This window comes from Pleurodeles waltl, chromosome 1_1 (assembly GCF_031143425.1).
Source record: "Pleurodeles waltl isolate 20211129_DDA chromosome 1_1, aPleWal1.hap1.20221129, whole genome shotgun sequence".
NCBI lineage: Eukaryota > Metazoa > Chordata > Amphibia > Caudata > Salamandridae > Pleurodeles > Pleurodeles waltl.
The window spans coordinates 702,652,849-702,724,937 of record NC_090436.1 but is presented as its reverse complement, the minus strand read 5'-3'; positions in this window follow the sequence as shown (position 1 = coordinate 702,724,937).

Genomic DNA, 72,089 nt, shown 5'->3' with positions numbered 1-72,089 from the left:
TGGGCACTGCCAGGAGTCCCCTTAGGGTGATTCATGTCAACCGCCTAAAACCCTACTATGACAGGGCTGATCTCACCCTGCTCATGGCAACTGATGAGGGTCAAGAAGAAGAGAGTGACCCTCTCCCTGATCTCTTCCAATGAAGAGGATTCTTTAGTGGAAGGAGTAGTTTTAGCAGATTGTCTGACTGCAGAACAGAAAGACAACTGCATACATCTCCTTGGACAATTTTCTGAACTCTTTTCAACTATGCCAGGCACCACATCTTGGTGTGAACACACAATTGATACTGGAGACAGCTTGCCTATCAAAAGTAAAATCTATAGGCAGCCTGACCATGTCAGGGACTGCATAAAACAAGAGATTCAGAAAATGCTTGATCTAGGAGTGGTTGAACCTTCTGAAATCCCATGGGCGAGTCCTGTGGTGCTTGTACAAAGCCTCACTCAAAAGATGGAAAAAGGGAGATGAGGTTTTGTGTAGACTACAGAGGTCTCAATCAGGTAACAAAAACTGATGCTCACCCTATACCCAGGGCAGATGAGCTCATAGATACACTGGCATCTGCTAAGTATCTAAGCACCTTTTATTTGACTGCAGGTTATTGGCAGATCAAATTGGCTGAGGATGCTAAACCTAAAACTGCATTTTCAACTATAGGAGGGCACTACCAATTTACAGTGATGTCCTTTGGTTTGAAAAATGCACCTGCCACTTTTCAGAGGTTGGTGAACACAGTCCTGCAAGGGTTGGAGGCTTTTAGTGCAGCATATCTAGATGATATAGCTGTCTTTAGCTCCACCTGGGATGAGCACCTGGTCCACCTTTGGAATTTTTGGAGGTCCTGCAAAAGGCAGGCCTCACTATCAAGGCCTCAAAGTGCCAGATAGGGCAGGGAAAGGTGATTTATCTGGGACACCTGGTAGGTGGAGAACAGATTGCACCACTTCAGGGGAAAATCCAGATGTCACGGTTTTCAATGGGCTTACCGTCGAAGTTGAGAAGAGTTGGGGAACGGCCCCGGTTCCGGCAGGTTCTGCTCTGGCCGAGGTAGGGGCGACCCCTTCCGGTAGCCACGGTGCTGTTTGACAAGAGCAAGCCACTACAGTCCGTGCCCTCCAGAAGGAGTCCCAGAGGAAAAACCCCAGTAGGGTAAAAAACCTCCAACAGGAACTCCCTGAAACAAAAGGAGGACACCAAGGCGTTAGGGCTGAAGATCAGGAAGACTGGAGAACAAAGACAGGTCAGGAAACACTGGAATCACAGGAAGAAACCAGTCGGAACGTGACTACCACCAAGGAGTGTTGCAATGCAATGAACAAGCAGCTGAATTCCCCTTATATACCTCTAAACAGGAAGTAGGAAACAGGAAGTAGAAACACCACCATCTTGGATTGGGGAAGAGAATGTAATAGTGAATCAAGTACATGCGTCTAAACAAAGAGAAACAATGCATGCTGGGAAGAGAGGAAGTGGGCAGCATGCTGGGAAAGGAAAAGGCAGGCATAAAAATACCACCATGTGCAAGGGTTCGGCCTTTGCCTGGAGACATTGGTAAGTGGTGATCAGATGTTAGTTGCAGTAGTAGGAAATCGGATGTAAAGCGCATTAATGGGCTATACGCGGTCAGGCCTGAAACCCACTCGGGGTCTCAAGCCCTGCCGCGTCTGCCTTTGAAGCAGAATTTAAGGAAAGGGGCGCGGCGAGTGCCGCAACCCCTGACCAGGCCCCTTGATCTTCCCGCGGCCAGCGTACAAGCCACGGCTTCTCCCGCGGACCGCGCGCCAGCCGCGGCTTCCCCCGCGGCCTGTGCGTCAGCCGCGGCTTGCCCCGCGGCCCGCCCACAGGCCGCGGAATGAAAGGAATGCCGCGGTGACCTGTGCCTGCGGCCGCGGCCGCCGTAAGAGCCGCTGCCGCCGTGGCATGACAGTATGTCCCCCCCCGAGGCCCCAGGTTTGTGAGGGAAGAGTTGAAAAAAGCGACGGACCAAAAGAGGGGCATGAACTGAAGGGGCATCCTCCCAGGAACACTCACTCATAGGGTATCCTTTCCAATGAATAAGATATTGGAGGCGCCCATGGAAAAACCGAGAGTCACAGATTTCCTGGACCTCGTACTCAGGCACATTATCAACCAACAGAGGAGGGGGACAGGAAAATTGTCTGTGAAAAGGATCAGGAAGGTAAGGTTTCAGTTGAGAGACATGAAATACAGGGTGAATCTTCCACGTCCGGGGCAGGCGAAGACGCACAGACACTGGGTTAATCTTCTTGAGAATTAGGAAGGGACCATAAAAGCGGGGTTTGAATTTGTTCGGAGAGGTAGGAATCTAGAGGAGAGCCAGACTTTATCATGGACCTGATATTGAGGAACCGCACAGCGTCTCCTATCTGCTATCCTTTTCATGCGGGACTTAGTGGCCACAAGGTTGGAATGGATAACACGTTGGATACCCCGTAGCTGTCGAACATAGGAGGAGATGGCAGGAAGATTGGAATTATCTCTCAAGGGAGTTGGAAAGGCTTTGGGATGGAAACCGTAGGAGCCATAGAAGGGAGAGACCTTCGAGGCACTGTGTATGGAGTTGTTATAGGAGAATTCTGCAAGCGGTAAATAGGTAGCCCAATTACTCTGTGTAGCATTGCAGAAGCTACGTAAATACTGTTCGAGACCTTGATTGAGTCGTTCCGTCTGTCCGTTGGTTTGAGGGTGGAACCCGGAGGATAAGGCCACCTTGATTTCCAAGGTCTTACAGAATTGATTCCAGAATCGGGAGATATATTGAGGACCCCTATCCGATATAATGACCTGAGGTAACCCATGAAGCCGAAAGATTTCTTGTGTAAAGATTTGACCCAATTCTTTGGCAGTTGGTAACTTTCTTAAGGCCGTGAAATGAGCCATCTTGGTGAAGGAGTCCACGGTTACCATTATTACGTGATTTCCCACTGAAGAGGGTAATGCGCACATGAAATCTGTGGAGATAGTGTGCCATGGACCTAGGGGAACTGGTAATGGGCGGAGTAATCCTACTGGTCTGGAACGGGGTGTCTTGGCTTGAGCACATATAGGACAAGATGATACATATTCCTCAGTATCTGCCTTGAGAGTTGGCCACCAGAAGGAGCGAAGCAGAAGCTCTTGGGTAGCTTTCATTCCTCGATGACCTGCGATAGGGGAATCATGGCACATACGTAAAGCTTCAGTTTGTACTATCTTAGTGGGTAAGAACAGGGCCTTATCATGATAATAATAGCCTTGATCTATGTGCAGTTGCGGACGCAACTTATTTAGCTCTGTCTCTTCTAGACGGGCATATTCGGACTTGACTTGGTCTAAAAAAGTCTGTGCTACCCCAATGATCTTGTTGTTGCCAAATAGGTTCTGTACAGTAGAATCGCTGCACTCAGGATATCGTCGGGACAAGGCATCCGCCAGGATGTTCTGAGAACCAGGGATGTAAGTGATATAGAAGTCATATTGGCTGAAAAAGAAAGCCCATCGAGCCTGCCGGCTATTTTGACACTGAAAGTTTCTTAAACACTGTAGATTTCTGTGGTCTGTCCGGGCTTCAAAAGGTTCCTTTGAGCCCATCAAAAAGTGTCTCCATTCTGTGCAAGCGGTTTTTAAGGCGAGTAATTCACGTTCTAACACGGAATAGTTCCGCTCTGAATCGGATAAAATGTGTGACAGATAGAATACAGGGTGTTCTAAATCATCATCGTCTTGTCTTTGCAATAAGGCAGCCCCAATGGCTCTTTCTGAGGCGTCTGCGACAACAATGAATTGTTTGCTGGTATCTGGGTGTCGTAGAATAGGGGCTTGAATAAAAGCTTTCTTTAAATCCTGAAAGGCTAACTCTGCGTCTTGTGTCCAACAAAAGCCCTTCTTTAGATGTTCTTTTTTAAGGGTTTGAGTAATGTAGCTGGTTCTCTGGGCAAAGTCTGCTATGAACTGTCGATAGAAGTTGGGTAGTCCCAAAAAACACTGAGGGCCTCATTATGACCCTGGCAGGCGGCGGAAGCCGCCCGCCAGGATGCCGCCCTCCAAAATACCGCGCCGCGGTCAAAAGACCGCGGCGGGTATTACGAGTTTTCCCCTGGGCTGGCGGGCGGTTGCTGAAAAACCGCCCGCCAGCCCAGGGGAAAACGACCTTCCCACGAGGATGCCGGCTCGTAATCGAGCCGGCGGAGTGGGAAGGTGCGACGGGTGCAGTGGCACCCGTCGCGTATTTCAGTGTCTGCAAGGCAGACACTGAAATACTTTGCCGGGCCCTCTTACGGGGGCCCCTGCCGTGCCCATGCCATTGGCATGGGCACGGCAGGGGCCCCCAGGGGCTCCGCGACCCCCCCCTACCGCCATCCTGTTCATGGCGGCTTTCCCGCCATGAACAGGATGGCGGTAGGGGGGGTCAGAATCCTCATGGCTGCGGAGCGCGCTCCGCAGCCATGGAGGATTCAAACGAGCAGCGGAAAGTCAGCGGGAGACCGCTGACTTTCCGCTTCTGACCGCGGCTGAACCGCCGCGGTCAGAATGCTCGTTGGAGCACCGCCAGCCTGTTGGCGGTGCTCCCGTGGTCGGTGGCCCTGGCGGCCACCGGCCGCCAGGGTCAGAATGACCCTCTGAGTCTCCTTGATGGAAGAAGGAGATGGCCAATCCAATATCGCTTGCACCTTGTCTGAATCCATGGCGACTCCAGTTTGGTTTATGCAATATCCCAAGTATTTTACTTCCGTCTGATCAAATTCGCACTTTTCAGGTTTGCAGAATAAATGGTGTTGTCGGAGTCTCTCTAAGACTTGGCGAACATGCTTAGAGTGTTCCTCTGGATGAACAGAAAAGATTAGAATGTCGTCAAGATACACCACCACTGTTTGTTGCAAAAGATCAGAAAAGATAGAATCCATGAACCTTTGAAAAATGGAAGGGGCATTAGTGAGCCCGAATGGCATTACTCTATATTCGTAGTGACCAAAAGGTGTTCTAAAAGCGGTCTTCCACTCATCACCTTTTTTAATTCTTAGAAGATGGTAGGCTCCTCTGAGATCCAGCTTGGTGAATCTCTTTGCCCCTCTGACTGCTTCTAAGATGTCCTTTATGAGGGGTAACGGGTACCGATCTTTAATAGTGATCTTGTTTAATCCTCTGAAATCGATACAGGGACGCAAATCTTTAGTTTTCTTTGGTACAAAGAAAAGAGGAGCCCCTGCGGGTGAAGAAGAGGGAGCAATCAACCTGCTTTGTAGGTTCTCATCAAGGTATTCTTTCAGAATCTGCTTCTCCGGTTCTGTGAGAGAGTACATTCGCCCGAAAGGAACCACTGTATCTGGTTCTAAAGGGATGGCGCAATCGTATTCTCTATGGGGTGGCAGTTCAGGTTTTTCTGGCTTCTGGAATACATCGGCATATTCCTGATAATGCCTGGGAACTCCCTGTAGGACGTTAATAGAGCATCCCATCTTAGGGGGTGCTGCTAAGAGACCTTTTGGGGACCAATAATCCCCGGCGCGATAGTAGTGGTGTTGGCAAAAGTGAGAGGATAAGGAAATGGTTCTTGTTTCCCAGTTGATGTAAGGATTGTGCCGTGTGAGCCATGGAATTCCCAGGATCATGACGTGGTGTGGTGATGAAATTAAATCAAACGAAAGATTTTCTTGGTGTTTTCCAAACTGTAGACAGAAAGTAGGGGTGGTATATTGTACAGGTCCTGAGGCCAAGAGTGATCCATCCACCGTGTGTACCTGTTCTGGAACTTCCTTAGGTATTTGTGCTATCTGTCGTTCTTTGGCCCAGGCTTCATCTAAATAGATGCCACTGGCTCCGCAGTCCAATAAGGCCAAGGTTCTTTCTTCCCGGCCATCAGTTAAATGAAGGATAACTGGTAAAAGAAAAAGAGCAGTTCCTTCCTCCCTGGAAGAACAAATAGAAGGTATGTCACGATATCCCGTCCTCACCCTTCTTACTGAGGACGGGAGTTGGCGTTTCCCAAGGGTTTGGTTGGACGAATGGGGCAGGTGCGAATTAGGTGACCAGCTGCGCCACAATATAGACAAAGCCCCTTCCTTCGTCTATGTTCTCTTTCACTAGCTGATAAAGGTCCTCGAGCCGTGTCAATTTGCATTGGCTCTTCCTCGGTACTCCCCTTAGGTTCAGGACGGACTTCCTCGGTACGATGAGAGAAGGTGCGAGACGTCACTGAGTGAGATGGCAAACGACTCTTCTTTTTCTCCATTCTTCGTTCGTTCAACCGATATTCTATCGTCAGAGCCTGGTCCATCAATCCTTTAAGGTTCTCTATTCTAGCAGAGTGCACCAGTTCATCCTTAATGTCCTCTCTGAGACCTCTACGGAACAGTGTCACCAAGGTACGTTCCACCCAGGATGTTTCTGCTGCTAATTGTCTGAAACGGGTGAGGTATTGTAAAACATCTTGATTCCCTTGTTGGATTTCGCAAAGAGCTTCTTCTGCTGACGCCTCAAGTCCAGGGCGTTCAAACATCTGTTTAAAAGTAGCAATAAAGGTGGAATAATTAGATAGGCAAGGATCATTTCTGGTTACTAAAGGAGTGGCCCAAGCCAATGCTGGCCCCGATAAGGCACTAATCAAATACCCCACCTTGGTCTTGTCTTGTACAAATTGCGAGGGGCGAAAGGCAAAATAAACCGTCAAGGCATCCAGGAATTCTTTTAATTTGTTAGGATCCCCGGAGAAACGAGGTGTAGTGGCAGCTACTGAGGGGACATCTGTGGTCCTGGATGCAAAGGCTTGTCGATAGACGGTATTTTCAGTACGTAGCTGTTGGTGTTCTTGAGCCTGTTGTTGTATCGTCATAAGCAGGGTCTGGCTCGTAGGTTCCGTATTTGCCACTGGATTATCCATGGTACCGGACTGCAACTGAAGTTGTGGGCGTTGCAATCTGTCACGGTTTTCAATGGGTTACCGTCGAAGTTGAGAAGAGTTGGGGAACGGCCCCGGTTTCGGCAGGTTCTGCTCTGGCCGAGGTAGGGGCGACCCCTTCCGGTAGCCACGGTGCTGTTTGGCAAGAGCAAGCCACTACAGTCCGTGCCCTCCAGAAGGAGTCCCAGAGGAAAAACCCCAGTAGGGTAAAAAACCTCCAACAGGAACTCCCTGAAACAAAAGGAGGACACCAAGGCGTTAGGGCTGAAGATCAGGAAGACTGGAGAACGAAGACAGGTCAGGAAACACTGGAATCACAGGAAGAAACCAGTCGGAGCGTGACTACCACCAAGGAGTGTTGCAACGCAATGAACAAGCAGCTGAATTCCCCTTATATACCTCTAAACAGGAAGTAGGAAACAGGAAGTAGAAACACCACCATCTTGGATTGGGGAAGAGAATGTAATAGTGAATCAGGTACATACGTCTAAACAAAGAGAAACAATGCATGCTGGGAAGAGAAGAAGTGGGCAGCATGCTGGGAAAGGAAAAGGCAGGCATAAAAATACCACCATGTGCAAGGGTTCGGCCTTTGCCTGGAGACATTGGTAAGTGGTGAGCAGATGTTAGTTGCAGTAGTAGGAAACTGGATGGAAAGCGCACTAATGCGCTATACCCGGTCAGGCCTGAAACCCACTCGGGGTCTCAAGCCCTGCCGCGTCTGCCTTTGAAGCAGAACTTAAGGAAAGGGGCGCGGCGAGTGCCGCAACCCCTGACCAGGCCCCTTGATCTTCCCGCGGCCAGCGCACGAGCCGCGGCTTCACCCGCGGTCCGCGCGCCAGGCGCGGCTTCCCCCACGGCCCGCCCACAGGCCGCGGCATGAAAGGAATGCCGCGCCGCGGCGACCTGTGCCTGCGGCCGCGGCCGCCGTAAGAGCCGCCGTCGCCGCGGCATGACACCAGACAATCATGGATTGGGTTCCCCCTACAACACAGACCTAGGTGAGAGCCTTCCTAGGCCTCACTGGGTATTACAGATTCATTAAAAACTATGGGGGTCATTCCGACCCGGCGGGCGGCGGGCACCGCCCGCCGGGCGGAAACCGCCCAAACACCGCCCCGCGGTCAGATGACCGCGTGGGGCATTCCGACTTTCAGCCCAGCGGGAAAGCCCCAGCAAAGATGAAGCCGGCTCCGAATGGAGCCGGCGGATTTGCTGAGGTGCGACGGGTGCAGTGGCACCCGTCGCGATTTTCAGTGTCTGCCAAGCAGACACTGAAAATCTTGCTGGATCCCTGTTAGGGGGCCCCTGCACTGCCCATGCCAGTGGCATGGGCAGTGCAGGGGCCCCCAGGGGCCCCACGACACCCGTTCCCGCCAGCCTCTTCCTGGCGGTGTAAGCCGCCAGGAATAGGCTGGCGGGAGCAGCGCCGCCATGGAGGATTCCTTTGGCTAGGGGAAAACCGCTGGTTTCCCTTTTCTGACCGCGGCTTTACCGCCGCGGTCAGAATTGGCCAGGAAGCACCGCCAGCCTGTTGGCGGTGCTTCCGTGGTCGTTGGCCCTGGAGGTCAATGACCGCCAGGGTCAGAATGACCCCCGTTGGCTCCATAGCAGCCCCACTTAATGATCTCACCAGTAAAAAGATGCCTAAAAAGGTATTGTGGACAGTTAGCTGTCAGAAAGCTTTTGAGGAGCTCAAACAGTCCATGTGCACTGCACCTGTCCTAAAAAGCCCATGTTACTCCAAGAAATTCATTGTTCAAACTGATGCATCTGAATTAGGGGTAGGGGCAGTCTTATCACAACTGAATTCTGAGGGCCAGGATCAACCAGTTGCTTTTATCAGCCAAAGGTTGAACAATAGAGAAAAGCGTTGGTCCGCCATTGAGAGGGAGGCCTTTGCTGTGGTCTGGGCACTGAAAAAGTTGAGGCCATACCTGTTTGGCACACACTTTATTGTTCAGACAGACCACAAACCTCTACTTTGGCTAAAACAAATGAAATGTGAAAACCCTAAATTGTTGAGGTGGTCCATATCTCTACAGGGAATTGACTATACAGTGGAAAGTAGACCTGGGGGTACCCACTCCAATGCAGATGGACTCTCCAGATATTTCCACTTAGACAATGAAGTTTCATCAGGTCATGGCTAGTCTTATTGTCCTTCGTTTGGGGGGGGGGGTTGTGTAGGAAAGTACCATCTTGCCTGGCATGTTACCCCATATTTCAGTGTATATATGTTGTTTTAGTCTATGTGTCACTAGGACCCTGCCAGGCAGGGCCCCAGTGCTCATAAGTATGTGCCCTGTATGTGTTCCCTGTGTGATGCCTAACTGTCTCACTGAGGCTCTGCTAACCAGAACCTCAGTGGTTATGCTCTCTCTGCTTTCCAAATTTGTCACTAACAGGCTAGTGACTAAATTTACCAATTCATATTGGCATACTGATTCACCCATATAATTCCCTAGTAGATGGTACTGAGGTACCCAGGGTATTGGGGTTCCAGGAGATCCCTAGGGGCTGCAGCATTTCTTTTGCCACCTATAGGGAGCTCTGACAATTCTTACACAGGCCTGCCAGTGCAGCCTGAGTGAAATAACGTCCACGTTATTTCACAGCCATTTACCACATCACTTAAGTAACTTATAAGTCACCTATATGTCTAACCTTCACCTGGTGAAGGTTGGGTGCAAAGTTACTTAGTGTGTGGGCACCCTGGCATTAGCCAAGGTGCCCCCACATCGTTCAGGGCAAATTCCCCAGACTTTGTGAGTGCGGGGACACCATTACACACGTGCACTGTACATAGGTCACTACCTATGTACAGCGTCACAATGGTAACTCCGAACATGGCCATGTAACATGTCTAAGATCATGGAATTGTCACCCCAATGGGGGGACAATTCCATGCTCCCCCGGGTCCCTAGCACAGAACCCGGGTACTGCCATACTGCCTTTCTGGGGTCTCCACTGCAGCTGCTGCTGCTGCCAACCCCTCAGACAGGTTTCTGCCCTCCTGGGGTCCAGGCAGCCCTGGCTCAGGAAGGCAGAACAAAGGACTTCCTCTGAGAGAGGGTGTAACACCCTCTCCCTTTGGAAATACGTGTGAGGGCTGGGGAGGAGTAGCCTCCCCCAGCCTCTGAAATGCTTTGATGGGCACAGATAGTGCCCATCTCTGCATAAGCCAGTCTACACCGGTTCAGGGATCCCCCAGCCCTGCTCTGGCGCGAAACTGGACAAAGGAAAGGGGAGTGACCACTCCCCTGACCTGCACCTCCCAGGGAAGGTGCCCAGAGCTCCTCCAGTGTGTCCCAGACCTCTGCCATCTTGGAAACAGAGGTGTTTGTGGCACACTGGACTGCTCTGAGTGGCCAGTGCCAACAGGTGACGTCAGAGGCTCCTTCTGATAGGCTCTTACCTCTCTTGGTAGCCAATCCTCCTTCCTAGGTAGCCAAACCTCCTTTTCTGGCTATTTAGGGTCTCTGCTTTGGCGATCTCACCAGATAATGAATGCAAGAGCTCACTAGAGTTCCTCTGCATCTCCCTCTTCACCTTCTGCCAAAGGATCGACCGCTGACTGCTCAGGATACCCGCAAAACCGCAACAAAGTAGCAAGACGACTACTAGCAACCTTGTATCGCTTCATCCTGCCGGCTTTCTCGACTGTTTCCAGGCGGTGCATGCTCTGGGGGTAGCCTGCCTCCTCTCTGCACCAGGAGCTCTGAAGAAATCTCCCGTGGGTTGACGGAATCTTCCCCCTGCAACCGCAGGCAACAAAAGACTGCATCACCGGTCCCCTGGGTCCCCTCTCAGCACGACGAGCGTGGTCCCTGGAACTCAGCAACTCTGTCCAAGTGACTCCCACAGTCCAGTGACTCTTCAGTCCAAGTTTGGTGGAGGTAAGTCCTTGCCTCCCCATGCTAGACTGCATTGCTGGGTACCATGTGATTTGCAGCTGCTCCGGCTCCTGTGCACTCTTCCAGGATTTCCTTTGTGCACAGCCAAGCCTGGGTCCCAACACTCTAACTTGCAGTGTACAACCTTCTGAGTTGTCCTCCGGCGTCGTGGGACTCCCTTTTGTGACTTCGGGTGGACTCCAGTTCACTTTTCTTCCAAGTGCCTGTTCAGGTACTTCTGCGGGTGCTGCCTGCTTCTGTGAGGGCTCCCTACATTGCTGGGCACCCACTCTGTCTCCTCATCCAAGTGGCGACATCCTGGTCCCCCTGGGCCACAGCAGCATCCAAAAACCCTAACCGCAACCCTTGCAGCTAGCAAGGCTTGTTTGCGATCTTTCTGTGTGGGAACACCTCTTCAAGCTTCATCGCGATGTGGGACATCCATCCTCTAAAGGGGAAGTTCCTAGTCCTCTTCTTTCCTGCAGAACTCCAAGCTTTTTCCAACAGGTGGCAGCTTCCTTGCACCCTCAGCTGCCATTTCCTGGGCTCCAGCCCACTCTCGACACTGTCGCTACTATTGGACTTGGTCCCCTTGTCTTACAGGTACTCAGGTCCAGAAATCCACTGTTGTTGCATTTCTGGTGTTTGTTCTTGCTGCAGAATCCCTCTATCATGACTTCTGTGCTCTCTGGGGGTAGTAGGTTCCCTTTACACCTACCTTTCAGGGTCTTGGGGTGGGCTATTTTTCTAACCCTCACTGTTGTCTCACAGTCCCAGCGACCCTCTACAAGCTCACATAGGTTTGGGGTCCATTCATGGTTCGCATTCCACTTTTGAAGTATATGGTTTGTGTTGCCCCTATAGCTATGTGCTCCTATTGCAATCTACTGTAACTTTACATTGTTTGCATTACTTTTCTTGCTATTACCTGCATAATTCTGGTTTGTGTACATATATCTTGTGTATATATCTTATCCTCATACTGAGGGTACTCACTGAGATACTTTTGGCATATTGTCATAAAAATAAAGTACCTTTATTTTTAGTACTTCTGTGTATTGTGTTTTCTTATGATATTGTGCATATGACACCAGTGGTATAGTAGGAGCTTTACTTTACTAGTTTAGCCTAAGCTGCTTTGCCATAGCTACCTTCTATCAGCCTAAGCTGCTAGAAACACCTCTTCTACACTAATAAGGGATAACTGGACATGGCACAAGGTGTAAGTACCTCTGGTACCCACTACAAGCCAGGCCAGCCTCCTACAGAGGCATGCCGACAGAAGCCACGTTAAAGATCTGCTCGTTATGGACTTGAGGTTCTAACAGGCCAGAGCCATGCTTCAGGCTAGAGTCTGGTGCAAGCTTTCAGTTCACCCACCTCTACCTGACACTATTGTTCATGCCTCGGTGACTCCACTATGCTTCTTAGCCCTCCATCACTGTGCCTCTCCTTCTTTTCACAACCACAGCTTTCAGGTCCTTCCCAATGGCACGCTCTGTTACAAAGCGCCTTCTACACGTGTACTTATCCGGTATAGCATTTCCCTCACTTCCTCCTTTCATGGCCTCACTGGTTTGTCTTTTGCGTTTTTGTCATATTTATGGGTTGTGGTAAGTTCAGGGAAGTCCATGCATTGAATTAAAAATATGTTGAATAAAGTATTTTCTCGGTGATTGTATGGTAACTATTGATGTTTTATATTGTAAATAAGGCAGAAGAGACTCACGTCATGTTGGACTCACTGGTTTGCATGCCCGCTCTCTCTCACTCCCACTCTCCATTCTGTCAGCCTTCTTTCCTCCGCCTCTGCTTGAAACAGCCTCTACCCACCTCCCATCTAATTGCCTAGAAAGGCGATGGGAGCCGCAGATCTCTGGGTTCTTCCTTCCCTCTCTGCCCCCATTTCTTCCTTTTCTTCCCTTGACTCTGCTGTAGTCTAGGTGGTGCGGTCCAGATTACTATATCCACCTCTGACAGGTTTCGACTCTCTGAAAGTCGCATAAATTGAAGGGTAGCTCTCCTCCTCCTCTCCCTCTACACCCCGCACCCACCCCAGAAACTCACAATAGGAAATGCTGATAATAATAGCTCTGATAAAACATTACATCCGTGAATCACTGCTAAGCGCTGTGAATAGCACATTTTACTGTTGAGCAGCTTAAAGATTTCTCAAACCTGAAATGCAACCCTACAGTAAGAATGGCTATTTCTCTCTCTGGGGGTACTACTGTATAGCTATAGACATTGTGGCTTACTAAGCCACTGTCACACTGTGTGTCTAATTATGTGAGGACGTTTCGCAAACTAGGTTAGTTTCATCCCCTGGAATTCATTGCTACTCAACAGCGAGATTCTCACACTGCGAGAAAGGTAGGAGGGGCCTCGTTTTCATTTTTAGATGAAGTAAGTGAAAATTGAAAAGATCAAAAGCTTTTCATAAAACATCACAGTACACATTCAGGGCTGTGACACCCATTGGTGAAGCAGGCGCAGTGGCACCTGGGGTTAGAAGCCTGAGGGGCCTACTGAAACCTTATTTTTGATGTAATTTATCATTTAAAAAGGACCATTTCTAAGCATTAATGTGACATTGTAGGGCGTAGTTAGACACCCTTTTACCACGCATTGTTAGCTATAATAGCACGTACTTACACACTACCCTTAGTAATATAAATGCCTTTTGTGTGTATGGCACGCGTATTTATTTGAACAGCCTCAAGTAAATGTTCTGGGTGAGATGCATTCTTGTTTTCATAGATGTAATGTATTGCACCAGTCATATGGCAAAGATAGTTAAATATCTGACGACTCCTAAGGCATTCGCTGGAATCTTTTATGGATATTTTCAAGTGTGATCAAAAAAGCATAACTCCAAGTTTCTTTGCCATATGCTATGACCCAAACTGCAATGTAATGAAACCTTGCAAGAAACTACATTAACCTGTGATTGAATTTCATCAGCCCCAGGTAGGTTGACTGCGCCTGTTTGTCTGTAATTTATGAATGAAAGGGGGAGTTACAGAATTTTACAGGCATAAATTCAAGGAACTAATAATATATATCCAGACCCATTTATGTGCCTTAGATGCCCCCTTTCAAGTGGGGATTGTCTCTTTCAGAACAAGCAAAACTTTGTCTTCCTAAAGTTAAACTTTAAACCCTTGGCAGACTCGTAACTGTTGTTTTGCATTAGTTTGTGTGGGAACATCCCTGGTTAAAAAACGTGCGATATCCCCTACGCATAGGCGTTTCTTCTATTCAAATTGCATAGATCTGAGACCGTCCCCATGTTTGTTTCTCTATCAATCTGCCAAGAAAAAAGGAAACAATGATGCAGTTGGAGAGATCTACTATTTTATTTGAGTTCCCACTTCTGAAACTTGAGTTTCCACCTTTGTGGTTACCACCTCTATTCCACTTTGCAGTGCATTTGTAACATATTGGCGCAATAGCTACAATGGTAAGTAAAGCCATGCCTGCCATAAAACAAATAATGGTCTGTTTCAGCGTAGGCAGCCTTGTATTGAAATCTCAATCCGAAGAAGGTACTCACTGTATTCACAGCTTGCCATGAGTCACATGAAACTAGTGTATAGCGTTTCTACACCAGTATGTATGTAAAGAATGTTACGTGAATACAACTGCAGGCAGTGTGCAGATACCGACAATGTAAGTAGGTCCTACAAAAATGAAAGCATGCTGCAAACACCCAACATGCGGAGATAAGAAAATCGGGCATGTTCAGTGCATGCGATATATCTTCAGTGACTTACATTAGTTGAGTTTTTTCTTTAATTTTCCCATTCAGCACAAATAAGTAGTCACCATCGGGAGCAGGATGAGCCACCTCGGTATTTCTTCATAGGTTTGTACCCTACTAAACCATACAGGCATAAGAACAGTGCTCTTACTACTTTACATATTCAACATACTTTTATGCCCCATTTAAACAGTGAGCTCTCTTTGGGGCAGGGTGTTGTTCTTTAGTTATATTGTCAGCCGAACAGCTGCAATATGTCTCTGCGCCAACACTTGCTAACTTAGTGAAAACTCAAGGTAACATGCAGCCATAACAACACGTTTACCTAAAATAGCCAATATCTATTGGCTTTGTCATTGCTCGTTTAAACTTTAATACTATGCAAGACATGTGCATACTGGCTGAATCTATGAGTGTGCCTATTATCCATGAATGCTCAGCAATCACAGACCAGATAGCAGCTGCAGGGACTTTTGTGGATTTTCACTGGGAGTATTACAGATCATTTAATGGTGACCATTTCCATCATATATTAGATAAATAGTATAATGAAGTAATTCAATTAGAAGTATTGGGATTCTGCAGCACACATTTTCTCCGAAAATGTTGCTGTTAGAAATGGGGTCTCTAGTTGGCAGAGGTATGCACCCTTGTCCAAGTAGGAACCACAATCCTATTGAGGGTAAATCACAACACAATCCATATTATCCTGTGTCCACCCTCTGGTAGCTTGTCACTGAGCAGTCAGGCTTAACTTAGAAGGCAATATGTAAAGTATTTGTGCAATAAATCATACAAAAACACAGTGAAACCACCACAAAAACACACCACACAGGTTTAGAAAAATAGATAATATTTATCTGAATAAAATAAGGTTGAAATGCTAAAAATCCAAGGTACACACGCAGTTATGAATTTTTAAAGATTAAATCCCACCAAAGCTCTTAGAAACACAATAGCTCCAACTGGGGCTATCACAGTGTCATTGACTGAGTTGTTCCCAATAACCCAACACCCCAGGCGCCGGTCACAGGGTTGTACGGACTCTCAGGTAAAGTACCTTTTGAAAATGAAGAAACAAAGACGTTGCACGGAGTTGTGGAGATGAGACATCGTTGGGGCCAGTGCGGCGTCAGTCCCTTACAGCGTCCGGGGAGATGAAGCTTCGGTTCGGCACTGCAAAGCAGGTGGAGGTGAGGCGTCAGTTCCGACCGGTTGCAGGGGGAGCTGGTGCAGCATTGGTGGCAACAAGTCAGTTCCTTGTGACCCGGTAGGTTCTGTTGATCCAATCCTTCAAGACGTGATGTGTCGACTTCCCAGTGTTGCGATGACCCTGCGTGACATCAGCGGTTTCGCAGCAATGTCAGACTTGCGTTGCAGGTCATGGTCGTTTCATGCACCGGTGTCCATGGACCAGGAGCAGGCTGTGGCGTCATTGCCTGCGTTGCCGAAGTCGTTCCTGGTGTCGCTGAAGTTGAAAAACTAGCCAAAAGCTTGTTGGTGAAGTCTTTGCTGTCCCTGATACTTTAAAACAAGAAGCAAGCTCAATCTGAGCCCTTGGAGAGTACTTTTGGGGAAGGCAGAGTCCTTCCAGCAAAGTCAGAGGCCAGCAGGGCAGCAAGGCAACATGCAGGGCAGCAGTCCTTCTAAGTAAAGCAGTCCAGATGAGTCCTTTGGGCAGCCAGGCAGCTCTTCTGACAGAGTTCAGGTGCAGATCCAGAAGTGTCTGATTTGGTGGGGTCAGAGACCCAGTTTATATACTCGAAAATGCCTTTGAAGTGGCAGAAATGTCAAAGAGTGGTTTTGAAGTGCACAAGTTCCACTTTCAGCCCAGTCCTGTCTGCCAGGATCCCTGTGGGGGGTTATCAGTCCTTTGTGTGAGGGCAGGCCACTGGCCTGTGAAATGCATGTATGAACCCCTCCACCCTTTCTGCCCAGAAGGACCCATTCATTATGCAGATGAAATCAGCTGTGCTTGTGGTTGTCTGGGTGGAATGCACAAGGGGAGCTGTCAACCAGCACAGACCAGATGTGGATTGGAGACAGGTTGCAAGGCACAGATGGCAGTAAGTGAAGAGAAATGCCCACTGTCTAAAAGTGGCATTTCTAAAATAGTAATAATAAATCCAACTTCACAAGTAGGCAGGATGTTTTATTACCATTCTGGCAATACCAAACAAGACATGGCTATGCCTTCCGGATCAGAATCTACCAGTTAAGAATATATGAGGGCAGTTCTAATGCTGCTCTTTGAGAGGAGCAGGCCTCACAGTAGTATAAAACAAATGTATGAGTTTTTCACTACCAGGACATGTAAAACACATAGGTACATGTCCAGCATTTTAGCTTCATAGCCCCCTGCCCTCTGGGTTATCTAAGGCCTACCTAGGGGTGACTTATATGTAGAAAAAGGGGAGTTTAAGGCATGGCAATTAGTTTTAAATGCCAAGTCGTGGTTGCAGTAAAACTGCACACACATGCCTTGCAATGGCAGACCTGAAACATGGTTAAGGGACTACTTATGTGTGTGGCACAATCAGTGCTACAGGCCCACTAGTAGCATTCAATTTACAGGCCCAGGGCACAGGTAGTGCACTTCATTATGGACTTACAGGTAAATTAAATATGTCAATTGGGTAGGAACCAATGTTACAATGCTTAGGGGAGAGAACATGTGCACTTTAATACTGGTCAGCAGTGGTAAAGTGCAATAAAAGAGTCCTAAAACCAGCAAAAACAGTGTCAGAAAAGTGGAGGGATGCAGGCAAAAAGTTGGAGGATGATCACCCTAAGGCTGTCATGTCTAACAATTGCCTTCCACAAAACGATTTTTAGATGCACAATTCCCACCTGTGTTCCTTCTCTTTCACTTTGGCTTTCAACATTTGCTCCTGGAATCTACAGAACCAGTAGGCTGTCTGTGGGCCTCCACACATCTTGTCTCTATTCATGTTTTCACATTTACTTGGCATGACAGTTACATTTTCTACAAATACTAAAATGTTTTGTTTTTATTGTTGTCTAGGAATATACACTTTAGTCTTTACAAGTGGCAATACTTTTGGGAGGTTACATAGTTTGAACCTGGTGCTTATCCAGACTTTTGGTAAATGAGAATATGCTTCTTTTACTTAGTAGAGGAAAGTTCCTTTGCTAAGCTTCCATTTCATAAGGCTCTCTTTTGACCAAGCCATTGTGTATTCTCTGAGTACTGAATGTTGTTTTGTAAGTTGGTCGAGCTATGTTGTCCACCCTTCCCCGTTTATCACTTCTTCCTCAATTCCCTCAGTTTCAGGTCTCTCTGCAGTTACAGTCTTCCAAAACATCCAATTGCTCTATTTGACATTGTGGTTTTGTACTTCATTTTTTTGCTCAGTTAGCTACTTTGATTTTGCCCTTAAGAAGGATTTAGGCCTTTGCTTGGTGTCAACGTTCTATTTTTGAGCCTGGATAGATTTTAATCTAACTATCTGTCCCAGGAATGCATTTCATTTGGGACCTGTAGGTATCATGGTGAGTTGAGCATTTCACAAGCTAGTTCTGTCAATGTTATACAGACTTCACCCATACCTGGCCCCTTAAAAGCTCTCTATTCAAGACAGCAAATTAAATATTACAACATAATCAATCTCTACCTGTTCTGCTATTTGCCATCTTGTGTTTCTTCAGTTGTTGGTATTCCCTAAGGATTGCGGGGCATTACTTTTTATCTGATAATTTCCATCCTCCCCTCTGATATGTAGCTTTAGAAGTACGAGTCGGTAATAAACACTTTTAATCCAGTAAGATCCTTCAAAGTCATCGACCCTTCACCAATAATCGCTGTATCAAAATCCAATCAATGTACGTGCTTATGACTAATTATATGTATCCTGCAGTTTAATTTTACTTGGTTCTCCCACTAAGGCTTCAGAATGCATGCACTGGTATTTCCAAAGGTTTTATTACTGATTGTATACAGGATCTGAGGTACGTCCCAAAATTCATCATCTAAATCCATCTCCCCTCTGCCCTCAAAAGTAATGAAGTACCCTTTAGTCAGTATTCAATTTGAGCCAGTGGGTCCCACCAGCAGTCATTTTTGGGGACCCGCACTTATTTTTTCTCTTTGGGTATTTCCCGAGAGCAAGAAAGGGAAAGGTGTACTCGGGGGAAAGAAGGGGAAAGAGAAATTTGGGAACACTGTCACAAATAGAGAAGGTAAGGAACTGCAAGAGTGCAATAAAAGAGCAGGGAGAGTCTGGTAGTGGATTAAAGAGGCATGAGGTTGAATCCAGACTACACAGCCTTAGGCATGCTGTTAGAAATGGGGACTTTGGTTGGCAGTCAGGTTACCCCTTGTCCAAGCAAAGACCCTCACTTTAGTCAGGGTAAAGGAGAAACACACCTGGTTAGCCCCCACTCACCCCCTTGGTAGCTTGGCACCAGCAGGCAGGCTTAACTCAGAAGCAATGTGTAAAGTATTTTTACCAACAAACACTGTAATACAGTGAAAACACTACAAAATGGACACCACACCAGTTTACAAAAATAGGTAATATGAATCTAAATAAAAAAATAAAAAAAATAACAAAAATACAACATACACAAGTCAAGATTTGAATTTTCAAAAGAATAAGAGTTTCACTCCATTGAAACCAATGGAAATGTTGATTTTACACAAAGTACCTGGTTAGCATCAAAAGAAAGCCGCACAGGCATTGGAAAAGTCAGCGATGCTTCGATTCCTTACTCGCAAGTGAGGCCGTGCGTTGTTTCTTCTCCAGTCGGATAGACGATGCATAATTTCTCTCCCTCACAAGAGAGAGATGCGTCGATTTCCGGATGGGGCACCTTGAATCCGCACAGGGTTGGGATGACTTTGACGCCCAGGGACGATGTGTGAGAAATCCGGTCACACAGTGTTAGAAAACCACGCTGCATGGGGTTTGCGTCATTGTTAGCAGCTGCAAGACGGTGTTGTGTGTCGTTTCTCCGGCTGCAATGCATTGATCTCCCTGCCGCAGTGCAGGTGGAGCATTGATTTCAGCTGCAAAGCTGGGAGTGCGTCATGTATCAGCTGTGTTGCAGGTGGTGTGTCGAAAATTTCCCTGCACAGCATTATTTGCGTGGATTTCAGCTCTTGTTCTGCCTACTTCATCTTTCCAGGGACTGGCTAGGACACCACTTGGCAGGGCAGGAGTCTCAGCATAGAGGCCAGGTGCTGGCAGAGGAATACTTTGATGGCCCTGAGTCTTCAAAGCAGGAGGCAAGCTCAGTTCAAGCCGTTGGAGATTCTTCTCAAGCAGGAATGCACAACAAAGTCCAGTTTTTGTCCCCTTTCACAGGCAGTAGCAGCAACTGCAGGATAGCCCAACAAAGCACAGTCACAGACAGGGGCAGGACTGCGACTCAGCTCTTCAGCTCTTCTCCTTGGCAGAGGTTCCTCTTGAATCCAAAATTGATCTTGAAGTATGGGGTTTTGGATCCACTACATTTACCTCTTTCTGCCTTTGAAGTAGGCAAACTTCGAAGGAAAGTCTCTGTTGTTCACAAGATCCTGCCTTCCCCAGGCCAGACCCCCAACACATACCAGGGGGTTGAAGACTGCATTGTGTGAGGGCAGGCACAGCCCATTCAGCTGTAAGTGACCACTCCACTCTCCACTCTAGCTCACATGGCCCATCAGGATATGCAGGCTACTCCACAGCTCCCTTTGTCTCACTGGAGGGTATTCACAAGCAGGCCAACTGTCTGTCTGACCCAGACAGGGAATCCACAAACAGGCAGAGTCACAGATTGGTTTAAGCAGGAAAATGCTCACTCTCTAAAAGTGCCATTTTCAAACTGACAATTCAAAAACCAACTTTACCAAAATATGTATTTTTGAATTGTGGGTTCAGAGATACCAAACTCCAGATTTCTATTGGGTCTTAAAGGGAATCTGACCTTGAAAGTTATTTAAAGGCAGCCCCCACGGTAACCTATGAGAGAGATAGGCCTTGCAACAGAAAAAAAGGAATTTGGGAGCATTTCACTGTTGGTCCATGTAAAACATGAGTACATGTCCCACCTTTAACATACACTGCACCCTGCCAATGGGGCTACCGAAGGGCCTACTTTAGGGGTGCCCTACATGTATAAAAAGGAAAGGTTTGGGCCTGGCAAATTAGTACACTTGCCAAGTTGAGTTGGCAGTTTAAAACTGCACACACATACACTGCAGTGGCAGGTCTGAGCCATTTTTACAGGGCTACTCGTGTGTGGTACAACCAGTGCTGCAGGCCCACTAATAACATTTGATTTACAGCCCCTGCGCACCTCTAGTACACTTTACTAGGGACTTACTAGTAAACTAAATATGCCAATAATGGACTAACCAATCACACATATGTTTTACACAGGGAGCACTTGTACTTTAGCACTGGTCAGCAGTGGTAAAGTGCCCCGAGTACCAGAAACAGCAAAAACAGAGTCCAGCACACAGTCAAAACCTGGGAAGCAGAGGCAAAAAAGATAGGGGAGATTACGCCAAGGATGCCAAGTCCAACACACACTGTGCCAGCCGCGGACTTTTGAGCAAAGATTTGGGCACCAGCACTCATCCTTTTTCAAATTTAATACTGCCTATAATAACTGTCATGCTCCAAATGTTTTGTGTGTCTCCAGGTATATTAGTAACATTTAAATTAAAGGACAATCAGGGACCTCTAGGCTAGCTCAAATGTCTTTCTTTACTAGATGGGATATATAGATTAATAATGTACCAGCCATGGTGTACAATATATGAAACTGTCATATAATGCACTGCAGAAGGTAAACAAAGAGATCACCAATGGAAGGTGTGCAGTTTAATAGTATTTTTTTCATTTTGAGTTTTTTACTGATGTGCCAGAGCAGTGGCCATTTTCTACATGAAATCAGAAAAATAGGGAATCCTTCACACACTTCTGAGCAGCAAAAGCACCCTTAATACCTAAATTGGTGCTGATACCCGAACTGGTGCCGGAATTATCCTTCATCACACGATAACTAGAAAATATTTCTGTCTTTTTGAACTCGAAATGTTGCCACCTTATCAACAATTTCTAAGCTGACCTTCACACCATGACAATAAATGCTGTACCTAAAAAACAATTGCAGCCTTAAGAAGCACAGAAAACTTCCAAATAAGGACACATAAATGAGATAACTTACTCTTATGGTTCATTTAAATGTCTTCCAATATACTACTGTAGACTACATATAGTTTTAAAATTAGGCTTGAACTGCTGCTTGACATACATTTACATCTTTTTCAGTACCTTCAGTGACAGAATCATCAGTATCATGCATTGACGAGGTGCCACGACCCCCCCTTGCACCCTATGTATTTTGGGTTTGGCACACAGAGCCCATGTTGTATTTCTCCTGTGGCACTTCATGGCCTCATGTGACACCAGGATATACATCCCTCAGGGACCATAGTCCCACTCCAGTTAACCCCCTTGCAGGCCCACTCCCACAGCACATGAATCGATTAAACCTCATGTACGATTGTTCAATTAGTTTGTTCGGTTTGGACACCCCATGAATGAGACCCCCATGTTTCCAGGTTTACTGGCTATAACTGCCATGGCCTATTGACTCCACCTACTAATGTTAATTGATTCCACCTTCTAATTCTTATTGGTTCCTCCTGCCATGGTTTATTGGCTCCAACTGTCATTTGCACCTTGTTTTTCTTTCCTTATCTTATGACCGAGCTGACAAAACTTCTCTGGATTGCACTTCTTAGTTTAAAGAAGACATTTATTATTATTACTTCACCACGAGGTTCCTGAGAGATGAGATTAATAGGTTGGAAGCACACGTTTAAAAGTAGTCACAGCAATGAAAGCAAAATATTTCAAAGTACTTCTCAATTGCAATGTACATAGCAAATACATGTGAGTATATTATAGCATAACTTCAAAGCAAAAAATAAAAGTCAAAATTAATCTCCGTAGGGCCTATCACTGCTCGTCATCCTTCTCATGCCTGCAAGTTGATGACTCCTGTTCAAGTGCGAGAAAGAGATTTTCCACCCAAACGGGAGGTCAGGCAGATGACGTCTGCTCCTGACTGAAGTCCTGGAAAATTCCCCCTCGCTGCTGCCCAGGGACACCGTTAAAAAGCCTGCTAACAGGCCCCTTAGTCTAAACATGGTGGCTCTTGTACATAGTAGGAAAAGAACAAGAGCTGGAGAGTGGCAAAGTCTCCAAATCTCGCTCGTTCCCAGGCTGGATAGCGAGGTAAACACAAAATATACGCTCTCTTATCACGAAAAACACAGCTTGGTCTATCATGTGGAAAAACACAGCTCATCTGCAATGTCTCAACTGCAATGTCGAACTCAACGTTTAAGCCAATAGGCAGCTAAACTGAATACAGAATGTAATGTCTAATGCCATGTTAAAGCCAATAGGCAGCTAACCTAAATACCAAATGTAATGTCTAATGCCACGTTAAAGCCAATAGGCAGCTAAACTGAATACAGAATGTAATGTGCTACTGATGAACATTGAACAACTAATATGCGCAGTGGTGAAACACAAAGTCATTGGTCAAACACAATTAATGGTATAACACACCTGCCTTCAGTAAAGGTCAAAACCATTATGCTGACCAGTGTTCTCTCACAGGGCTCATTTTGAACTTTCCTGTCTCCCATGTGAGCCACATGCTTTTCAGGAATCAGTCACACCCATCGAGTATTTAAACCATGCCTGAACCTGTTGGTGGTTGGCCTCATTCCTGTCCTGAGTAAGTATCATCCCTGCACTCACCTTCTGAGTAAACCAGAATACTCCAGCCCTCTAGTCTTCCTCAGCCCAAGCCTCCTTGCGGCTCCGATGATCCTGATGCCAACAACTTTTCCTTAGTCTTCATGTCCAGAGTGGTGATTCCTCCTCCTCTTTGGCTCTCAACACCACAGCCACAAAGTGTTCCTTGAGGTTCCAGTTGAAGGATTGAAGACAATGCTAAGTAATTCATCACAGGTTAGTGTGAACTGATCCATAGATTAAGTGTAAGGCTAAAGACAATACTGAGTTATTTGAAAGAGAAAACTCATCTTTCAGAAACTGGACATTATTTTCTGCACTCAATGTTTATATAGTCTTAGCGCTCTGGATACATTTACAGAGGGGGCGCTCCAAACTTTAGTTGCATCAGAACTGAAAACCCTCACCTGAGTATTTCTTGACAAGTTGTTGTAATAAGAACAAGAGAAGACTTTAGAGTGTACAATATATATATTCAAGCTTGAACTGAAAACTGTATGTTGGGTGAAGCCTAGGAGTGCCAGAAACTCAAGTTTAACTTTTGATTTGTCCCTGCTCTCATGCAATATTTGTGATGAAGCCTGTAAGTGTATAGTATTGTAACTACCTACTTAGTCAATATACACTGAGAAGTGTCAGTAAATTCTTCTTCTTGTTGTTTCCAGTGCACTGCATCTGCACCAGGGAGTGCAGACCCTCTTACTCAGTGTCCCAAGGCAGCAGAGCAGACCCAGTGCTGCAAGTCTATCTTTCCTTGTTTTATCCCAAACCCCCTTCCTCTCAGGGGCAGTGTGCTATTTAAAGGTTGTGGTACCTTGATCATTGACAGCTCTCTGGGGGGCTAATAGATCCTGCATTGTCTCTGTAGCTGGAACCAGGTGAGTGAGTTACATGAGGAGATCAAATTTGGGGTACACAAATTGTATCTACTGGTTTTACAAGACCTTAAAATATCTTCTCATCTTGCTCTGTAGAGTAAATTCATTTTGTAAAACGTGAAATATACTGAGCATTTACATTTATTTATTTTAAAATATATATGTTAGCTATGTTATGGTTACCCAAGTGAGTGTACCTGAATCACTTTGATAGTTGCAGCTTTCCAGAAGCATTTCTGGGCTTTTGGAATTCCAAGAAAGAAAGAAAGTTGTACATTTGTTCCAAAACTAGGAATAAACATAATGATGCAAATGTTGACTTTCTTCTTTGTGAATCAGGTCATAGGAAATACATCATGTGCAAAGTATCTCCACAAGATTTATGATTGCACAATTTTTGACCTAAGAATTTGCGTAAAAAAATGGGACATAATGTGCACTTCTTTTGCATCCATTGTGAGTAACTTTGCGCTCTATTTCATGACAGACTTGTAGCTGGGGATAGAATGGGTGGGTCAAAAAGAAGAGAGTAAGTGCACAGAATGCTTAACTCATCATCTAGTGCTAATAATAGCATGAGCACAGAAACCACTTGCAACCATTTTAACGTACAGCCCCCAGTGAAATGGGTTGCCAAACTCTAACAGGAAAGCTGTCCTGTTTACCATACTGTTTTGTGTATCATGGAATGGTGGGAAAATACTGATATGAAAGAATGAAAATAAATTGTTTACTTTTGAGCAGAAAAAGTTAAACAATACATGCTATTATTATGGCAAAGAAGACTCTGTCTTCCTTATTCCACCTTTAAAACATTTCAATTAAATCAAATCAAATTAAGGTCTAGTTCTACTATTCTTTAGTGCAAGGCAACACTGTACAACACTGTAAGCCTGATTACGACTTTGGCAAATGCTATAATCCGTCACAAACGTGACGACAACACATCTGCCATATTTCCAGTTCCATTATATCCTATAGAACTTATAAAATGGCGGGCGGGATATCGGCCAAGTTTGTGACAGAGTATCCCATCTGCCAAGGTCGTAATCAGGCCCTGTGTGTTGTGTCAAAGGGAGCAAGCGAAAATGCACCATATCTTCCAGATTATGGTGCATTTTTTCCCTTCCCCCAGCACTGGCACACTTTAGGCAGCCCTGTGTCAATGCACAAACTCTTATGCCATAGTAGAAGGGTATGTGCATTCTCCAAGTCATAGGTTTAGTACTGGAGGGCTGTAACAGGTACCTTACAGTACAAACACTATGCGTTAAGGGTTTTAGCACTTTTTATGTGTGCTGCATATTACAACACACATGTAGATTTCAAAAACCTATGAGAAATGAGAAATGAAAATGTTTCTCTTCATTATGCCTGCTTCTAAAGGGTGTAAGGCTTTTGTGCTAATCCCTGTTTACCAATGTTTTAGATGGTGGTTTGCATCAAAACCCATAATTGGTTGCATGGGATTGTCCATGCACCATCCATGGAAGCCCACCCCTTCATGCAAAGTAATACAAATGCAAAAAAAATGGATTATGGTCAGAATACTAAACAACATTAAACTTTCACCCTCAGTCACAGATCTGGACCTAAATCCATCCTCCCTGGTCGAGAAAGCATACATCCTGAGACGGGTTTCATGGTATCATCTCTCATCAGCCAGGCTAGCTTGAATCTGGTGGCATAGTGAACACGGGACCCACAAATGAGCAGACCAACTGCCCTTAGGTTGGCAAATAAAAAAACAACAAGGTGATGGATGGAATGCTTGAATTAATGCTAAGAATCCACAAATCTTCACAAAACTTTCCATTAAAAACGTCATCCTCCTCAGTGCCATCTAGTAAGTTTTGAGGTGAGCCATCAAGATGGGTCAAGATAAAGGAGGGACCCCAAAATGGGTTTCCCCAAGCAATTTTCCGTAGACACAGCTACAGCTGAAATGACGGAACAGAATAACACCATATTTAGCAAAAAGGTGGATCTTGGTCCTTATTGTGATTTGGCCTAAAACCAAAGAATAGTTTTTTAGAAAATAAGGTTCAAAATGTATGTATATTTCATATCACAGATGATCCACAGATATAAGAGATTAAAAATTATGATTTGATTGGCTGCCACCACATCAACAAATATGTGGAGACTGCCATTTTAGGACTCAGTACCCACTTAAAAAAATAGCCAGTTCCTGAAGGCACTCACTAAGGGTGTTGGTTGGGGAGCAGGCATGGCTTCAGTCGCTTTGACACTCCCTCGTTGCCCCCTACCAAAAAATAAATCTGTGGATGCCTGGGTGGGCACTGGGGTACCCAGAGAAAAACAAGAATGGGCAGCTCTGGCCGACACCACAGTTGGTGCTGGCTGGGGATTAGACAGGGACCGCAGGTGCCTTGAGGCTTGACCCGTGACCAAAAACTAAAAAAAGTATGAGTACCCCTTGAAGGCGCCAGGGGACTCCCATTAGAAAAAGAAACAAAAAGGATGAGCTGCACATTTAATATTTACTGTTCTTGCAGTAAGTGCCCCATAATGATCTGTGAGGGCTTTTAATTTTTTTTAAATTAATTAATATATAGGTAGCCCCCTACCAACATAAAAAAACACAGTAAAAGGGAAATTGAATCCATGACGTCAAGAGAGCTGACAATATTTTTTAAAGCACTCCTAGCTGCAGCTGTACGTACTTCAACTTCAGGACTCCGTTGTTGTTGGTTCAATGGCTGCACTTTGTGGCCTGAAAATGTTTAAAAAAAAGACTTAAAGACATGTTTAATATTTTTCTAAAATTGCTCTAATAAAAATATTTTGAGACAATCATTATTAATAAACATTGCAATATGTGAATTTATGAAATATACATTGGATTATTGTTACCTGCAGGTAACTCTAACTTGTGCCCTAAAGTAACTTGTGCTCTTTCCGTATTACTTCACTTATGACATGCTCTATGACATCATTGATAACACCACTGCAGCTCCTGAAATGGCATCATGCTGCATGTTATAGTTACTTTAGGGCATGAATTATAGTTACTTGAGATAAGTATAACTGGTGACTTTCAGTGGTTTTCTTTGCATACAATATTATGTTTTAACTGACATTTTCACCATTAACATGCGTTTGACCTTTGTTTTTTTTATTGAATATCTAAGGTTATTTTTTCATGTTAAGTGAAATATCTTTGCAATTACTAAATATAACATCACTTTAACCTTTGTTTTGTTACAGAAATATAAATATATATATATAGATATATATATATATAGTGTTTTGACAATAAAATACTGACTTTATTTACAATCATTAACATATTAAAATCAGACATATTGGCTTTGGTAATGTTTGTTTGTTTTTGTGAGACCTCTAAGTGCAGGATATATATCTAGACATGTTTTTCAAAGTCAGTGCACCACAAGACTCAACATGTACCTTAATGATGAGTCCCAATAAGAACAATCTAGTCTGGGGCTGCTTGTGTTTTCTTTATGAGGAGACACTTTTTACTATTGTTATTGGAACAGCACCAAGGCAGATTTACATATTGTTGGTGTCTGTCTCTAGTGGCATAGTGAGCAAATACAATCATGTACTAGAATAAGTAATTACCTGTGCCTCAGATTATTTCAAGCATTCCACTCATTACTTTTTTGTATTTCCCAGTGGTTACTGCTGGGGACACTGCAGTTGCAGAAGATATATTTGCTGCTGTAATGTTGCTGCTATTGTTGATGTGGTCACACATATCGTTAATGTTGTGGTCCCTGCTCAGGTTACAGCTGTTGTCCCTGCTGTAGTCCATTCTGTAGTGGTAGCTGTTGTCACTGCTGTGGTCTTTTCTGCACTGGCATATATGATGTTTCCGCTGTTGCCCATGCTGAGGTGAAAACTGTTGCCTCTTTCATTGACACTGTTATAGTTACAGTTCTTCTTGCTACTCTCATCCCTACTGTGGGGACAGATGTCGTTTAAGCTGTCTTCTCTGCATAGGCCCATACTGTTCTTTAAACTATTGTTGCAGATGTTACTGCAACTGTGATGGTGGTTATGGCTGCCGTTGTTGTTGATGCTGTGGTCCTAGCTGTGGTAGCAGCTATCTTTGCTGCTCCTGCTTCTTTGGTGACAGTTATACCTGCTGTTGTGGTTTTGCTGCAGTTAGATTGTGGTCCCTAGTCCAGTTACTGCCATGGAAGCAGCTGTGTTGCCTCATTATGTTGTCTACTGTCTTTATAACTGTGGTTGCTGCTGCAATGTCTGCTGTGATTTAAGGCGTTGTTGCTGGTGTGGCACCTCTTGTAGTAGCCCTGCTATGGCTGTGGTAGCTTCTGTATTTGAAACTGTTTTTGCTATTGTCCCTGTAGTGTTTGCAGATGTTGCTGCAGTGATTCTTGCGGTTTTTGTGTCTTCTGTGGTTACAACTCTGGTTACTTCTGTGGTCTGTGCTGTGCTGGCACCTGTGTTGTCTCCCCCCCATGGTGGCTGTCATGACAGCTGTTGTTTTTGTTGTTGTTCCTCCTGTGGTGGTAAATATGGGTGCTGCAGTAGCATCCATCATTTTTACAGTTATGGTTGTTTGTGTGGTCACTGCTGCTCTGTTATGTTATGCTGTAATTTATTTATAGAGCTTCAGAAGGAGTGTTTCTTGCGGAAGAGGATGCACAACCTAACAACCTAAAAGTGACTGGGAAAAAGGGTGGAACATAAATATTGAAGGGCACGTTTTCAGCTTGCAACTAAAAAAAGAGCCAATGCTGTAGAAAAAACACATCTGCATAGGTTACATTTATGGACCGAGTGGTGGCAAGTAAGAATATTTTTATGACTATCCAAGGAAGCATGATTTTTTTTAGGCGGAAAATGTGTTTGCCAGCAAGTAGGGTGATCTGAGATATATGACTTCATAGAAAATTGGTGGCTTAAATGCTACCCGAGATTAATTTGTAAGCCTCTGGCTATAGTGATTGTGTTGGGAGGACGTCCCAATGCTTTCCTGTGCAGTTGCCAGAGGGTATGGTATAGGTGAAGATTAAGACCACTCTTTGGCCTGGCACTGTGTCATGTAGATCTGGCCAGATAGTGTGACTCAGTGTGAGGCGCGATGAAGCACCGGGATGCCCTTTTATGTATATGTGTAAGGTTCAGTATGATGTCTTTCTCGGATTGTGTTTGTTGCTTGTGAAAGATGGAGAAAGTGTGAGAGTTTGTTGTGTTAGTGTCACCTGCCTAGTTTAGTAGTATAATGTAATGTAGAAGTCTGAGGGCTTTATTTAAGAGGGTAGTTGTGAGGCCAGGTTTTGTGTTGTAGTCTAGTCAAGGGAGTTTTTAGTTAAAGTGATGGATGGTTAATCTTTCTTTTGTTGTTCTACTCGTGCCGTGAATGTGTAGACTTATGGTTCACAGGAAAGCTCTTTGTTGAAGGAGGCCGCTGGGTTGTATGCCCTAGCTTTCACATGATTGAGAGTATTTCACTACATGTTCTGCATGCATACATGTTGTATGGTGGCATTGTGAGTGTGAAGATATGTGATGGAAGGATCTCATGTCTGAGTTGGTTGGAAGATTTGACGTTTTGAAGGTTTTGCAGTGGCAGTCACAACCTACTTAGTGTCTCATTTCTTTGTTTGACTTGGGATATAGGAAGCCTCCTGCATTGAACTTTTGCAGTTTAGTGACTACTGTTTTTGTGTTCATGTGTCTGTAGCAGTACTGGAGATTTTACCAGGTTGTTGTTGGCTGGATGAGTAAACTAGACTTATTGGAGATCAAGGTATTGCAAATGATTGTCCATGTGCTGTATGTGCAATGGAATAACTGTTCACCTTTTGTTCATAGGAATGAGATATATGTAGTATCCTGTGTGTTTTCATTCTCTGAGTGTCCGACCTGGAGTCTGGACTGCTGAGAGTGAAAAATCTAGAAGAATGTTTGTGTCTGCACTGGAATGGAATCTAGAAAAGAGTGACTGTTGGAGGGACAATAGAGTCCTGACAGGACCTACCTATTGCTGCTGCAACCAAAGGGAATAACATGATATAATGCGCCTACCTCCAACCTGAGTGGCTCTAGATTCTTGTATGAAGACCCTTGCCTCTAATGTCAACGTTTTACAGCCGTGGCCACTGCAGTTGCCCCTGAGTTGCTGGCAGCTGATAATCCTGTTTTGTCCGTGCTATGGTGGAAACTCTGGCTACGTCTGTTGTCCCTGCTGTGTTTGCCACAATTGTTGCTTACGTTTTCTTGTTGTGCTGACGGTTGTTGCTGTCCCTGTGATGGTGGCAGCTGTGGTCAGTGCTGTGGCCACTGCTGTTGCAGCAGCTGTGGCTGCTACTCTTGTGAAAATTGGTATTGCTGTTGTGGTACCTCCTGTGGTCGATATGGTTGCTGCTGTGTTCCCTGATGTCCATGTGCACCAGTGTTTTGTAGAGTGCTGCATTCAGCATTTGTGTCAGGTAGGCCACAATTATGAAGCAGGTACACTTTATTTATCCCACTGGCCAATGCAAAATCACAATGTAAAATGTATTCAACAATACTACATGAAATGTAATAGTAATATATATTGTATGACTCCTTTTAATATTATAGCGCTGTCATTCTAACCAGCTATCTAGTCAATTTGCTGTAAAAATAATAATGCTTATTCAAGATATTGTTTCAAAGCCATTTTTCACAAAAATAAAACAACCATGCCCTTCTTTATTACACTAGATATTGCACACTATGAATCAGCCCAGGGAAGTCCTCCTGTTCACATACACTGTTCTTTCAGAGTTTAATAATGTCGCAGTTGGAAGCTGAAGATTGGTCGCAACAAAACACCGAGCTTCCTTCAGTGCTAGTTCTATGTGAAACAAATCATGTCTTCCCGCCGGTGATACAGCACTATGCTCATTTCTTGCTTCTTCATTCGTGTCTACCTGGATAGCATTTTTATCTTGACTATAAATAATCGATCAGGTGGAAAGAAAAAGCTATGTGTTGCGTTTGGCTAAAATATGAGCGATGTCCCCTATGTTGATCAGATTATTTTTCTTCCTGTCCTCTTCCAGCATCTTGCTGAATGTCTGAGGTTAAGAGAAAATCCATTACATTGATATGCATTAAAGAAATATTGCAGTGAGCTAATCTTTTCAGAAAAATAGTTGTATTATAAGCTAAGAGGTATAAACCAAGACTCTGGCAAATTCCAACTTTTCGAATGAGCCTTCCAGTTGTTTTTATCACTATCCCAGAGAGGTATGTGTAGAACTCTTGTGTGCGCTTTGAACATTAGTATTTAGTGCAAAATACAATTTGGTATTGAATAACTTCCAGCGGGATGTGTTAAGGTTTCCCTGCTTAATTCTGGAATCCCAATGTGAAACCTGTTGTAAAGCAAAAAAAGTATCAACATTCCAGGATATTCAATAATAGCGGACTTTGTCTGCCAAGTGGTAGTGTTTTCTTAGGCTCCTGGGAAGAACATCTCTGCACTCTTCAGAATAAGTCTGTTGTGGGTTACAATATAATAACGAAGATCTACTAGGGGTTTTGCATATTAATGTATGTTTATTTCAGTCGTCTGAGGTGGGAACAGGTATGCTTCACAAGAAGTGTTTCTCTTTTTCTATCTTTAGGTATGGTCCTGGGTCTTCACAATCTCCTCTTCGTTTCTCGTGGCATGAGATAGGTTTCTCTTGGTTAAGACTCCGACTAGTCCCTTTCGGAATAGAGAACAATGGACTAGTCTCATGTAAGTGTTTCAAATATTTAGGATGTGGGGTGGGCCACCAGGGAGGTACTCGTGGAGGTAGGTGGGGTAACATACATTCGTGGTGAATTGTTTTTCAAGGGTGATTATCATGCACATGTTCTCAATAATAATCTCCCATCACCATCAATTCCAACAGTTTTAGGATGCCCCTTTACTCTCTTTCTCTCCCCTCGCTCTTGGTAACTAGTGGTCGTTTCTTGTCAAAATACAGTTGTACCTTGTCTAGCCATGTTCCTCCAGTAGCGTGGCGTGACTGTCCTGTGGTTGTACATTCTCCACAACATTCAATGCCCATGGCTGGCTTAGTTTCTCTTCCTCTCTCTGCCCTCACTCTCTTATGCAGCTCCAACTCCTCCCGCTTCTGGCCTTCTTTCCGCTCCTCTCTGCCTCTCTTAGTTCCTCCTTTTCTGCTCCTCTTCCTTAGCCCTCCTCCAGAGCATGACCCCGGAACCAGTTCTCCACTCTGGAGAAGTCCCTCCCCATAGTGCCTCCAGGGTACCTTGTAGGGAATTACTCGTCTGTCCAGTGCGGGCACTCAAGGTTAGTTTTAACGGAAGCCCTGCTACAAAGTCCTTCTGTTGTTACCACAAAGGCCTCAAATACATTCTCAACTGCCTTGACTTCTGAGTTCACTCCCAAATCTTTTGCACGCTTCCATTTTGATGCTTCTGTCAGTTGTCTTTCTCCCTCTATACTTTTTTAGTTCGAGCATAGCATCGTGCAATCCCTGCTTTTCCGTCGTGTTGGCATGTATCTGGGCTTCTAACCACGCCCACTGCACGCCTATCACTATCACTCGTTCATGGGCTTGCCTTTCAAAAATCCTTTGTTTACATTAGTAACTGCTTTATGTTTGTCCCTCCTAAGGGCGATTTTATTACCGCCTTGGCCATTGACCCTGTTATATGGATAATTGCATGTCTGTCTATAACTTTGACTGCGAGCAAACTTGTTTTTCCTTTTGTCAGTTTCTTCACACTCATGAATCGGCTTGCTTATGTCAACTGTTTATTTTTTATTTTTAGTTTGTGTGGCATGAAAAGTCCAGTTAGAAATTTACAACGCAAATAGCTCTAATGCAAGCAAACGTGAGACCCATTGCATTGCAAATGCTTGTTCTTCACTTGTTATCGCCACGACTTGTTATCAGTACAGGGTATTTGGTCTATTTTCCTTTACAGGAAAAATCAGATATTCCTCTTCGACTGATGGGATGGGCCTTGTTGACCTCAGAGGATGTCTTGAAAAGTCTGCCAGGGTTTGCTCTTTACTGGTCATCTGAATTCAGTTATAGTCATATTGTTGTAACGTAATTCCCTAGCTATAAATCTGAAAGAGCAATTTTGTTTTAGGGTTGACAATATGGCTTGTGGTCTTTTACAATGTTGAATCTCTTGACATACAGGACATGGGGAAGAGCCCTCATGTCCATACAACAACCAAATGTTCCTTTCCATGTTGCGGGTAGACATTATCCCTCTCTGATAGCTTCTGGTTACCTTACACTACCACTAATCTAGGTGACTCTTGCGTTCCGTATTTTGTGCCAATATAGCTCCTCAGCTCCACTGGGTTTGCATCAGCTGTCACTTTAGAGTGCAGTTTGTGGTCAAAGGCATTGCAGATGCTTCCTTTTCCCCCTCCTTGGTGCTCAATGTTCTGCAAACAATATGATTTATTTGCTTTACTTTGCCAGTTCTCAGAAAGGACATCTCATTGTAGCATAGAGCTGGTCTCAAAGTTCTTATCTCCTGGGTTGGGAGCGTGGGAGAATGCTGGTGAGTGTAATGACTTTCTTAGGGTTTGGAGTCCAGTGTTGAGTGCAGTCCTTCTAGCAGGACTAAAATATAGTGGGTTGTGATTGTGCCAAACTCAGCATATACAGCTCCTCGGGCATCCACAAGCAGGAATGCAACAACTTCCCTCCTGCTCAGTGGAATGGGAATCCAACTAATCATGGAGCTGCTTTCATGCTGTTTTCAGCATTGGTAGAAGCAGGCTAACCCAACGCTCATTTTGAGGCTGGGAGCCTGTGCCAGTGTGCTAGTAATCCCCCGCTGTTTAACAGTCATGGGATTGCTGGGTATACAGTGTGCATGTCAGGCTGGCCGTAGCAAGTTGGTGATGTTGCTACTATTTACTCCCAAGGTGCTGTCACAAACTATGCAAGTACCGTGTGTGTCGTGTTTGTGGCTAGGTACCGGAAGGGCCCAAAGGAATGACCGACATGGTTATGGAGTTGTTTTTATACTTTATTCTTGGTGCATCAACATAGGCACTCATCAGGCAGCCTTGGACTGTTTTCTGATCCACAGAAGCTTCCCCTTCCTTCTCCAATCCAGACAACTTCCTGTTCACTTACATCCTCCCAAGGAAGTGGCCAGTGTACGGAAGGGTCGGGTGACCTCCAGTCATCAGGGTCCTATCTCCTACATCACAGGTAGTAGCCAGCACACAAGGCTGTGACGTTCATCTTATTAACACCTTCTCACATACAGATTGAATCAGTATGGAACATAAATACTTTTTATATTTGACAGGTATCCTGCCTGCAGCAGATGAATTACTGTGCCTTTCATATCTTGTTCATTTAAAGCTGTATATCAATTCATTTAGTCTCAGTTTTGATCTGTAAGTGAAAACTTATTGAAAACTTGAATTATTCAGGCAGCATAACACTTCATTTTTAGCTTCTTCAGGAGGTGTTTGACGACACATCAGCAGTGCCATCAAACAACTCAGTATTTAAATGCAGTTGTTTAACGAAAACACTCTAGCTCTATGGATAGCTTATTTGAAGACAGAAAGGAGCGAGTCCTGCTTGAAGGTTCCAGCTTTAATTTCATCAGACATCTTCCCAAAATGCTGCATTACTTCTATGAGTTCACTGACGCCACATACAGGCTCTCCAGTAAGGGGATTATAGTGCATCAATCACTTTATATCAGCAGCAGACGAACCATAGAGCAGATCAAGTTTACCTTGGCAGTAGGAAAGCCATCCTTTTGTCAATGATCATCCCCATTTTTTGACTGATACTGGTGGTTACTGACTCTGAAAGTACCCTGGGCTCTGCTAATCAGGCCCAGTGCTGTGTCCTTTAAGGTATATGGTGTTTGGTAAAATTATCATTTGCCAAGTCACCCTACTGTAATTCCATAAATTATAATGGGGCAGGGATGTTTAGACACCCCAGTGAACTTAATGCACTTAAGTGAGCAATGTCGTGGTGTCTAGTGTCATTTTAAAACCAGAGCTGCCTTGCACCTTCACCTGGATTATCCTGGACTGACCAGGTGCATTGTGGGAGTTGGAGTCCCAGACCCCCAAGAGGCAAACCAGAGCATCTGAACCCTTGGCTGGTGCAGTAGACCCTTTGTGACTCTCAAGCATACTTTAAGAAGAAGATCTGAAAGTTTGTGAACTTTATGCCAACTTTGGGAAAAAGCTCCAGAAGAAGGCATGGTTGACTTTGAGAGTCCAGCCACTGTTCTCAAGCTGCGAGCTGGCTTGAATGCACTGATTTGCCCCACTGAAGGCCCCAGAGCACCCCATTGTTGATGCTGTGAACTAAGACCTCCAGAGACCTACCCGGCATCGTGCTGAAGCAGGCCTCTGTTGGTGAAGTGAACTCTGGATTGAAGGTAAAATCTTGACCGGGACCTGCTGCTTTACCTATCCGAACTGCACTCTATCATGGTTGGTCAAAAACTTTGACTTTGTCCTGGTCCAGTGCGACCAGATAGCAGCAGTTGGTGTTTTTTTTTTGTGCTTTTTTACGCTAGAATGCACATTTTTTTGTTTAATCTTTGAAAATTCATATCTCTGGTTTCCTACAGAAGACTTTTGTTGTTTTGGTGTCATTATAAAGATTAACATATTTTCCATGTTTATAAACTGGTGTTAGATTTTTCTTGTCTTGTGCCTTTTATTTATTAACTGTTTTGGTGATAATAAATGTTTTACACTTACCTGTCTCCTAAGTTAAGCCTCCCTGCTCATTACCAAGCTACCAAAGGTTGAGCATGGATTAACTTGACCGCACCTTATTAGTTACTCTGGTATTATAACAAGCTAACTATTTTATACCTCTGCCTACTAATAACCCCCTTTCCCACATTGGCAAAACAATCTGAAGATATTGAGAACAATCAGATTTAGGAATCTTACACAGCTGGCCATTTCATTAAAACTGGTTGCCTAGATGCTAGCTTACCTAGCTTACCTGAGTACCTGAAATGCAATATTTGCTTGAGATAATCTAAATATGGCAGTATACTTATCCTGTGAAAGTTTCTCTCTCTGTGGCTGCATTTTATTCACAAGTATGAAAATGAAGCAAAGTTTGTTTGCTCTTTGTTTCCTTTATTTGCTTTTATCTCATTGGACATTTTCTAGGCCATTACATTTGCCACAGACTATTCATAACAAATCTGAACTATTTCTCAGTTCCACTTCTTGCCTCCTTTTTGGTAGACACTGCAGCTCGCTTTGCTTTGGTTTCATTTATTGTGATTTTGCTTTCTATCCTTTTCTATTTTTGATTCACCAAAAGCTTACCACAGAATGGTATTTACAATTAACTTGATTTTGATACTTAGCTTTTTTTCTGGCACCATAACTGCCAGCAAAATGCCACTGCTTCTGGATTAGCAATACACAAGGCCTAGTGAGTGTGGAGACATTAGATTGTGCAGTCCTCTACGGGGTGCATCCTATCTTTCACAGTTTCAGAAGTCACCTCTAGCTTCTGTCATGCAGGGTTCTGATTTCACCAGTCACACAAGAACTTAGGCCCAAATTTAAGAAGGCTTGGCACCACATTAGTGTCATTTTGTAATGCTAATATGGCGTTAGGTTTGCAAAATCTCTGCTCCGTTTCTACAAAGTGGTGCAATGCATGAATGCATTGCAACACTTAGCGAACTTTTGCACCACATTATGTATGTACCATTTTTGGCATCATTTTTAACGCCTGCTGAAAGCAGGCATTAAACGGATGCACCGGTTGTACTCTTTAGGCCTCCTTGCACTTTGCTCTACTAGCATCAAATGGAGCTAAGCACCACAGTAACATCAAAAATGTTGATGCTATTGTTCCTAATATTGCCATGGTATGCCGTATCATAAATATGGTGCAAATATGGTGACGTTAGGGGAGTGCGGGCGCAAGAAAAGTGATGCTGCATTGGATGCAGTGCCACTTTTCCTAAATTTGGCCCTTAATCTTGATGAAGGCTGGACGATGACAACCAATAAGGGTAATACAGTGTAATAAATAAATACAATTACACTATTTCCTTTCAGAAAGTCGAAAGAAGAATAAGAATCAAATGAGATCCCATTTGAGGACAGCCTTCAATGTGCCAGCATTCTTAAAAATAAGTCATCTTTGATATGTGATTTATTTGCTCAAAATCTGTTTTATTAAGTTTTCTTAAGGCAATATAACACAGGGGAAAGGCATAGAAAGAGTTGGTGTCACAGTCAGGATAGACATTGCAGTAAGATCAATCAGCAATAAGACAACAAATATTTATTAGTAAAACTATCAGGAATAGCAGGAAACGTGCAATAATAAACAAAGCCACTGAACATTATACATTAACATTGGACATATCAGAAGGTAAAGCATATGCCTTTGATTAACGGAAATCTTTCCAACTTATCAACTTATAACAGACATAGGAGGAGGGGCAGATATTTGGGGCAGCAAGTCCTTAGCTGAGACACGGATGAGGCTGTGTAAGTGGGAGGATGTGGGAGGCAGCAGGGAGGGAAATCCGCTCAGAGGGTGGGGACACACCACACAAATTAGCTCTATAATGAGGGCAGCAATATCACAGCAGTGTGTCCCTTTGGCTAGTCAAACAGATAGAGAGCGAAGAGTCTGAAAAGCTGAAACCGTAGGTGCTCTAGCATGGGCATGTAGATGATAAGGGGTTGCCAAAGGCATGTGAATTTGTTGTCGGAGGCCAATAGCTTGTGGGTCATTTGCTCCATTGCTAAGGTATGCCACAGCCTTGTGAACCAGGATAAGGTTGGTGGGGAATTCAGTGATTTCCAGGCCATTGCTATCAGCTGCTTTGCTGCATCTGTCATGTGTTTTGTCAGATACCAGTCAGCATGTGTCATAGCTTTAAGCACGAATGGACGCATTCATAAGATAAATGTGTAGTAGTCTGCTGGGATCGGGTAAATCGGAGTACTTTTTCTATGGCTCAGGATTTCTTTCCAGAACAAAGCGATGGAGAGGCAAAGCAAACATCTGTGCTGGAAGTCTACGTCTTGCTCTCCACATCTCTAACAAGAGGGTGATGCAGTTGTGTAGATAGAGTGTAGGCAGACAGTGTGATATCATTGCATCATAACCGTATATGCAGTTTCTTGCTGAGGGATGATCCTATGGATCTTTGGAATGTCATGACTCAATTGTTCCCACTGCTTCCGGGCACTGTCAAGTTCCCATTTCATCTGATACTGGTGACTATACAACAAGAGGGATTTCTGCAGTACTGCACTGGTCTTGGATACCAGGCCTTGGGAGCCCTCAAAATTGTGAACTAAAGATTCAAAGTGCGTAAGGGTGTGTGCAGCTGCTGACATGGTGGCGGGATGTAATACCCAGGGACACAGTTAGAAATATTAATGCCTTCTAATGTCAGGAAGTCGAAATTCAGCTTTGCACTGTTCAAAAGATTTAACAGTACCCCCCTTGAAGAGGTCTTGCATTGTTCTGCACTTGCCCTTTACCCAGGCCGGGAAGGAATCCCGGGGATCTCAGGGGTAAAGTCAGGATTGCGTGCAATGGAAGTGCTGGGAGAGGGGGACATGGTTAGGGTTAGCCTATCCCATATTTCCAAGACTGTGTGGGTAGGGATAGCTATGTAGGTGCTCCATGAGTGGAGGCGTCTTGGGAACTACCCATCCAGAGATGAAGCAGAGATGGGCAGCCCAACACTTAGGAAGCATAAGCAAAGCATTCAAGATGTGCAATTGTTTCTCTTTCCAAATGAAGTCACTCAGATCTCCTTGCAGTTATTTAATGTTCAAGGTGTGGGGTGGGACTGGAATATGTAGAGGTGTCTAGGGAGGATATTAGTTTTGACCACATTAATATGAGCCAACCAAGAAATATGGAGCAGCCACCACCATCAGAGTTCTTCTAGAATCTTAGAGCAACGCAGACAGCTCACCCATGTCTATGTATTGTGGGTGTTAGTAATGGTGAGGCCAAGATGTTGAGTGGAATGTGGTGCCCAATAAAAAGGTGCAAGCACCTGGAGGTGCAGAAGTTGAGACTCTGGATTGGTAAGGTTGAGCACCTGTGATTTGGTCATACTGATCCTGTCCCCAGACTCAAAGGCTTGAAGCACTTGGACTACAGTAGCGAAGGGGGATCTCCGGCTCAGATAGGGCGAGGAGCAAGTCATCCGCAAACAGAAGGACTAGAAGCCGCTATGTTTTGTTTGTTGTAGATGGTTGGCCAGTGGCTCCACAGCTAGGGCAAAGAGTACAGGGGATAGATGGCAACCCTGCTGAGTTCCTCAGGACATAGGGGTGAAGCGGGTTGACTGACCATTGACTTGAATCGTCTCTGCAGGTGCTGCAGAGGAGGCCATGATTTTGCTAGTCATGTGGGGGCCAAGCCCTATTTTTTGGAGGAATGCTAGCAGGAATTTTCAGCTCACCCTATCAAAGGCCTTTTTGGCATCCAATGATAGTATTAGGGCTGGAATGTTATGCCTGTGGGCCTTCCCAACCACATCGGCAAGCCAATGGAGGTTGTCAGGGCGTTGCCTGTGTTTAATGAAGCCCACTTGGTCAGGGTCTATCAGGCCACGGAGACGGTTTCCCAGCATTTTGGAGTATATTTTTGCATCTGTATTTAGAAGGGCTACTGGGCTACAGGAGGAGCAAAGGCTCAGGCCCAAGTTTCAGGAGAAGTGTGATTACTGCATTGGACATCTATGGTGTGAGGCCTCTCACTTGGGAGAAGGAGTTATAAACCTTGAGCAGATGATCTTGCAGTTGGGAGAAGAAGATGGTGATGAAAGTTAGTGTGAGGCTATCGGGCCTGGTGATTTCCCTTCGGTTAGGTCCTTGAGTGCCTTACAGAGTTCTTCAACGGAGAAGAGTTCCTCTGAGTCATGAGCAAGGGTGGGGGTCAGGGGCTGCCATGGGCAGTCTTTGAGGTAAGAGTCAATGGCAGCTTGATTTTCCCCTCCCTCAGTGTATAGGTGCTGGTACAATGCTCTGAAGGTCTCTTGTTTGTCTACTTCCCAACACTAGACTGAAGTCTCCAGACACTATGAAATCTCCCTTGGCATGACGTTGCTGATCTTTGAGAACCTGCCTAATAAATGTGTCCTGGGCCCGATTAGGGGCATAGAGGTTGAGGGGTTCAAGGTGTCCTTACCGTTCTCGATTGTCAGAGTCAGGTATCTCCCATCTGGGTCTGTGGAGAGCTTGGTCAATTTTGAGTAGAAGTCTCATTTGAACAGATTGTTTGGGTGTTTGCATAGGCCACTGTTGACAAGGATACTTAGGATGAGCCATCTGGCGGCAGTCATCCCTAAGTAGGCGTGTCTCTTGTAAGAAAATTACATCATGGTCTTGCCATTTTTGTGGTTGTTTGTTGGGAGAGTTAAGCCTTCGGACATTGAGGGATAGGAGCTTAACGGTATTAGTGGAATTCATAAGTGATAAGGAATATAGAGCACATCTGCCTGGGGGCTATCACCCTCATGGAGGCAGCCATGTCACCAGGAGAGATTGGGTACCAACCTCAGACGTCACTAGAAATAGTGAGAGCTGCTAGGGGACTTGCATGGAGGGAAAGTGGTATAGGGGAAAAAAGGGGCAGATTTCGGAGCCCCTAGCGCCTTCTTGCGCCACATTAGCATTTTTTTATGCTAATGAGGCCCAAAGAGGCCAAAATTGCAGCGCCAAATTTACAAAGTGCCAAATGCATGCATTGCACCACTTTGTAACGCTTTGCAATCATTATGCCTTTACCAGGCATAATGATTGCAAAGGGGGCATTCACCCATTGGGACGGGGCAGCATCATTGTGATTTCCTCTCACTGTGCAGTCCTAGATATTAAGGTACTCACTTGGTTAGCTCAGCAGGTGGGGGGTAGTTTGATTCCTCTGATGGTATGGCAAAATGTGTCCTGCAATCCAGGTGGACCCCCTGCCTGAGAGCCCTTTGAGCAAGAACCCCCCATGCTTTACAAAAGCCGGTGCTAGAATTGATTTGCAATTCCCACTGTCCAGGTGCTCCCTCGTATAAACCCCACCAAAGTTCCTTGGGGGGGCCACCCATGAGGCGAGGAGAAATGACCACCCAAAGAAGCAGCACCACTGAGGGGTCCCTCATCCAGTCACTCCAGTCCGTCATATGTAGTGGAGGGGTCGCCACTCACTCTAAGCCCGGGTCACGGAAGAACTGCCCACCTCATGGTTTCACTACTAGTATGGTCTCCTGGGCTCTTCTGCTGCTCAGGATTATCTTGTCCGTGTTCAGTGGTCGGGGGCTGCTGCTGTAGAGTGGAAGATGCCTCGTCCCCCTCCAGTGGGATAGTAGGCGGCGCTCTGCAAATGAGGCCTCTATTCAGTCCACCTTACACAGAAAAGATGCATTATCACGTGAGGCTAGTGCTCAGAACAACATGTTTATTTCTAAAAATATCACACTGGCAAAATAAGGGTATAGGGGACATTCCAGCCATCCATTCAATGCTGTACCATATTGTCGCAGCTCTGCTGAACTTGGTCTCTTCACTCCAGCCACTTGGGAGGACTGCCAGCAGATCACAGGAAAACCCCTACTTCTTATTCAGGTATGGGGCAGGGGCTTCTTCGCAGAGGCCTGCTGAGGCAAGGCCATTGGCCAGTATCATAGGGCAGGGTCCAATGCAGGTCTCCATGAGGGTCGCACCTCACTGCCCTGAAGAGCACCCTGCGATTGAGGCTGTTGCATCCCTGTGGGGCAGCGATCCTCCTCTGTGAGCTTCTGTTCGTGCCAGGATCACAGCCCTCCAGTGCCCTCGCCAACCAGGGAGAGCTGCGGCTGACAGAGAGTTGTGCTCTTGGGTCAAGTCCGGGCTATACTCAGCAGGGAGGAAGGGTCCGGAGTTCAGTCACATGGAGCCCAGGTGAGAAGCTGCAGGCTAAGCTCTGTTTACAGCCTTGTGGTTGCAGCAGTATCTGGTGGTATCCTTTGCCTAGACCCCAGGCAGAGGGTCACAGAGCTCCAGTGTTAGTGTCTCGGGGTGTCAAGGCTGGGCCAGGACGTTCTCCGCTTTCTAGGTGACAGGGCTCCTCACTCAAGCACAATCCCAATGCGCAGGTTCCCTGTTTCACAGTGGCGACATGGCAAGACGGCGCCTTTGTGCCAGGCTGAAGTCCGGTGCAAAGAGTGTGCAGCCCTCTGGCTGGGTTTGTGGACCTTCTGCCAGTTGTAACTGGAGTTTGTCAGACGCAGTGCCTACAGAAGATTAGCTACATGTTGACGGGCTCCAAAGATTATGCTTTCGGATGCTTTAAAGGACCACAGGAACCCAGTTTATGTCCTACTCTATTCCCCGTCAGGCCACACCCCCCTTACTTTTATATATGTTTTGAAGGGATTCCACTATCTTCATATACTATTTACCCTCAGTACTTGTAACATCTTATGTAACAAGCAAGCACAGTCGGAACACTGCAATCTTGTTTGTGGAAAGCTGAATTATTTCACATAAGGCATATGCACAATTGACTTTATTCAAATAGAAAATGTATATATAATACAATAACAGGTATTTATTGCCCCAGAGTGGCTAATTCTCCTATACACTAACAGGTCCTCACTGAATCAGCATCTTTTCAGGATAGTGTGATCTACCAAGAGACTGTAAACCTGTCCTAACTCTCACAAACAAAACTGAAAATGTAGACCATCAATGATACAAGGATCTGGGCTTTGATCAACCCAGAGGCTCTAAAATTATACAACAGATGGTAGAGGCAATACCTGGAGTAGCCAGATAACATATTTACCTCAAATATTTACCCACAAAAACTATCATTTGGATATTATTTTTTCTGCCCCCGAAAGGGTTATGATGGCACGACTGCCATAACGGTTTCTGAGATATTAACCTTCAGGCTTTGCTATGTAATTATGTATGTAATGACACATCATCATCGTCATTATATAATTGTATATAATTATTATTAATATTATTATTAGTAGTAAAGTTTGTAGTAGTGGTAGGAACGTGGCCGCCCCCAATGATCAATGAGCTCATCAGTTCAGGAGATGGGGTCAGCATCAGTCTTTATGAACTGATACCCCTGTAAACCACACAAAACCTCACTTCTGGAGTAGTGTCTGGTGGGACCTCAGCTATCAGTACGACTGGACTAGACTTGACTAGACCAGCGTGTACAGGAGGGCTAAGTCACACCCAAATCCAGCATTTTGCACACCTCATGCTTTTTTCTTAAAACTTTACTTAAGGTTTTCCATAAAGAGAAGCAATGATAACACACAAAAGCATAAAATGCAAATGTTAAGCTTGATCACAACAAGTCAAACAGGCTCAGAAATACAAAAGAGATGCTATATAGTAGAGATTCAGGGCATACAATAGGACTTTCATACAAAGTGACGAAGGCAGGTTGCAGTCCGGAGATGGAGAATCACCATTGACCACAGCTGGAGGTGTGGGAGTCTGTGCTAAGAGATATGCTCTGAGAGGCTGACATATATTATTTGGCCGAGAAGTTGGGCATTGCAGAGAGGTATAAAGTTTGCCAGTGGAGTCATAAAGGATCAAGTCTCACCGCCATGCTGCCTCCGTAGGGCACACGCCACTGCCCCAATCCAGGGCAATCTGTTGTTAGCCAGCAACAACACTATAACAGTGATCTCTCGTCAATCATGCATGTTAGTACAAAGTGGACATCACCCCAGTATGTAGAAATAATGGGACCTGACCACGCTAAATGTACAAAATCAGTGTTAGGCATTGTATTTAGGACAACAATGTGATTGGGAAGGGTCCAACTTAGCGAGGGCTTGAGGGGTGGTGTATGCACAATGTAAGTATTTGAAGTGCGGTAATTTATGACAATAATTATTGGACGCCAATTTGGTTAGCGTGCAACAATAAAACCAGGTTTTATCATGGCAGGGAGCACCCCAGATCCCTCTCCCAGGCGACCCTCCACTTTTCCGCCCCACTGAGTGTGAGGTGCAGGGAAGCATGGTATGATTGTGATATAATAAGTGTGTGCAATCATCAGCCATAATAATCAGGAACAGTGGAGGGAAGTCATTTGTTTCCACAGGGTATGCGTCAGAGTAGTTTGCTGTGTAAGGTGTAATCAATATTAGACAAATCTGACCATGTAAGTGGATTGATGACCCTCAATAAGATTCGCAACCAAGGGAAGAGTAGAGTCAGTAAACAGGTCCCCGGCAATATGTATTTGGTGGGCCAAAAGGGTGCGCTGGGTCAGTCGCTCAGAAGTGAGTGGGAGCCATGGATTGTTGGAAAGGGGGAAGTGCGGTGAATAAAAGGTGTTATAACCCAGATACCAGAGTAGCTTAGTCCAACCCCGGCAGGTCATAAGAAGCGTCTGTGTTTTGGCTGGATTTCTCAGCAGACCTCGAGGCAACAGGACAGCGAGGAATGAGAAAGAGGTCTGCGAATGTTCTAGCCTAAAGTACTGAACCCTATCATCTGAGTGAAACCAATAGAACGCAAAATACATCTGGGCGACCAGGTAGTAAAGATAGAAGTCAGGAAAGCCAATACTTCCAAGCTCAAGTGTGAGCGTTAGTGTGCGCCACCGTATTCGAAGACGACGACCCACCCAAATCAAGCGCATAAGTAGACTGCTTAGTGTGTCAAAAAAGTGTTTAGTAAGGGATAATTCAAAACAAATATAAGAAACAGGGGAAAAACACCATCTTAATTATGGCAACTCACCCAGCTAAAGACAAGGTGATCCATCGCTCAACCTGGGTGGAGAGGTTCTCAACTGCAGGGCCGTAGTTCCCCTGAATCACTTTGTCACTGTTCCTTTGTAGATGTATACCAAGATATTTGGTGGATTCTCCTCTACAAATGAAAAGACAGGTGAGTGGGCAAGGGGTTGTGGCTATGGTGATAGGGAATAATTCAGACTTGCTCCAGTTTATGAACAAACCAGAAAAACTGCTGAAGCAGATCACCTCTTCAATCAGTGCCGAAAGGTTAGTGGCATGGTCCCGAATGAATAATAACATATCATCCGCGTAGAGAATGAAGCAAGCAGAGGGTCGTGACGAAACCAGAGTCTCTGATGTAAATGATGTTCCTGGAGGTGGCAAACCAGTGGATCCATGCATAGAATAAATGGGAGCCAAAAGAAAGTGGTCGGAGAGCACACCATTAACCTGGATCCAGGCAGAAGGGGCCAAGTACAACAGAGTAATAAGGTCTCAGAAGCCCCACAGTATTTCCAATTTATTCAAGACAGCGTGTAAGAACGGCCATTCAAGGGAATCATATGCCTTTTCGGCATCCAACAGAACTAAAGTTGTGGAAAGTTCCGGAGTGATTTGATTAAGAACAGCAATCACCGTGCGCAAATTAATCGAAGTAGGCTGGTGGGGTACAAAGCCCAACTGCAGGGGGTCAATTACTCTATCCATCAGCAAAGACTGTCGCTTAGCAAGAACCTTAGCAAATATCTTGATATCTAGATATGGAACAAGAATGTTGTTTTACACCTTCTAGAAAGTGCCTGTAAAGCATCAGATCCCGGGGCCTTAGAGCCGTCAAGAGATTCTATGGCCTGGGACTCCTGCACGCCGGTAATGGGCCAAACTTTGCTTCTGCCCATCGTCCAACCACACCATTGAAATTCCAGAGAAATAGCCACAAGATTAGCAGCAGTTGCAGTGGACTGCATCGTATATAAGGATTGATAGTATGTTGTAATAGTTGACAGGATGGTAGTGGTGTCTACAGTCATCTCTCTGCCCTACGTTTGGAGAGTAGCGACATAAGAGGATTGATAAGAGTGACGCAGTAAGAGGGCAAATATGCAAGTGTGCAACAAGGCTTTTCACCCTCCCGTACCAATACGCATTAGCATATTTACCAATGTATACCACGTCATGATCAGCTAGTTCCTGAAAGTCCGGAATCAGGGAACCTCTCAGGGTGGAAATCAGAGGTGTTGTAGCAGATACCATCTGCTTGTCCAAAGCTTGCAACTCCCTCTCAATTCTAGCCAAATCTCCTCTAATAGAGGGAAGTACCCCAGCCTGCTTAGCGATAGATACCCCTATAATGTACGCCATAAAACATTCCAGAGTGTTGTGTGACTTTGTACAGAACCCACATTAAGAGCAAAGTACTCGGAGATTGGATCACATAGTTCAGAACAGAACACTGCATCATGTAGCACTTTCGCAGGGAAGCACTCCGCATGAAGTAGTGGGGTCTGGGAAGGGAGTCTGAGGGACGCAACCACCAAAGAGCGTTCCAACAGTGTGCACGGGAGATGGGTAACATCTGTGAGCCAAAGGGAAGCAGCAGGCATCAAATACCAGTGGTCTATGTGGGACCATACATTGTGGGGGCTGGAGTAAAAAGTATGTCCAGCTGAAGTGGGTTTGTGAGCTTGCTTAGCATCCGTGAGATGAAAAGTATTGAGTAGTGTATTCAATGCCTGTATGGAGTGCAGTTTAGTGACCCCAGCAGAACCGATGGTTTCAAGATGTGGGAGGCATGTAAGGTTGAAGTCTTCACCTAATGGGATGCGTTTGGCTTGGAAGTGGTCCATCTGCATTAGTAGGTCTTGAAAGAACTCTGATGAGTCCGTATTGGGCACATATACATTGACAAGATGGAGAGGCACACCAGCCAGGCAGCCACATTCAATTAAATAGCTCCCCTCTGGATTAGAGAGTGTCTGGTGGCACACAAAGGCACCGAATGAGTCTCTTGCAAAAAAGCAAGCTTAATGCTGTGCCTAGTCATGGAGCTGAGGACCTGTTTACCATTCCTAGGGTTGTTGAGCCTCCTGATATTCCATGTAGCGCAGGTGACTTCAAGAGCATAGTCGCCTAAAGGCCCTTGTGCCATAGATAAGGAAGTAAATAAGCTGCGAGGGGGGGGGATTAATGTGTCATAAGTTGTCATGAGACAAAACAACATAAACAAATACAAAATATAACCAATAGACAGGCAAACAATATCCAACTCCCCACCCACAACAGAGGAAGTAACCCCAGTACGAACCCCTAATTCTAACCAGAACAAATAAAGCAACAGAGTGGAGTACACCTTGGAGATGTAGCAACGCTCCATCAATGGACAATCATTTTGCCCAGTGATAGAAGGAAGGTGCACATGAACATTATAAATCCACCCCTAGAATCTGAAAAACAAGAAGGAGCATCTCAAGGAGGCATTGAGCAATCATGGGTGTGCTCATAGAACAGCGACAGAAAGAGTAAGAAGAAAGACTGAGACCACTGATTCAATACACAGTGTGCATCAAGGAGGTGGGGCATTGTGAGAGTTCCCTGATGAGTGATGCGGGGAGCTCCCCGGGGAGTGCTACCCAGATGCAGGTTGATCCAGTTTCTGTTGTTTGCAGAAGAGTACAGCATCCGCAGAAATGTTCAAGATGGGATGTGTGCTGTTCAATTCGATGCATAAACACGTAGGATGAAGCATGCTATAAAGCAGGCCAGCTCATTGCAGTAGAATCTTAACATGAGAATATTTGCGTCGCACCTCCTGAATCACAGGGGTGAAGTCTTGGTGTAGTGACAGGGTCATCCCGTGATACTGGAGTGGAGCCTTATCGCCCGCCTGGTGGAGAACATTGTCCATGATGCCGAAAATTAAGTAGGCAGGTGATAATCGGTCGCGGAAGTACCCTAGGAATGGGACGGGGCTATGGGATCGATGCGCTCTCTGTACCGCAAAGGTAGCAGTAAAGGAGTCTCTGCCAAAAAGGTCTATGGGGAGCTGTTCAACATAAGTGTCCATGCGCCCAGTGTTAGTGATTTCGGCCATGCCTGTGATGCGAATATTGCTGCAACGCGAGCGGGCCTCCAAATCTTCATTTTTCGCTATTACAGTCTTCAGCTACTGCTCAACTCTCTCCACACCCTTGGTCATGGCAATTCCACCAATCTCCACATCTGATATTCGCTGCTTGGCAGCATCCAGCCTAGTGGAATGGACATCCAGGCACTCATGCATCCTGTCTAAGCGTATTGTGACGGCATTGAAGTGCGAGTTTATGGACTTAAAGCCCGACTTCAGCTCCACCAATATTGCTGTGATCCCCTGCAGCTGGAGGGCAGTGATTGAGCCTTTTGCAGGTTCAGAGCCAGTTGAGTCTTCCACCCCTTCACACCAGGGGGTTCTGTCAGGGTCAAATGATATTTGACACTGTATTGGGTCTCCACGTCACATCTTGAACAAGTGAAAATTTAGGCTATATAGAAAAACAGGGTGGGGAGTTGGGAGCAGTCATCGGGTGGCGGTAGGCCGTAGGATGTGTAGTAGAGCTGCAACTATCACGGTCAACCACACTCTGCAGAAATGTAGAGTCTTCAGCAAAGTGCAATGTGAAAATTTGGGAGGCAGTGGAGTAAGTGCTGTAGCAAGAGCGCTATGAGAGCGTGTGCCAAGGGACCATAATGTGTTTTAGGTCAATGGATCCCAAGACAAGAGACACCGGCAGTAGTCCACATATGTCACAGAGCAGCAGTAAAAACCCCTGCATGCAATGGATATCAGGCACACACCACCACTACTGTGCCCATCATGTCCGAGGGATCCCGCCTCACAATGTGGCTTTGGCGAGCGGACCACGCAAGGGAGACTGCCCACCAGTGGCTGACAGGGAGACACAGCCCAGGGTAACTAAACTAATCTCGGGTTCCTCTGCAGCCTCCTCCGAGGATGTACCGCCAGCACGAGACTCCAGCCGGCGCAGGGCTCAGTGCCTCATGACAGCTCCATCACCAGAAAGACAGGGGGAGATAGGCAGAAGTCTTCCACCAGACACTGTAGTAGGCCCAAGGCAGCAGCGAGGGTAGTCCACAGACACCGGGCATGCTGCTGCCCTGTCTTCAGGCTCGCCTGCAGCACCTGTCACTGTGTAGCTTCCGAGGATAGTGTCAGGCTGCAATGACTGGCTGCGAGTCTCCTGCACCCCAGCTCCTCATGGGCAAATGCCCAGTTCTTTGCAGGGGAGAGAGCAGCATTCAGCGGGTGCAACAGGGATCAGGATGGTGGCAGATAGGCACAAAGGTTCAACAAGGTCCCAGGAGCTCCACAGCCGCATGACCAGTTTGGTTTCCAGTTGGGCCACACCCCAGACACTTCATTCTTAATGCTGGCTCTAACTTTGTCCGACAGCCTGTAAATGTCATACTGTCCCCCCATTTATGTAGTGGGTACACTAAATAGTGAGCCCTGAGTTAGAAGAGAGAAGCAAACTACTCCAACAGGCAAGGATACTCCCTCTTCTGCTCTGGGGTCAGGATAGGGGAGAAGACAACTCCTTCACTCACCCATTTTGCTCTTTAGCAGATAGGAGGAATGGTGCAGTCTCTCTCCTCCTCACCATCAACTATCATGAAGAGCATTGTGACTTTGCACCTTTCAAAATGGGGCTTCCGATAGTTCATATGCAGGACCCCTAAGGAGAACCTAGAGGTCCACTAGGTAGGTGACCTCCACTTGGTACTTTTTTACCTCATAGAGCCTGGTCCACCAGTCCTTCAAGAATGGACAAGAGAGGTAGGGAGGGATGTAATCCCAGGCGTTACCAATCCTATTGTATAGGGTAAGGTCTGCTTTTCAGTTTGTCCATAGGAATGGGAGACCACCAACCCCTCAAGATACAGTATATTAACAAAATGACTATCAACTTCATATGATTAATGCCTGGTGGATGACCATGCTAACTTTGTTCATTACCTGGATATTGACTATGGGACCAGTGGGCCAATTTCCTATATCTATTGTATTTTTTTTTATGGATGGTTCATTTCTACTCATTCCTAATTTGTGTTTGTTGTGTCACCTGATCTCTACATTTATACCTCTGTATACATTTATTTTCTGCAATTCATTTACCATGATCACATGTATGGGACTTACATACTGAACTGGTACATCTTCATGTTGAATATACCATATGGTTCTGTTCCCATTGGCTCTTTCATGAGCCCGGCAGGACATTTGGCTTATGCCACCTTTGTCAATATGAATTGCATGTGGCTTTAAAATACACTACTTTGTATTTCTCAACTTAATATTCAATTGCATCTTGCTGTCCACTATTTTTGACCCTTCCTCCACATCGTTTCTATTTCTACTATTTTCTTATTGGTATATCTGTCTCATTGCTTGTCTCTTTTTTTTTTGTTAATTTACTGTTGAGGGATATATTTTTCCTTTCTCTTTGTGTGTACTTGCCCAATCGGGGCCTTCACTTCCTGGTTTCTTCTTTTTTTATATTATTATATTTTGCAATTTATGTTGCTGGATTGTAGCTTCAGCTGTGAGAAAGCCCCAGATTTCTGTACCATCAAGGGGGTGAAACATGTGTTGGCTGTTCATGTTTAGGGGATGTCAAATTTTAGAATGTTGTTGGACCCCTGGCACATCAATAAATTTACTATGAGTTTTGCATCACTTCATGACTGTTGCTCAATACTTTACATTATTTTGGATTAACCCATTATTTACGCATGTCACCAGTCCGTCAAGGCCTGGGACTCCACAGGCTTCATCACCCAGGCATCCATGCTAGACTGATAAGCCACCAGAGTGACCTCCTGGTCGTACCAGTATTGAATGGCCTCTCGGTTCTCAGTGGCCTCTTTCTAGAAGCACTCATCTGAGACTGGAGGGCCAACATGTAGCTCATTACACCTTCAGGGGGTTTCTAGGGAACTTGCTCCCACCATTCCTTTTCAAGACCGAGAAGTTCACACATAGAGTTGCCACACATAAGTTAAAAGGGACTGAACCCTACTCCCTCCTGAGGCATTTCCTTGTATGTAAAAAGAAGGCAAGGCAAAAGGATGTCTGACTTACACCCCTGGGAGGCCCATAATCATGCCTTTCAGGGTTAAACATTTCAAAAAGCTCATGAATCTGGGGGTGGTATGGGGTGGAGAACCTATAAATTACCTAACACTACTCCCACATAGACTTAATGTAGGCAGACATGAAGTTGTTGCCCCTGCCAGACATACCCTCCTTGGGAAAACCCACAGTATTAAATAACCCTATTAGTGCCCAGGCCACTGCGGGCTCAATCACCCTCTTCAGAGGAATAGCCTCAGGGTACTGAGTGGCATGGCCCACCAAGACCAGGATGAACCTTTTCCCTGGGGTAGCCTTGGGGTCCAGAGGCCCCATTAATGTCAGTGCCTACCCTGTCAAAGGGTTTTCCAACTCTGGGGAAATGAAGCAAGGGAGCCTAGTGCTTTACCCCCAGGCTGGCAGATGCTGTCAGATTTGCAGAATGCATCAGTTGCCAGTTTCATCTGTGACTGATAAAAGTGAGTGACCATCACATCAAAGGTTTTGTCCTGCCTCAAATGTCCTGGTAGGGGAATATCATGAGCCAAATTCAATAGGAAGGTCCTGTAGCACTAAGGGACCACCACCACACGGGTTGCTCCACACTGAGGGACCTTAAGCTTGCTATGCAAGAGATCATTCTCTCAATAGATAAGGGTATCAGCTGCCTGCGCCTTGGCCTGCCTCCATAGGCCCTCAAGAGTAGGGCACTTCCTTTATGTTTTGCAGAATTCTGCCTGGAACAGCCCCCCTTCAGTTTTCCATCCGGCCAATTCAGGTAGGCCCCCCAGGTCAGTAATGTATTCCCATGTAGGTTTATGGGTGTCATCCTCAGGATCAACCTCCTCCCGGCTGTAGGAGTATCTATCACAGGTCTCCCGTACCGCCTGTCCTTCCCCTTCCTGGCACCTGGGCCATTTTTCCAGGCTCCAGGCCATTTTGACTCCCCTGAAGGACTTCCATTGACTGTGTAGTCAGGCACACCCACTCAGACAACTACAACATCTTCATATCAGACCTGAGATCCTTCTCCTTTTACATGGTGTGCTCTAAACCATTCCCTAACAGACAGTCAACAAGCATTGCTGGACTCACTTCTACCTTTAAGAATCCTAAGGCTAGAGGTAGGTGAAAAATTCTGCTCTGCTGGCAGAGTTTGTGGAGTTTTGCCCACTCCACGCTCTGCTTGGAGCACGGAGTTCTAACAAAACTCCACCAGCCTATGTGTAGCGGATTGTTTCTTGCCTGTAGCTCATCAACATTAAGTTGACAAGCACAAGTAATAATTTGTGTTCCCTAGCATGATTTTTTGGTGCTAGAAAGCCTCCTGGTGAGCTTTCTCAATGTGGGCAGTCGCAGCAGGTCATGATCGTTTGTGTTGAGAAAGCTGCAGTTCGAGTCACAAATCGACTCGAGCAGCAGAAAGAAACAGAACCCTCTGGTGCAACACATGGTGCCATTGGAACAGATTTTACAGGGTGGAACAAGCTCCTGTCACTAAAAATCAGCAGAAGCAACATGATGTGCCCGAATTTCACCAGCACATAAACTCCACTGAATCTTCCTGAGTTTTTATGTAACTCTGCAGAATTCCGTGGAGTGAAATGCTGCAAATGCCACCCAGACCTACCTGACTGAGACTTTCTCCAATTTAAAGAGATCTACGGCCACTGGAGAGTGGCTCACCTGGTTGTTTGCTGTCATAAGCTGGTGGACTACATGATGAGCTATTTGCTCTAAGGGCACCAGATCACATCTAACAGTAGTCATTCTGGCTCCTGTGTCTCTCAAAGCCTCCACCCTATGCCCATTGGTGGTGACCCACTGGCTCTATTTTTGGTACTGTTAAGCATGTGAACCTTTGGCACCATTGTCTTGTCACTCAGTGACACAAGTGCAACCTCTGCACTCCCTCCAACACTACAAAGGCCATTCCCTATGTGCACCCACCAGTGGTGGCCTGCTTCCTGCACTGACAGATGGGCTCCTCCTTAAAGTGTCCATAATGGTAACTCTCATAGCACTTAGGCCAGAGGAAGCCCAGGGATTCTTCCCATTAAAGCAGCACATTTTCTGCTCTGGATTAGACTGAGAATCCTCCCCCTGAAACTCTTTTTGGGTCCTTGTGAGACTTCCTTTGGTTTTGCCTTCTCACCCCCTCTTTCATCTGTTGGAGACCCTGTCTATCCTTCTTGAGGTATCTCCCAGCTACCATCCTTGACTCTCTTCTACTAATCCAGAGGTCAGCCTTCTTTTCAATCTCCCTGTATACAGTGAGCTTGGAGTCTATCAGATGTTGGCACAGCTCTGCAAAGCATTCACTGAACATGTGCTCTCTTAGAACTAGATTGCATAGCCCACCATAGTCACTTACTTTGCTGCCGTTCACCCAACCATTTAGTGCCTTGTTGGATTAATCCATAAAATCACCCAAGACTAGTCCAACAGTTTATGACTGACCCTGAATTTCAAGTGGTAGTTCTCTGGGGTGAGACCATACTTGGTGATAGGGGCATATGTTATCTGGTCAGCTTTATTTAGGGTCAACAGGGTATCCCTTCCTACAATTGGCATATTCTTCCAAAGACTAGCCTCCCAGTCCTCCTCTGGGGCTCTGTGCACACATAGGGCTACCTCACATGCTGCAAACCACTTATCACTGTCATCTCCCACCATATAGCTAGCCGCCAGGTGTTTGGGGATGTACACCCTGTTACCTACAATAGGCACCTTTGTATCATTACCACCATCTTCACTGGATTCTGTGACCTGTCTGGCTTTTAAGTTCATTTCTTTCAGTAAGGCCTTTTTCTCCTACAAGGCCAACCTTTTCTCCTCTATGGCCTGCTTCTTCTGTTCAGCTGTCAGGGTCTTCTCTCATGCTGTCTCAGTCTCAGTCTTGTTTTATTATGCAGCTAATTTTCCTAGTGCGGTTCCAGCTATGGCTGGTTAAAAAAATTCAGGTCCACCTTCGGAGTTCTCAGAGTTTTGCCCACTCTACGATCTGCTTGGAGCACAGACTTCTGTCAAATCTCTGACAACCGCTAAGTGATTGAGTTTTTTCTTGCATGCAGCTCACCAATGTTAATTTGGCAAGCTGGAGTGAGAATTTGTGTTCCCTAGTGGGATTTTTGGGTGCTAGAATGCCTCTTGTGAGATTTCTCAACACAGGTGATCATGGCAGGTAGCAACCGTTTGCGTTGAGAAAGCAGCTGTGCAAGTAGTGTTGTGAGGTTATTTTAATGCTTTGTTGGGCACACTTATTTTATCCTCGGGCCTGCAGCCTGTGCCCTTTTACCTGGTTCATTTTATTTATTCCTTTTTATTATTTTAGCTTGTCTTCTTTTTAGCGGGATGTTTATTATTTTTATGACTTTTCCACACAGAAATTGTTATTATTTCTTTTGCATTCTCATCTTGTGATTTGCCCAAGGCTGTATATGATAATCTACCAAGTATTGCCTGTCCAAGACTATGAAGTCCACCTTACACATAAAAGTTGCTTTATCACATCAGACCAGTTCTCAGAACACCAATACGTTTTGTTATCAAAACATTACACTGGCAAAATAAGGTTAGAGGGAACATTCCAGCCATCCATCCTTTATGCAGGACCATATTGTTGCAGCTCTGCTGAATTTGGCCTTGTCACTCCAGCCACTTGAGGGGACTGCCAGAAGATCACAGGCAAACCCCTGATTATTATTTAGGTATGGGACAGGGGCTTCCTTTCAGTGAATGGTATGGGCAGAAAAGGGATATCACTGCTATGCTCTCATGTAGAAGCTAGAACTGTGGGTAGGGATTTCGATTCACAAATGTGACAGGATGCTGGGACTTTTTATCACACTCTTGGTCACAATAATAATAGTATTGTATTTCATTTTCCTAATAATTACAGCTCATGCTTTTTCACATAGAATGCAGTAGCTTCAATAAAATATATTGAAACTTGTCCTGCATTTGTCTGTCTGTCTTGCATATATGAGGCCATGTTCAACTGAGAGAAAGAGGAAAGGTCTGTTCTACCATGACTTCCCTGAGGAGTCAGAGTGCCATGCATCAGGCTGACACAAATCACCTTTACTTTTTAGGTTTGGGTGAGGTGCTGCTAGCTAGCCAGGAGAATTAGGCCGACAGCAGCCAGATGGTATGGGATCCACTCAGTCCCCCAAACGTGGCAGTGCTGCCATCCAAAACCAACAGTCTTACCTCCATGATGAGAGTCCTACGGCAGTAGAAAATCTACTTAAGCAGCAGAAAGAAGCAGCACCTTCTAGCACTCTGCATGGTGCTGTTCACACTGATTTTACAGAGTGGAACAACCGCCTGGTGCTAAAAATCAACATGAGCAGTGCAACATGCCCGCATTTCGCCTACTCCCAGAACTCCACAGAGTTTTATGAAATTTAGTTTTTATGTACTCTGTGGAGTGAAGCTCCATACGTTTCACCCCAGCCTGGTTGTAGCTCTCTCTAGGCCTTCCTATCCTCCAGCTCTTCAGAGGTTTGGTTGCAAGAGGACACATTGCTCCCTGCTCTGGATCCAGCAGGGGACCTAACTTCTGTGGACCCTCCTCTCTCCACTGGCTCTTGGGCCACATCCAGGATATTTTCTCTTTATTTTTGTGCTTCATCCCACCCTTCTACTTCATTGTCATCCTACTGTATCCATGAAGTAGATGGCAGCATTCAGATTTCCTGCCAGGCATTGGGGCTATATAGTACTCTGGAACCTTTTACTAACTGTAGCCCTCTCACCATGGATAAATCTTTCACCTCCAACACAGAGAAGCATTAAATATTACCTAGGCCTCCTTACATTCTTTCAAAACATCAAAGTTGTAAAGTATGCAGTACAAGTGAATTTAAAAAAAAGAAATGCCCAAATAAAAATTCGGTGAATTTAAAAATAAAAAATCAGTTTTGATTTTTTTAATTTACACAAATCTCTGAGTGGCACTGCACAAACACAAGTACTGGATCCCAAACCTGAACACCAATGGAAGAAACAGGATTTTTTGTTAGAGAGGGTGGGAAACTACTTCAAACAATAATCACAATCCTTGTTAGGTTGAACCCCAATGTCACTAAATAAACCTGTGCCTAACCCTCTGATAGTTGGGCACAAAGGCAGTCAGGTCTAACTTAGAGGCAATGTGCAATAAACTTGTGTAGCACTCAAACATTAATAAAATTAAACACAACATAAGAAAAATCCAAAATCAAGTAAGGAAAATAGAGTAAAATTGAATAAATAAAATAATACCAAAATAACAAAATCCAATCAGTAGAAAAGGAGTTATGAGATTTTAAAATGTCATTTAAAAATAGCTCCAAAAGGCATGAAGCTCCACTTGCGGATATCTGGCCGAGCCAAACTGGGACAAAGCCACAAGTTCCGGCCAACTGTGTGGGTTGGGTATGGGACTATGTGTGGCCATCTGGGAGTTTTACCTGTGCAATGCTGTGATGCGAAGCTCTATGTCATGCTGTGTCGAGTCCATCAAGTTGCTGATCAGGAGCTGTAAAATGATGCAATGCAAGTCCCTAGCATTGTCCTGCATCATTCTACATTAGACCCGGTGAAGCTGCTGATCAGGAGCTGTGAGGGGCTGCAATGCACGGCCCTCTGTTGGTCTGCAGCGTACTGTGTTGGATTTGGTGAAACCTTCAATTGAATAGGGAGGAGTATAGTCTTAATCCATCCAAGACTCCAGGTATTTAAGGACAGTACTTGGGCGGTCAGGACTCACTCCGACAGAGGCCAACAGAGGGGAGCAGGTCACGTCTATTTAAGTCTGGATGTTTATTGTGTCCCTGCATCTCAAAAAGCAGATCGGAAATTGATCCTTGAAGTCAGTGTTGGGCTTGTGGGTTCAAGCCAAGCTGGTCCAGTTTTCTTTCTTCAGATAGCAGGACAAACCTTCTTCTGATTCTTCTTAGGTCCAGGAATGTTCTGATTAGAGGGTCTAGCGTTGCCACTTTTAGTTTATTCATTTTATTGGTATTTGCAAGGTATACAACAACAAGGTGAAAAGATCACCAAAACAGAAAAGCTCACAACTCCCACCACCCTCCCTCCCCTCAACACCACTATAGTTCAGAGAATAGGTAAATGGCTGCTGATGGAATTGCCTTTAAGGATCATCTACAACGCCCGCTCTGCTGTAGGAGAGCAGGCCTAGGGCCCTTAGATGTTTATGGTAACTCACGACTATGTTCTAATGTTTGAGGCAGTGCAGGATCGGGTCCCACATGCTAGAACATTTGTCTTAAGCATACCGGATCATATTTTATACGCTGGCAAATGCTTTGTAGCCACATTGCGTGATTTGGATTAAGGTCTTTATGGACAGGCTTAATAGTCTGTTTGGCAGCTAGAAGAAGGTGAGAGTTCCTCCTACCATTACGTGTATGGAGGGGGTAGTTTTGTTTCTGGGGAGGCCCTAGAAGATTGATGATGGAATGTTATTTAGAGGTAGCCCTTCTATATCTGCAATGGTTGTTAGGACTTCCTTCCAGTACTCCCCAAGTCATGAACAGAACCACATAATATGGTATATGTTTCCTGTCCTTCCACATTCTCTCAAACAGTCCATAGATTAGTTAGTGTCCATGGTATGGAGTCACGCTGGCATGTAGTGTCATCTGTATAGTATCTTCTAGAGTACTTCTCAGCCTTGGGGGTGTTTAGCAAAGTTTGTCATGCATGTGTATAGGACTCTCCCACTGTTTGTCATTCAGTGTTACCTTGAGATCTTCCTACCAGCCTTTCCTGTAGGGGAGGATCGTTTGAGTCACCTGTTGGAGCATGGTAGCGTAAATTTGGGAGATCAAATGTCATGTGGTGGTGAGGCATTGTAGAAATTTCTCAAAATATATGAAGGCTCTCACAACTGCTGCACAGACCGGGGGTGAAGGGCCTGATCTGCAAATAATGAGATTGTTCGCAATCCAGGATACTCTATGCCTGCTTGATGCCTTAGAATGGGAGGATGGAGCCCCTAATGAATGTCCCTAAGGTGGTAACAGCCATTGGCAATCCAAATCTGAAATATGTCTCTTTCAAGGCCTGGCAAGAAGTTGTGGTACCCATGCGTCTTGGTCAAAGACAACAGTAATGTGATAATCCCTCTGTAGCAGGTGAGGTAATCCCAGGCCTCTAGAGTAGCTTTCATGATCAGGGAGGTGTACAGATTGTGGCACTGCTTTTTCTTAGGGAGCCACAGAACCTCTGTCACTTTCCTGTCGGACATGTTCTGGTCAATAAAACATCAGGGTTTCTTATCTCACCATGTAGCCATTTAATCACATATCACACCTAGAATACTAAATTGTAGAAGTGGAGATTAGGGACTCGCACCCCCCACTTCTTGGGTGTCTCCTGCTAGTCATGTAGTGAAGTCAAAGCTACTTTTCCACCCAGATAAAGGTTTTACGAATGTCAGTCAGTTGTGCTATTTCGGTCATCAGCAGGTACAGGGGCGGGGCAATGGGAGGGCCTGAAGCATGTACAGTGTCTTAGGGAAGGCTTTAATTTTAAAGGAAGCTATTCTTCCCACCCAAGAGAGGGCATGAATTTGCCAGGATGAAGTGACCACCTTACAAGATCCTGTTAAATGTTATATTGGTTCTCAGACAGGTGTAGTGATCCGGGGTCAACCCAAACCCCAGGTAGCGGAGGGAGTCAAGAATACAGTGAGAGAGGGTATCCTATTAGCGATTGTGGAGAAGCACTTTCCCCTCTGACACCACCATGCCCTGTGATTTCCCCAGGTTCACCTTGAGAACCTAAAGTGTCTTTTATTCTGCCAGCAGTGGCAAGAGACCTTGTAAAGCTCTGGATGGGTCTGTCAGTGAAAGCAGGATGTCACCTGTATAGGACACTACCTTGAAGGAGTCTTGGTGTATAGACACTTCCTGAATTCCTTCATGCTTTCAAATCCTCTGAAGGAGGGCATCAGATACAGGGTGAACAGCATGGGGTAAAGAGGACAGTCCTGTCTGGTGCCCCTTTGGATCCAGATCTTCTAAGATTTGGTCCCGTTGATGCTAACTCTGGCCCAGGTGGGGTCCTAGAGGGCATCAATACATACCTGGATGGATTCCCCTGAAACATGCTTTGTCTAGTGCAACACTTGGCATAGACCAATCTACCTGATCAAATGCTTTTTCCGTTTTGAGAGCCAATATGTTTCTCCATACATTTTCAGGACAGGTCCAGGATATATGGAGTGCATTTGGTGCTGTCATTGGTAGAGCTGGATGGTATGAAGCCTGCCTGCTCTGCATGGATCAGATTGGAGAGGTATGCCTTTAAACAGGTCATTAGGATTTTTGGAGAGGTAGGCCTTTAAACGGGTCATTAGGATTTGAGCCATCATTTTGGTGGCTACCTTTAAGAGTGAGATGGGCAGGTAGGAATGGCACTAGGTCAGGTCTTTATCTGACATGGTAATCAGTACTATTGTGGCCTCTGCCATCAATGGGGTCAGTCCGCAAGAACGGGACAGCTGGTGGTAAACGTTGGTCAACCTTTCAGCTTTCAGGTGCTGTATGGCCATCAAAACCACTGGAATCGAGATGGGTTCATCTAGGGCTGCTCTGTCTTCACCAGACAGGTGAGAAAAGAATGATTGCATGTAGGCTTGTTGGGCCTCTGTGTCACCTTGGTCAGCCTCATACAGAGTGCAGTAGAATTCCTAGAAGGAGTCAGCCTTTTCCCCCCCTCTGAGGAGCACAGGGTGCCACCTGTATTCAAGACTTGCTTGATGTAGCCCTTGGTGCGCTGTGCACTCAGTTTGTTCACCAAGAGGGAGCCCCCCTTGTTTCCCCCTCATAAAATGGGGTGCCTGATCAGACTAGGATGTAGTTAACTGTATAATATTCCATATTTATTATGGAGTGCAGTAAGATTCCATCAGAGCTTCTTACAGGGGTTGCATTTATGAAGTTGCTCTGCCCGGAGCAAATCATGTTTGAGTCGATGGAGCTTGACCTCTCCTATTAAAAGTCGATGGAGCTTGACCTCTCCTATTAAAAGAGCACCCCTCCCACCACAATTTCAAGGTGCCCCACACCATTCAAGGGCTCACCCCCCATTTAACTGAATTGGAGGTATTCTTGGACAGAGGCTGTTACCTCATGTCGTATTACTGGGCCCCTCAGGAGAGAGACATTCAGTCTCCAGGCACCCTGCTTACGTGTCGGGTCAGTTCTGGCCAGGTCAACAACATCTGGATTTGGCCAGGGTCCAATATCGTCATTGAGCCCTGGGAGATGTGAAGTACTTGTGCCAGCAGTCGCTGGTCTATCAAGGAGTAATCAATCCTAGAATAAGTGTTTTAGACTACTGAGTAACGCGAGTAGTCCATCAGCAGTGGGGCTGGTATCTCCAGGCATCAGTCAAGCCCAGCTTGTGAAGGATTGTCCTACCTACCATCAACAGGTTAACTTGTCAAAGTTAGTGTCCATAATGCAATCTAGGTCACCCCTAATCAGGAGAAGGTGGTCGGAGCCTCTGGCTATCTTTAGTACTACGGGTATGGAGAATGTCTCTTGGCCAGTGTTCAGGCAGTAGATGTTCCCTTCCAAGTCACCCAGCAACAACAGCCACCTCCCCAAGTTGTCCGTCAAGACCCTTTGCTCATGGAATATAGTGGGGCCCCTAAGTAGAATTGCAACCTCTGCTGTTTTGTCATGATTTTGGAGTGAGGAGTATCAAGAGTGTAGTCGGTGTTAGTCCTCTTTGAGGAGATGTGTCTCTTGTAGCAGCAAATGTCTACCTCTGAACTCTTCAACTTGCTCAGAATGCTGAGATGCTTTGTAGGACTATTGAGGGCCTGGATATTGTATGTTAAGAACCCTAAAGTGGGAGTGATGGTCATGTCAAGTCACTGGGTGTGGGAAGCTAACTTGGATCCTGGGTAGGAGGTACAAGTGAGGAGGTCTGTCTATGTAGGGTGTGTAGGGTGGTGTCGTAACCATTTGTATACCTCAATCAACCCCAAAACAACAAAAACAAACACCAACAACTAGTGTCCCACTCATGGGAGCAAAGTAAACTCCAAATTGTTGCACAGGTCATATCTATCCCAGACCCTGAATCTGTATGGAAGTAGTATAGACAAGGTGTCAGGGGTTATTGCCATTTGTGTGTGTCCATGAAGCCCTCCAGGGCTTGACCTGTTTTCCTCCTCAATAATCAGAAGTGATGAGATAGCAGCTTATTACACATTAGCTGGGGCTCTAGAACTCAAGGCCAACCCAGCATTAGCTACTGCTCCTCTGACAGTTCTGTGGTCATCTGGGGCTCCAATCCTTTTTTCCGGTAGCCTGATGCAAGCAGGGCAGGAGTTTCTCTTTGTTGGCCTCTATCTCTTTGGTGTCCGGCTTCCAAGACCAGTGGGCCCAATGGACTTTGGTCCAACCCCCTTTTTGAACACATGTCCTTCCCTGCTCCCGGGCTCCTGGGACCTCATTTGGCATAGTCACATTCAGGAGTTCCTGGGCTGCATCCAGGCAGGTAATAGATCTAGCTTTGCCTTCCCACTGGAAGAGAAGCCTGAAGGGGTAACCCAATTGGTATTTGATCTCCACTTATCACTGGAAGCCTGTGATGGGTTTAAAGGATCTACGTTGGGCTGAAGTGTTCAGTGACAAATCTTAAAAGAGTTGCAGTGTAGCACCATTGAAGGAGATCTGGCCCCTCTCACAGGTTTTGGACACGAGGGATTCTGAGGGTGGTGAGGCTCCAGTTGTGAACCTCAGGGCCATTGAACGCATTCTGTCAAGGTGAATACAGTTAGGCTATGTCCTCTAGGATCACCTTGAAGAGATCTTAGATGTACATGGGTAGGTCCGTGGGTTAGACCTTTGACAGGATGCCATGCATGCAGACATTGTTTTTGGCATGATCGCTTCTCCAGGTCTTTACATTTGTTTTGGAGGTACTAATGGTCTTGTTCCAATAAGAGTATTTGTTGTTAGAGTTTGTCGCAGTCCTCTACCTGTTCAGGGAGGCCTTTTTCCACCTGTCTACTCTGGAGCCCAAGTCAGAGACATCCCTCCTCAGCTTCTGTGGCCGCCACACAGATCTGATTTTAACATGAGGGTATTTGAACAAAATATTGAGTTAAAACTATTATTGGACAAAATATTGTGTCAAGAATATTGAGGGCAAATATATTGTGGAGGTAAGTTTCTATGGGTGAGCAGAGTTTTACTATACTTAACTCCACATATTTGTACCTTGACAATGTATATGTATATATCTGCAAGGTACATAGATGTGAAGTTAGGAATAGTAAATCTGTATGTATCTATTTGCATTTACCTTCTCAATATTTTAGTCCTCGATATTTTTTTGACACAATATTCTGTGCATACAATATTTTTAGCTTTGAAATTCTATCAGACAACCAAGCTTGAGGATTTCACCTTAGAATGCCACCAGAAGAAAGTCCTTGGTTATATGCAAGTCCGCCAGGTGGGGCTCCCGATCGCTGTCACCTGTGGGAGAATCTGCACATTTGTCAGGGTCCCTCAATAGCTGTTGGGTGGAGGCTTGCAGTAGCATAGACATGATGGTGGAGTCTTTCATGCCTCTGCCTCCTGTCGTGACCAGGGCATATGGGGACAGCCGGTGCCCCTGGGATGGTGATGATCTAGCGCCATCAGGTACTATACACACCTACACTGATCTCGGAGGGGGTTCAGGTGCTTCCTAAGGGGAGTCGGCCGGATACTCTGGTGCTGCCATCTGGGTCCTCCTGACATGACTTTTCTGTTGCAGGGGCAGCAGTGCACTTTGGTCTCTGTGTGTTCAGTAATTAGTGCTCCCATGGAGACACCTCTAGGAGAGGGGACACTTGGCTCTTGTGATCCATACTATTCAATAGGCCTTGTATGAGTCAGGAGGTCCACGCACACCTCCAGAGGCACGCCTCTGTAGGACCCAGGATACAGGGAAGAAAAGCATGGCGAATCTCTGCTTCAATGTTCCTGGCCTGGAGTCAGCTGTTGGGAAAGTAGACACATCACATGGTACTGCTGCCGGGTGCAGACCCGCTGGGAAAGGCACCACAGGGGTATCCAGGCATACTGGGTTCAGCTGATGGCTCAAGAAATGGCCTAATCACTCCCTGTGCAGCAGCTTGCCAACCTTAATCTGCGGGCCTGTCCTCGAAGTCATTGGGTGGCATGAATCACCCCTGGCAGTGCCAAGTGCCAGCCTCCTGCTGCTGGTAGGCCCCAGTGGCCAGTTTGCTCTGAACTATTTCTAGAGGATGTCACCGGCTCATGAGGGGCCCATTGTCAGCCGTAGTGGGCCCTGAGGCTGATAAATGAGGAGGGATGCTGGCTTCCAGGTGGATCTCCAGGCTAAGGCATCTGCCATGTTGCTGCTGGCCACAACTCTCTGAGTTTGCCACTTTTACACTGGATGCCCACCTGTTGGCATGGGACACCTCCTTTGTCTAATCCTAAATGGATTCTGGTCAGTTGTGCCCTTTCGTCTGGGTTTTGCACCAGCCTGCCTAGTGAAACAAGAGGTAGGCATTGTGATGCGATTAATTTTGTTTGACCAATGACTTTGTGTTTCACCACTGCGCATATTAGTTGCTCAATGTTCACCAGTAGCACATTGTATGTTTTGTTCAGTTTAGCCACCTATTGGCTTTGACATGGCATTAGCCATTACTTTCTGTATTCAGTTTAGCCGCTTATTGGCTTTGACATGGCATTAGCCATTACTTTCTGTATTCAGTTTAGCCGCCTATTGGCTTTGACATTGCATTAACCATTACTTTTTGTATTCTGCCTATTGGCTTTGACATGCTGTATTCAGTCTAGCTGCCTATTGGCTTTGACATGCTATTAGATATTACATTCTGTATCCAGCTTGGCTGCCTATTGGCTTTGACATGATATTAGACATTGCATTTTGTATTCAGCTCAGCTGCCTATTGGCTTTGACATGATATTAGACCTTGCATTTTGTATTCAGTTCAGCTGCCTATTGGCTTTGACATGACATTAGACATTGCATTTGATATTTAGGTTAGCTGCCTATTGCCTTTAATCTTTGCCTTTAACGTGGAGTTAGACATTGCAGTTGAGAATCCAGGCTGTATTTTTCCAAGCTGTGTTTTTGCACAAGATGAACCAAGCTGTTTTCTTCTCACAGTAGACTAGACCTGATAAGAGAGGGTACATTGGGTGTTTTTCCATCCTGCTCAAGCTTGGGAAGAGGAGCAGTCTAGGAGATCTGGCCAATCTCCAAAGGCTTGCGTAGTTTTCCCGAGTCTGAGAGGAGGGGGCACACCTTTGTAACGGATGTCTCAGGGCTTCGGAGAATTAGATTCGAATCTGCCTGACTTCAGGCTGGAACTTGGCGCCAGTTGCCAGCCTCCAGTGTGGGTAGATTATCTCTTTCTCGCAGTTGACCAGGAGTCATCAACTTGCAGACCCCAGAAAGATGAAGCTGTAAATAGTTTCTCACACGGTGAAGTATTTGTTTTGCTTTGCATTCAATATCTTATAAATATAACCTGCTGTGTACATTGCAAATTAAATATATTTTGTTTTCATTGAACGTGTGCTTGAAATCTATTAATTCGTCTCTCACGAACTTGTGGTTTTAGAAGAATTAACAACAATAAAAGTCTTCTTTGAACTCAGAAGTGCATTCTTGATATGTTCTGTAAGCTCTGATTACGAGATAAGAAGGAAAGCAGAACATTTTGGTACCAGGAGTGGGGTGTCAGAGGCGAATTATAGATTTCTACGTGCACAATTTAAAAGTGTAATTGTTTTTTGTTGTTTGGAGAATTACAGAAGCACGGCAGACCATGTTTGAAAATGCATGTGTAGCTAAACTGCCTGATGGTGCTTTGAGAAACATGTTTTGTGGTGATAAAGCATATTTACAAAATGTGCCTTTTGGAAGTGATGTCCCTTTTGTGTTTGACAGAAGGGTTTGGATACCTTTATCTGCTTACAGAGAAATGCAGGAGAAATGTAGGCAGTTGGAACATGAAAATAAGAATTTACGTGAGCAAATTAGCCAGAATACATTAATTCAAGATAATGCTGAAAGTTATAAAAATGCTGTTTTAGAAGAATCTTTCTTTTCCCATTCCAGTAATGAGGGGGATAAGACAGCTTCGAGCTGCTCTGAGCCTCCCTGTGAGCCAGGTTTTTTGGCAGTCAAAGTGCATTCCTTAACTGATAACATGGACGAGAACGAGAGAGCTCAGAATGTGATTTACGGGTTACTGTTGCAAAATGAAGTAAAACGAAAGATTTTAGAGCTTCTTACTGTTTGCATTAAGCAAGAGACACCGAGTTTCATTAGCTTGTTTGAGTTTTGGAAACAGAATAGCCCTCATTTGAGTGAAATCCTAACACTTTGGTATATGGTCACAAGGAAAAATAATATGCAGCTGCGCGCTTGTGATTTGGCAAATGAAATAATGCAGACTTTAGGTTTCTGCGCAGTGAAATTGAGTGCAAACACTGATGTACATGTAAATCAAGAACAAGGGAAGAAAAGAGTGCCCCTAGCTAGGATCATACACTGGATCTGGTACTTGCAAGACAAGGCTAGAGTACCACATGTAAAAGAGTCACTAGTGAAATTGTGTGCACCATTTGAATTCGTGTCCACTGAAGATAAATAGCATGTTTGTTTTACTAATGATTTATTGACTGAAATGTTATTTTCTGGCACAGGAGAAGGAACAGCGTTGTACAATGTGTGTCAGATTTTAAAGCAAGAGCTACGTGAGATGTGTCATTTTTACACTGATTCTTGGTTCATTGCCAATGGTTTAGTCGTTTGGTTTTCCACATGGCTTGCACCTAACTGGTTCAATTCCATTGCAGATGTTAAAGAGAAAAATTCAGAGAGAGAAGTGTTCACCCAAAATTCTGCCTTAGTGGGGATGGCTAAGTGGGTGCCCCAGAAATGTGAACAGCTGGGAGAAAAAGCCACTTACAGGTGGGCAGAGATGAGAGAGATGCACATTCCCCTAGATTTGATAAAAACTGTGCAGCACACACAAAAGCAATCTGTCATGCAAGCAGTCATAGAGCAGTTGGGGAGAGGAAAGTTACTAGGACAGAAATGGCAAATTGATCAGGTTTTAAGGGGAATGATTGCTGCAGATTACCAAGGAGAAATCGAAATTATGCTGATACCTAGAAAAGAATCTGATTCATTCATACAAATTGGAGACAGAATGGCCCAACTTGTCAAAAGTGCAGTGAATGGAGGTTTGGTAAAGAATGAGTCTGCCCCAGCCCTTCTGACAGTGCAAGAAAAGGGAAGCTGTGGTGCAGCAGATAAAAACCTCAGTGCTGAGGTGTGGGTTGAAGCCCCAAGTGACCCTCCAGAACATGCAGAAATTATAATAAACGGCCCCAAAAACGTCCTGCTGATTATAAAACAGGGAAAGGAAGAGGAAGGGTGCATTTTAAATGACAAATGTTATTTGCAAGAAAAGTCATACTTGTTTCTTTTGCAGATCCTACCACGTTTCGCCACTGTCCCTGAGTGTGCTGTGTGGTCCCCCTTCCGGTGTGTGCGTGTGGGGTCGGGGAAGGGACCGAACCCCCAACCTGAACCTGGCTGAGTAAAGTGCCAGCACCATGGATCCATTTTGCGCAAACTGTGCCTTCAGTTCAATTTCAACTTGTTTGATTGCATTCGTCCACTGGAACTAAGCTGTGTTTTTTCATATGGAACTCTGACTTTTGCTTACCTTCCAGCAAACCTTTCAGGTGGACCGTGCACCTTTACATGAGTAGAACTCATGCTACATCAAATTGCATTCAGAGTATAAAAGTTTCAGTCTTTTCTGTGTAGATGTGTCTGATGTGAAAGGTTATGGCATCTATATGTTAATCCACTTCCATTGCTTTACAGGGATTGCTTTGATCATTCAAATCTGATTTACTGATAATGTTTTTTTGTGCTATGGTTTTTTGTTTTTTTGTTTTTTGTTTGAAACAAGAGATATGTGAAACAAAAATTCATTGGTCAAAGGGTGGAATGTGATGCGATTAATTTTGTTTGACCAATGACTTTGTGTTTCACCACTGCGCATTTTGTTCAGTTTAGCCGCCTATTAGCTTTGACATGGCATTAGCCATTACTTTCTGTATTCAGTTTAGCCGCCTATTGGCTTTGACATGGCATTAGCCATTACTTTCTGTATTCAGTTTAGCCGCCTATTGGCTTTGACATTGCATTAACCCTTACTTTCTGTATTCTGCCTATTGGCTTTGACATGCTGTATTCAGTCTAGCTGCCTATTGGCTTTGACATGCTATTAGATATTACATTCTGTATCCAGCTTGGCTGCCTATTGGCTTTGACATGATATTAGACATTGCATTTTGCATTCAGCTCAGCTGCCTATTGGCTTTGACATGATATTAGACCTTGCATTTTGTATTCAGTTCAGCTGCCTATTGGCTTTGACATGACATTAAACATTGCATTTGATATTTAGGTTAGCTGCCTATTGCCTTTAATCTTTGCCTTTAACGTGGAGTTAGACATTGCAGTTGAGAATCCAAGCTGTATTTTTCCAAGCTGTGTTTTTGCACAAGATGAACCAAGCTGTTTTCTTCTCACAGTAGACTAGACCTGATAAGAGAGGGTACATTGGGTGTTTTTCCATCCTGCTCAAGCTTGGGAAGAGGAGCAGTCTAGGAGATCTGGCCAATCTCCAAAGGCTTGCGTAGTTTTCCCGAGTCTGAGAGGAGGGGGCACACCTTTGTAACGGATGTCTCAGGGCTTCGGAGAATTAGATTCGAATCTGCCTGACTTCAGGCTGGAACTTGGCGCCAGTTGCCAGCCTCCTGTGTGGGTAGATTATCTCTTTCTCGCAGTTGACCAGGAGTCATCAACTTGCAGACCCCAGAAAGATGAAGCTGTAAATAGTTTCTCACACGGTGAAGTATTTGTTTTGCTTTGCATTCAATATCTTATAAATATAACCTGCTGTGTACATTGCAATTGAAATATATTTTGTTTTCATTGAACGTGTGCTTGAAATCTATTAATTCGTCTCTCACAAACTTGTGGTTTTAGAAGAATTAACAACAATAAAAGTCTTCTTTGAACTCAGAAGTGCATTCTTGATATGTTCTGTAAGCTCTGATTACGAGATAAGAAGGAAAGCAGAACAGGCATGCAGGCCCAGGTGTGAGCAGCATTCGCCAGTGACAGCGTAGGATTGCCTGAAGTAAGTCCCCAGGCTAGTATTTGAAGATTGTAAAGAGCTGGGTACAACCCCCAGGTGATCCTGCTCAAGAAACGCACACCTTTCCTCACACCTAAAGCCCTTTTGTCTCATGTCTGTGTAGGATACACATCAGACCACAGTAGAACCATTAACAGCCATGTGACCAAGGACACTGGCAGAATATTACATTTGGTTTAGGTAGGAAAATGCCAACTTTCTAAAAGTGTCAGTTCCAAATTAAAAACATTTTATCTGATTTTAGTGGATTTTAGTGGAAGAAACACATATTAAATGTAATAATTTACGGGAGTGTTACCATAGCCTTGCTACGGTGAAAAAAACACTTTTGGAGGGAAAGGGGTGATTCACTGCCAGGAAATGTAACAAATGAAACATACATACCCTACTTTTTAAATACTGTGCACCCTGCCCTATAAGCTGTTAGGGGCTCCCATAAGGGTGACTTATAAGTATTAATAGTAAGGAAGGTGTTGACCTGGAAAAGGTTTTACTTGCCAGGTCGAAATGGCAGTTCAAAATTGCACTACAGGCTTCAGTGGCGGGCACTGCACTACAGTTTAACTTTAGTGGATTGCACAATGAGAGCTGCAGCCCATTTGTAGCATTTCATTACACTCATTTCATTCAGTACATGTAGTACCATTTACTAGGGACTTATATTTGGATCAAATCTGCCAAGTAGGTGTATGGTAATTGTTCCTTGGTTGGAAGTTTTGTGAAAACTATGATAGTTCCCACCTCCAGTTGTTTCATTTCTAAAGTTTGCATTGCTTTCAGTTCAAGTAGTATCTGTATTCGAAAGTAAAAGATCCCTTCTCCTTGCAAACTGCTGAAAGACATGGATGCCTCTAATGCGGGCAGACATTTTGTGTTATTATTGTCATCTTCACAATGGAATCTTCACAATGGAACTCTCCATTGTATGCTGGCGTTCCTTATTAATGCACATGATTACAGACCTGCCATCATGGCAGATATTCAGGTCCAACATGGTTGTGTCTCATAATGTAAGTATGTTGACTTCAGCTCACATGCATTAGGCAGCAAAAGTTCAGACTAAGGAGATAACAATGTCTCAAACCCTGACTTGCATTGAAAAAATTAGGGGTCAAATTCCTATAAAAGGCTGGTATTTTACCTTTGGTTAGGAGATTTCGGAGCCTGAGAAATTATCATCAAAGGTTGTGCATATCAGAGATTCGTGATCCAGACTTCGCTCTCATTCGGATAGCTACATTGGAAGAGGTAACTGCAGAAGTCTGGAGAAGCCATGCTGCAACTCCTGCCCTTGGCAGAAGCAGGAGTTTGTTTTTCCACAGCATAACTCTTATAACAAAGAGCAAGTCTTGTTGTTTTCAAAAAAGTTATGCTGTGCGATCCACTTCTAATACTTGAGAGGTAGGAATAGTATATGTTTAAACCTACTAAATGAGTGCAGGTTTTAGAAATAGCATTAGGGTCTAAGATAGCATTTAGCATGCAAACATGTTTGAAATATATTTATTATTCTCAATCATAACAGTAGTTTTAACAGCAATTTTATTCTCATTACCTATTGTTTCTGTACAATTTACCTGTACAAAACTAGGACCTTCAAAATAAACTTTTAAAACTACAATTTCCAATTCCTTAGTGTAATATTTGAGTGTGTTGTCTGCTAGAAAAATGAATAATTTGAATTACCTCTGTGTCCCTGAACTTTTTTACCAGGAATGCTGATGCCTAATCTGTAGGCACTGAATAGACTGGTGGGTTTGTCTTAGGGCTCTGCTTGGTCTTTCTAACTCAGCCTGTGCACTGAACCGAGTACTTGCACTGTGGGGCTGAGAACCCACCACTGCAGTTCTGTAGGAAACCTCCAGAATTCATGGGAGCACAAGCATTTTACAACTCTTTAGCAGGAGTATGGTGTAAAGAGTCCTAAAGGCCAACAAAATGGATTCAGCAAACAAATAGGTTAGTGAAGGCAAACTTTTGGGGGACTACCACACAAAAAATGGTCAGCTCCATCATGCACCTAGCATTAGGAATGCTGTCGCAGACTAGGTCCTAGACTGGAAGATTTTTAAGAGTCTATTCAAAATTTGTTACATCTAGGGAACTAACCAAAGTACATCAAGTTGTTTCAATGTTAAGCCTCATGCAGTAGACAGACTGTATTTTAGTTAGCCAGGAAGATTTAGTGGACAATCTTGTGCACTATAGTTTAGTGAATCCTAGTTTGTTTTAATGGGATACAGGAGTTAGCTTAGCCTGTGGCTTGCAGACTCGTGCCCCCGTCACCCAGTGACTTTTACCCTACTTAGCTTGCTCTGCTTTAGCACATTTCTTTAATTAATTCTTTTAAGATGGCTGCCTTGTTTTGACTTAGGCCCATGTTTTGATTTGCATTATCAGTGTCACCGCGCTAAGGCGTCAAGATCAGGCGACAAATACAAACAAACTGTAGGTGTTCACTTTAGGTACTTTCCCTCTTCATGCTTTCGAGGTGTTGTAATTTAGCAGTGATTAGATTAAGCATTAGCAGAAGACATCTTGTCTTTAGTACCTATTATGAACATTTTGCGGAATCCACTTTGTATTCATGGCAGCCATTTTCTCTGCTACATGCTGCCATGTGCTCTGTCCTACCTTTCTGTTAACTGCTCTTGAAATCTGCCTAGTGACAAGTTATATTTAGTATCTCTTACTTTCGCACATGCTCAGTAAGGTCTGCAGCTGTTAGTCCTTGGAAACTGTTAGCTCCTCCTACCTGTCGACTGTGCATTTTCCACATGACCTTACATGTATACAAGTCTTGTTTCCATAATTGTACCATGTCCTTTTAGCCCCTGCGTGGGTATAAAAGGACCATGCTCTCTCAGTTCAGTGTGCTACTTCAGACATTACCCTGGGGTGCTGTTTGAACTGTAGTACCACCTCATGAGGTTAATAAACTTTTGTCTTTTATTCCAGTTTCTGTGCCAACTTCTTCCTACATGGTCTGAGGACTTTGTGCAGAGAAAGGTGAACCCCTTGCACTAGTAGGCCTGAGGCTTACTTCAACAAATTGGCGCCCGAACTGGGACTCATCAGCGACTCGGATGCCCAACGGATTGGTCGCGACGAAGGATTGGAATCTCGCTGCGGACGATCAATGCCTGAGGAGACCCGAGTCTTGGCAACCACGGCGTTTTTCCCTTCTTTCTGTATTGACCATCCAGGTGGCGTCGGTCCTCGACTGAGATCCTTTTTGTTCATTCGTCATGCAGTGACCATTTGGTCGATTTTAGAACTTGGCAGTTGGAACCTGGACACCCTGTGATTGGTAAGAGCCGTTTTACGGCACTTGCTGTGGGCTTTGATGCCTGTGTTTGGTAATGTAGTTTAGCACTACTTACTGTGGCTTTTGTGATTTGGGTGACTAGTCAATTTGTATTCTTTGGATTTGATACATAAATTGCAATTTATATAGGCAGGTAATGAGGAGAATTTTCTCCAATTTGATTTTGATTTGAACGGCACCTTAAGTGCTACTGTGATTATAATATTGCATATTCTGCACTATTTTTGGCATGCCTGTTTTTAGCGCACTTCGTAGGATGTGTTGCTTTTGTAAAGGTACCAATTTGAGACTGGAAGAATCGCAACCGGCACCCCCAGAGGGGACGCCAAATAGAGATATGTATGTTAAACATGGTCTTTCTTCTATAATGTACAGCACATTATGGAATAAATACACCCGCGC